Source organism: Rhinolophus sinicus, chromosome 18 (genome assembly GCF_057876585.1).
Source record: "Rhinolophus sinicus isolate RSI-liver-muscle chromosome 18, RSI-T2T, whole genome shotgun sequence".
NCBI classification, from domain to species: domain Eukaryota; kingdom Metazoa; phylum Chordata; class Mammalia; order Chiroptera; family Rhinolophidae; genus Rhinolophus; species Rhinolophus sinicus.
In genome coordinates, this window is record NC_142518.1 from 111,406,726 (window position 1) to 111,467,673 (window position 60,948).

Here is a 60,948-nt window from a genome sequence, read left to right on the forward strand (position 1 = left end):
TCTCTTTAATAAATGGTGTCGGGAAAATTGGACAGATACATGCAAAAACAATGAAACTAGACCTCTTCTTACATCATATCCAAGAAAAAAACTAAAAATGGATTAAAGACCTAAATGTAATACCCGAAAAAATAAAATCCTGGAAGAAAACATAGGCAGTAAACTCTCTGATATTGTTCTTAGTAATATTTTTTCTGATACATCTCCTCGGACAATGGAAACGAGAAAAAACATAAACAAATAGGACTGCATCAATCTAAAAAGTTTTTAAACAGTGAAGGAAACCATCAACAAAATGAAAAGGCAGCCTACTGAATTGGAGAAGGTGTTTTCCAATGATATATCTGACGAGATAACATCTAAAAGGTAAGAAGAACTCATATGATCCTACTCCAAAAAAAACAAACAGTCCAATTAAAAATGGGGAGAGGACATGAATAGAGATTTCTCCAAAAAGGACACACATATGGCCAATAGACAAAAAAAAAAAAAAAAAAAAAAAAAGCGGGGGGTGGGGGGTGGGAGATGAGGGTAAGGGGGATCGAATATATGGTGATGGAAGGAGAACTGATTCTGGGTGATGAACACACAATGGGATTTATAGACGATGTAATACAGAATTGTACACCTGAAATCTATGTAATTTTACTAACAATTGTCACCCCAATAAATTTAATTAAAAAAAAAAAAAAGATGCTCAACATCCAGAATCATCAAACAAATGCAAATTAAAACCACAATGAGATACCATCTCACACCTGTCAAAATGGCTACCATCAATACATCAACAAGCAAGTGTTCCTGAGGATGTGGAGAAAAGGGAACCCTTGTGCATTGTTGCTAGGATTGCAAATTGGTGCAGCCAGCATGGAAAAAAGTTTGAAGACTCCTGAAAAATTGAAAATGGAACTAAGGAGACCCAGCAATTCCACTTCTGGGTATTTATCTGAAGACACACAAAACACTAATTGAAAAGATATATGCACCACTATGTTCACTGCAGTGCTATACACAATAATCAAGATATAGAAGCAACAGAAATGCCCATCAATAGACAATTGCGTAAAGAAGAGGTGATATATGTATACAACGACATATTACTCGGCCATAAAAAATGAAATCCAACCATTTGGGTTAACATGGATGGACCTAGAGGGTATTATGCTGTGTGAAATACGTCAAATCAGAAGATAAATATCATATGATCTTCTTTATATGTGTGATATAAAGAACAAAGAAATGAACAAATAAAATAGATACTGACTCATAGATACAGAGAGCAAACTGATGGTTGCCAGATGGGAGGGGGCTTGGGGAAAGGGTGAAAAAGGTAAAGGAATTAAGAAGTAGAAGTTGGTAGTTACAAAACAGTCAGGGGGATGTCAAGTAAAGTGTAGGAAATATAGTCAATAATATTATAATAATTCTATATGGTACCATGTGGGTACTAGACTTATCAAGGAAATCACATCGCAATTGTGTGAATATCTGACCACTATGCTGTACACCTGAAACTAATATAACTGAGAAACAGAAACTCATAGACACAGATAATAGTTTAGTGGTTGCCAGAGGGTAAGGGGGGTGGGGGGTGGGAGATGAGGGTAAGGGGGATCGAATATATGGTGATGGAAGGAGAACTCACTCTGGGTGATGAACACACAATGGGATTTATAGATGATGTAATACAGAATTGTGCACCTGAAATCTATGTAATTTTACTAACAATTGTCACCCCAATAAATTTAATAAAATAAAATTAAAAAAAATAATATTGAATGCTAACTGTAAGAACAAATTAAAAATAAATAAAATAAAACACGCCACATAAAAGAATAAGCCTTGCAAGATTGACCTGAGCCATGTGCCACCATCCCCAACCTTGGTCCTTTTTAGAACTTACACCTCTAGGAGATTGCCAAAAATCCTGAACTCCAGCTGAACCGCCCCTTGCTGTTGTTCGCCATGTGAAGCCAGGGACTGGCGGGCAGTCTCTGCCTCCACGGATGACGTGAAAGGCACCCTGAGGAAGCTGGTGGACATTCGGTTAAGGCACATCCGATAGCGACTTTGCCTGCTTCGGCCTGAGCCACTCTCACCCGACTCAATCCCCTCACATCTGCTCCCCTCCTTCCTGCTCCCTCAGGCCATCTGCCCCCACCATCGCTCCTGGCCACCACTGGCCCATCCCCCCAGCCACTGCTGGTGTCTCCCGCCTTTAATCTGAACCCCCAGGCTGAGGCCCTCTTCCCCTCTTCCCCGGCCCACTGCCTGCCCTGGGTCCGACCCCCTGGCCACCCGGCCACTCCTCAAATAGGATACTATCGTAGCAGTAGGCGTCCCGGCCCTCTGGCTGCGGGCCCAGCCTCCCCGCTCTGCTCCGATGGGGCCTGTTCCCTGGTGACTATCACAGTGTTTCTGCTCCATATTGGAGACTGGAGTGCCTGCGCGACCCGTGAAGCTCCACAGTCCACGGCACCAGCCTCTCCGTAGTCACATCTACAGGGGCCCTCGTGGCCTGCAGGGCCATCTGGGCCACCAGAGTCACTGGAACTGCTCTGGTCTTCATCACTGCTGGCCGCACTGCCTGGACTTTCGTCTGCGGCCTGCATGGTACCTCAGCCTCTACCTCGAAAATGCGGGCCCACGCTCAACCCGCTGAGGTTCTGGGCCTCCCTCAGGAAGCTCCGCCCATATATGGTGACGTCACTCGGTGCGCCTGCGCACACATGTCTTGCCGCCACTCCACAGAGACAGCTCTTGTGAGGCTGCTGGGCACATGACTGTTTCCTGGGTCCCCTCATTGGGGCCTTGCTTTAGGCACCCAGGCAGGGAGGGGTTGACAGGACCCCTCCACCCCAACAGCAGCTATACCTATAGCCTCCCGCCCTTGTGCCCAGGGTTGTGACAGCCCCGGCCCTCCTTGCTCTTTGTACCCCTGACCACCTGTGTACTTAACTTATCTCCACTTCGCCATCTGCATCTCTAATATGTGTCCCGCTGGATGTTGCCGACCTATCACTAGAGTCTGCCTTGGCCTCCCTCAGGCTATGCACAACCTGAAAGAGAGAACCTGCTGGATGGAAGGCAGATCATGTCATCGCTGTGTTCAAACTACCCACCCTCCACCCAGAGTGGCTCCCATTCCCCTACCTTCTTCAAGTCTGGCACCTGCTTCCTCTCCCGGTTGTATGTCCATTATTGTTAACATACGGGTCTCTTCTCCCCTCCCCTCCCATGAATGCAGGGCAAAGGAGGGGAGCAGGGGAAGGTCGTGAGGGTTCTGGGCCAAGAGAATGGCCTTTGGTGACACTCAGCTGAGAGAGACCACAGTCTCATTAAAGAGCACTTGTGTCTTTGCCTCTTGTGTGCCAGGCATGCCTTGTTCTCAGGCTGGGGATACTGCAGGGCATAATAAGGAATGCAGAGGGTGTGAGAATTGGGATGTCATTTTAGTGCGGTGGCTAGAATAGACTCACGAAGCAGGTGACATCTGAGAAGGACCTGAGGGAGAACAAGGAGTAAACCAGATGGATACCTGTGAAAAGAGAATTCAAGGCAGGAAACAGCAGGTGCAAAGGCCCTGAGGCAGTAGTGGTCCTGATGGGTCTCAGAAAGGGGACGAGGCCAAAGTAGCTGCATCAGAGTGAGCAAGGAAGGGAAGGGAGGGGAGGAGGCTGCAGAGGAACCAGCTCTGATCGCATAGGGCTCTGTAGGCGACTGTGAAGGCTTTGGCTGTGTCTCTGAGTGAGATGGGAGCCCAGGGCAGGTTGGAAACAGAGGAGTCCCATGACGTGACTGAGGTATGAAAGCCACCAGCAGCTTCCGCAGTCCTTCCATGGGGACAAGGCAGTGGACTGACTCTGGAGTTTGCCCGGTGAAGGAGGAAGGCCCAGACTGAAGTTGGGGCCCTAAAGCCCAGTCAGTGTTGTAGACCAAGGGCTGCAGGCAGAGGGTCCTGGAGTTCTGCTGAGGGTCCCCCAGCACCCAGGAGAATACCGACCGACAGAGGCATGCCATCAGAGGGATCCTGTGTCACTAGTGTGCACAACTCATCCTACACCAAAAGCTGCTCTGGGCCCACTGAGCAAATCTTAAAAGCAAGACTCAGAAGGATCAAAGTGTTTCTAAGTTAACATCCCATTTAAAAATTTCAGGGAATTGTTTAGGAATAGAAAAAATACTCAGCCTCCAAGGGAAAATATACACTGTGTTTAATACAAAAAAAAAAAAATCAGGAATGCCACGAATCAGAAAATTCCAACCCATTATGAGGAGATAAATCATTCAAAAGAATCTATCCCAATTGAGAAGGAAGTAGTAAAACTTTCTGTGCAGACAACATGATCATCTGTGAAGAAAATCCAACAGCTTCTACAACAGAGTGACTAGAACTAAGTAGTGAGTTTAGCAAGATTGCACAATAAACAGTGGGTTATATGAAACTAACCATCCCTACCCAAATCTGAACCAACCAGCTGTCCCAGCACGTTTCCCCACTGACCTGAAACAAGTCCAGTCAGCCACAGACTTCCTATTTTAGTGGGCCTGTGTTTTTAGTCCTCTCTTGCAAACTAAGCTTTTCTTAGCGTAGGAAACAAACCCAACAGGGACAACATGTTGGGAAACCAGAAATCTGGTGGGAGGCATGTTTTCTGAAGAGCAAGTGTGATCCAGAGCATTGAAAAAGAAATAGAAAGTAAACATTGAGGTCACTATCTCTACCTTTTGGAATCTATCTTCAGGAAATAACCGTTCATGGAAAGACTTAAATACAAGAATTCCACTGAATCATTAGCCACAGTAATGGAAAAATGGGCATAATTTAAATGTTCAATCATTACATTATAATGCATCTTTCATTTATCCATTCACTAACATAGTTTCGAAGGACTTTCATAGAGGTAATGTTCATACGTTCAATGAAATAACTTCAGGAGAACTTAATGCTAAGCTTGCAAGGGCATTCTTATAACTAATGATCTTATACATTAATGTACAACCACAAGTATAAAGGTACAAAGATATTCCAAAATGTTGACAGTACTGACTGCTGAATGTCAGGACACAATTGATTTTAATTTTCTTGCATTTCCTAGTTGTCTTCAATTACTTTGTACGACTATCTGAATCCCAGAACGTCCCCACCCCTCAAAGGCAAGAAATTGTGCAGGCACAGTAGCTGAAGAGAAAGTCGGCCCTCAACTAGGACAGGACCCTGTGTCTGCTGGCCTGCTGGGTGCTGGTCTACTTCTTTGTCTGGAAGAGGGTCAACTCAACAGGAAGGATACAGCTGGAGACACAGAGGGCTGGGGGTGATGGCAGCAAGGGGGAGAAACCTTGTCTGGGTGATGGGGAGGTCTCTGCCAGGAAACACTGTTGCAATGGGGTGGAGGGGTGAATGGACCAGGGTCTATGCCCGAGGAGGGGGCGGGTACTTCAATCCAGGCCGCTTGATCCCCACCCCATGGCTGCACAGTTCTCTCAGCCTCCAAATCCAGGCCCAGCAGCCTTCCCTCCTGAGGGGGAGAGACCCAGGCAGCAGCTGCCCCTTCCCTGTGTCGGGGGTCCTCGATCCAGCCCTTCATGCCAGATCCTCCTTATTTTCACTCACCACCTGAGTTTGTTTGGACTGTCTGGGTGGACGTGTTCTATGACTATCTCTGTCCCCTGTCTGGCTCAGGAGGGAATCTAGACACAACCTTTCTTCTGAAGCTGACTGTCAGGTTCGGGAGACTAATGTCTGAAAAGATAAACAATAAGACAGTGTGCCCAGGGCTGTGAGACCTGGCCAGGTCCCTGGAAGGCTGGCACATTCCCAGCAGGATCCACAGACCGGCCAATCCTGAGCTGGCGGCCCCTGTTGGATAGGACGCAGTGGCCTTTGCCTGTCCCTGCAGAGGAAGGGGAGAGACACGACACTCCCTGGGCAGGGAAGGGGACATCAGCCTGGGAACAGGTCCTATGCCTACTGTGCTCCTGACTCCACTTCACCCTCTGTGGGAAGACACGGTCCATTGTAGCTGGGATTACAAGAGGGCCAGCCAGAGACAGACACAAAAGACAGCAGAAAACAAGCTAGCACGTGTCTGTTCGCACATGCGCACTAGGGATGTATGGCGTTCCGTGAGGTGGAGCTTCGTGGAGGAGTCGTCATTGGCGATAGAATCTACAGGGTCTCTGTATCAAGTTGGCAGGAATCAGTCACACTCCAAAGGGGTAATTTGCGCAGGCGCCTTGGAAATCCCAAGTTGCATCGCGCGTCAAACGGCGAAAATCCTGAGAGGGCCTCAGTCCCGCAGCGGTGGGCTGAGAGCTCAATCAGATTCAAGATGGACTTTGAGGGGAATGGGGCAATCGCAGCTGCCAAGCAAGCCGAAGACGAAGGTTCCGGTGGTGTGGCTGATGCAGGAGGTGGCCCCAGCGGCCCTGAAGACCTGGGTCTCCCCAGCGATCTGGAAGGCCAAGGTGGTCCTGGCAGCCCTTGTGGCTCTGGTGGCCCCGACAACCAGTGTGGCCCTTGCAGTCCTAATGGCCAGGGTGACCCTGGTCCCAACAGCCAAGGTGGCCCTGGTGTCCTGGGTGGCCCGGGAGTCGAGGAAACAGCGGGATCAGCAGCCGTAGATGCTCCCAGTGTCGCACAGGCAGCACATGCTTCAGGGCCAGGTGGAGATGCAGCAGCAGTGGCCGGAGAACCAGGAAACCCAGAGACCGTCTTGTATCCTTTCCAACGAGCCCCTCAGGCCTGATGGCCAAGTGATGGGTCAGGGACGTCCCACAAGGCCAGGGTCATTTGGGGACAGGGTGCACGTTAGCCTGGGGGAGACAAAAAGTGGGAGCAGGGACGGGAACCTGGGGCAGCCTAGTGGGAGGGATGTAGACATCTGAGGAGACTGGAGGTGGGGAAGCAGGCCTGAAGGACCTGGGAGGGGGTGGGACAGGATGACCTGAGTGAGGAGGGATGCAGGCCAGGTGGCCTCAACTGGCAGGACTGCGTATGTGTGTGAGAAGGTGGGGGTGGATGATCCCCCACCTGAGGGGAAGCCCCAGGTGAAGTTGAGCCTCTGAGACATAAGGAAGCCTGAGGCACTGGCACATTCAGCAGCGGATGGTACCTTAACCACGTGTCCCTCAGCACGCTCACTCTGCCTTTCCAGTCCTACCTGGAGGCAGAGTTGGCCCGCCTGGCTATGGACACAGATGCCCAACGCCACTGGCAGGGGGTTCGAAAGGAGGTCATAGTGACTGACAACATCCTGGCTGTGTGAGTTCTAGAATGAGCCGAGATGGGGGTGGCGGCAAGTGCCCAGGGCCTAAGTTGCAATCTCAGCCCCAGAGGGGCTCCGTAAGAGATACAAGGAGACACTCAAGCGTTAGGTCTCAGGAGGGGGTGTGGTGTGCTGGTTGCAAGACAGAGTTCACCTTTAACTTGATCTTTGTGCCTCGTTTAGCAGATGGATTGCTGAAGACCCTGATCTCCTCCAAGTTTCCATCAACTCCTTCTTGGAACAGCTCTCTGTGGTGGTCCGGAATATTCAGCGCATTCGGCCCCTGCTTCCACCAAGCATTAGCCGCAAAAAGGGGGCTGGGACCTAACCCTGTGACCACCACCAGGCAGTACACAGGGAATAGATTCCTGGAGTAGTGCCCCTGTCACTGGGGCCTCATGGTTTGCCTGTATTTGCGTTTGGCTCTCTGGGCCCACGTGTTCTGTGTCCCAGTTGCTTGAAAAATGGGATGTTAAATGTTTGTTACTGCAGAAATCAACACTGACCTTGTGTTCCGTGTCCGACTTTCTCTTCAGCTACTGTGCCTGCACAATTTCTTGCCTTTGAGGGGTGGGGACGTTCTGGGATTCAGATAGTCGTACAAAGTAATTGAAGACAACTAGGAAATGCAAGAAAATTAAAATCAATTGTGTCCTGACATTCAGCAGTCAGTACTGTCAACATTTTGGAATATCTTTGTACCTTTATACTTGTGGTTGTACATTAAATGTATAAGATCATTAGTTATAAGAATGTCCTCGCAAGCTTAGCATAACGTTCTCCTGAAGTTATTTCATTGAACGTATGAACATTACCTCTATGAATGTCCTTCAAAACTATGTTAGTGAATGGATAAATAAAAGATGCATTATAATGTAATGATTGAACATTTAAATTATGCCCATTTTTTCCATTACTGTGGCTAATGATTCAGTGGAATTCTTGTATTTAAGTCTTTCCATGAACGGTTATTTCCTGAAGATAGATTCCAAAAGGTAGAGATAGTGACCTCAATGTTTACTTTCTATTTCTTTTTCAATGCTCTGGATCACACTTGCTCTTCAGAAAACATGCCTCCCACCAGATTTCTGGTTTCCCAACATGTTGTCCCTGTTGGGTTTGTTTCCTATGCTAAGATAAGCTTAGTTTGCAAGAGAGGACTAAATCCCAGACCCACTAAAATAGGAAGTCTGTGGCTGACTGGACTTGTTTCAGGTCAGTGGGGAAACGTGCTGGGACAGCTCGTTCAGAATTTGGGAAGGGCAGTAAGCTCTGTCTAACACACTGTTTATCCTGCAATCTTGCAAAACTCACAACTTAGTTCTAGTCATTCTTTTGTAGAATCCATTGAATTTTCTTCACAGACGATCATGTTGTCTGCACAGAAAGTTTTACTGTTTCCTTCTCAATTGGGATAGATTCTTTTGAATGATTTATCTCCTCATAATGGGTTGGAATTTTCAGATTCCTGGCATTCCTGGTCATTTTTTGTATTAAACACAGTGTATATTTTCCCTTGGAGGCTGAATATTTTTTCTATTCTGAAATAATTACCTGAACTTTTAAAAAGGGATGTTGTTAATTTAGAAACCCTTTGATCCTTCTGAGTCTTGCTTTTAAGATTTGCATCGTGGGCCCAGAGCAGCTATTGGTATAATATGAGTTATCCACACTAGTGACACAGGATCCCTCTGATGGCATGCCCGTGTCGGTCAGTATTCTCCTGGGTGCTCAGGGGACCCTTGGCAGACCTCCAGGATCCTCTGTGTGCAGCCCTTGGTCTACAGTACACTGACTGGGCTTTAGGGCCCCGACTTCAGTCTGGGCCTTCCTCCCTCGCCGGGCAAACCCGAGTCAGTCGACTGCCTTGGCCCCGTGGAAGGACTGCGAAAGCTGCTGATGGCTTTAAAACCTCAGTCAGGTCACAGAACTCCTCTGTTTCAAATCAGCCCTGGGGCTCCTGTCTCACTCAGAGATACAGCCAAAGCCTTCACAGTGGCCTACGGAGCCCTATGCGATCAGGGCTGGTTCCTCTGCAGCCTCCTCCCCTCCCTTCCCTTCCTTGCTCACTCTGATGCAGCCACTTTGGCCTCGTCCCCTTTCTGAGACACATCAGGACCATTCCTGCCTCAGGGCCTTTGCACTGGCTGTTTCCAGCCTGGAATTATCTTTCCTCGGAGACCTACCTGACTGACTCCCTGACCTCCTTCAGGTCCTTCTCAGATGTTACCCCATCCTGGAGGCTTTTCTGGACACTGCGTTAAAATTGCACCCTATGTCTCCCACCCCCTGCATTGCTTATTACCACATGCAGTATCCCCAGCTCCGAGAACATGGCATGCCTGGCATACAGGAGTCCGAGATACATGAGCTCTTTAATCAGACTGTGGTCTCTGTCACCCAAGGGTCACCAAAGTGCATTCTCTTGGCCCAGAACCCTCACGACCTGCCCCTGCTCCCTTCATTCCCACTGCATTCATGGGTGGGGGAGGGGAGAAGAGGCTGGTATGCTAACCATGATGGACATACAACCAGGACAGGAAGGAGGTGCCAGAGTTCAAGGAGGATGGGTGCACTGGAGCCATTTTTGTTTGTGTGTGTGTGTGTGTGTGTGTGTGTGTATGGCGGCATGGTATGAAGACAGTTATGACATGATCTACCTTCTGTCTTAGCAGGGTCAGTCTTCCTGGTTGCACGTATCCTTAGGGAGTCCTTGGGAGGGAACATATTACAGATGCAGATAGCGAAGTGGAGATAAATTATGCACATAGGTGGTCGGTGTATAAATAGCAAGGAGGGCCGAGGCTGTCACAACCCTGGGCACAAGGGTGGGAGGCTATGGGGATTGCTGCTGTTGGTGTGGGGGCTTGGGTCTGTCACCCTCTCCCCACCTGCATGGCCCAAAGCAAGGCCCTCATGAAGGGGGCCCAGCTGTGTCGGGGGCACATTGGTTCGGTGATCTCATCTGTGCCACCCAATCCCAGGCTCAGCCTGAGCCCCAGGCGAGAGTCTGCCCCCATGGATGGGAGGAGGGCCCAGGACTGAGAAGCCCCCTCCTCACCGGTCCCGTCACCCTTAGCTGTTACTGGTCCTGAGGCTCATGATCTGTTCCAGCTTCTGGGCAACTTAGATGAAGTAGACAAAGTCTCTGAAAGACACAGACTACTGAAACGAAGACAGGAAGATAATCCAATATCTGAGCAGCTTTGTATCAAGTAAGGAAAAGGCGTTCATGACTGAAAACCTCCGCACAAACGAAACTCCAGGCCAGGTTCTACGTTTATTGCTTCTATCAAACATTTAAGGATGAAGCAATTGTGCTGGTCTCACACATTGTTTTCCAAAAACAGAGGAACGGAAACAATACACCACGAAACAAAAAAACAGACAAGTATAACAGCATGAAGACGATTACAGACCAATATCCCCTATGAGCACCGATGTGAGAAAACAACAAACCAAATTCCATGATATGCTAAAAGACCTAAAAGACTGATGCACCACAATCAACTGTGGCTTATCCTAGAAAATCAAGGTTAAAGGACTAACACAGCCTAATTTCGGGACTTACTCTAAATGTATAGAAATCAAGATGGTGTGGAACTGGTGCCAGGGTGGGCACGTAGATCCATGGGACAGGATTCGAAGTCCACAAGCAGCCCCACACATACAGGGTCACTGGATTGTCAACCGAGATGTCAACATAATTGAATGGGGGAAGGATAACCTTTTGAACAAACGGATGACCCTCTCACCCTTTCTACAGTACCAGGTCCCCTCCTGCCTCAGGGCCTTTGCACTGGCTCTTACCTGTCTGGAAGTCTCTTAGCCTGGGTTTCCAGCTGGCTCACTTCCTGACTCCCTTCAGGCACTCAAACATCACTGTCTCAGAGATCCTCTCCTGGACCCACTATTTAGACTTGCATCCTGCCTCTCGACACCCTGTGTTACTCATTGCCCCTGCAATGTCACTAGTTCCTGGAACAGTGCCTGCCTAGCACACTCACAATCACATGCCCCTGCATCGGAGCACGATCTCTTACCCAGGTCTTGTCTAATACCATTCCCTTGGCCTAGAGCACTCCCTGCCTGCGCCAGTCTCTCCTTCTCTGTCCTTGAACAGATGGGGACTAAGTGTTAGGGAGTTTCACACTGAATGTGACACAACTGGGACGGTAAGGAGTTGTCAGATATGCAGGAGTTGGGAAGCAATGAAGCCTTGGCGTCTGTCCTGGGAAACCATGGCCATGAGAAGGAGCGGTCTTGTGTTCCTTGCATAGCCGATGGAGCTGGGCTTTCCGGATGGCCCTGGCCGAGGGGCCCTGGCCAACGTATGCCAAGGCTGAGCGTCCAGGTGTGTATCTCAGTGAGAAGGCCCTGCTGGCGGACGTGAGTAGTGCACGGGTTGGGAGGGAGGGAGGCTGGTGCAAAGCTTGCTAAGAGTCAGGGAGTAGCCCCGACAGGGTGTTGGGGAGGGGACACCTGGTGAAGTGGGCTGGTCCTCCGTTGTGCCAGGTCTGGAGTCAAGCTGTGTGTGAGGCACCCAGACAGGATTAGTCAGACTCTGAGCAACCGACTCCTGTGACCAAGCTCATGGACCTCAACGTGCCAAGCCCAGGTGACACGAGATGACATGTGGTGGGGTGGACTTGGCATTGGGGACTCAGCAGTGGGTGTCAGGGTGGACACCCTCAGGTCGGGAGGGCTGGTTCCGGCAAACCTGTCCTTTTCTTTTATAGGTTCTTGTGTCTGTTTGAACCCATAGTGCAGGGCACACACTGTACACTAGACCCTGGAGCCCAGGGTCCACCAGCTCAGCTGACTTTCACCCTCCAGGGACCGTGTCCTCCTCCCCCTCTTCAGTGGGAACAGGCCTGGTAGCGGCTGTATCTCCCTCCAGTGCTGATGCTCCCGCTGCCTTTTCTCCTTCGGAGGAGCTTCATTCTGACGGCCTCGCATACCTCTTTGTGCTTCTAAAGCTTTCTACCCAAACACATAGAAGGCAGGGTGTCGGCAATGGGTTGTAGAATAATCCACGTATGTCTGTTAACAACTATTTGAACCAGTCCCCTATGTATAGGCCTTTATACTTTTTCTCATTTTTTAAAAAGATTTTATTGGGGATTGGTACAGGACTTCATTGGGGAACACTGTGTACTTCCAGGCCTTTATTCCAAGTCAAGTTGTTGTCCTTTCAGTTTTAGTTGCGGAGGGCGCAGCTCAGCTCCAGGTCCAGTTGCTGTTTTCTAGTTGCAGGGGGCACAGCCTAGCATCCCTTGCGGGAGTCGAACTGGCAACCTTGTGGTTGAGAGGACGCGCTCTAACCAACTGAGCCATCCGGGAGGCAGCTCAGCTCAAGGTGCCGTGTTCAATCTTAGTTGCAAGGGACGGGGCCCACCATCCCTTGCGGGACTCAATGAATTGAACTGGCAACCTTGTGGTTGAGAGCCCACTGGCCCATGTGGGAATCGAACCGGCAACCTTTGGAGTTAGGAGCATGGAGCTCCAACCGCCTGAGCCACCGGGCCGGCCCATTTCTCATTTTTTCAGGATTATAAACAGTGCTGGAATGAATATCCCGGCACATTTGTTTTTGTGTAATACATTTGTAGAAGGGGACTTGTTAGGTTGAAGGGTAAGCCTTTTGAAAATTATTTGACACATATCACCAAACTGCACCCCAAAAGTTTGCTCCGATTCGAACTCTAACCAATTGTGTATGAAAGTGACCATTTTGCTACATCTCACCTCAAAGAGAGTAGGTTCGATCTTTTACGTGTTTGTAAAACCAAATACAGAGAGTAACCAAAATCATACCTCAGTTTTGTTCCACTTTCCTTTTGACTTCAAAGTAATTGAACAGTAATGTGTGTAACACTTGCCCAGGGGCATCTCGTCTTCTGAGAAATGTCCATTCATGTCCTTTGCCTGTTTTCTATTTGGGACAGTCACATTTTTCTTATTGATTGGTAAGTGTTCTTTACATGTTTAGAATATCACATCTTTATCATAACTGGAAAATACTTTTCCTTGTCAATGCTTCATTTTCACAAGGTTCACGGTCCTTTTCTACACATACGTTTAAAAATGTAAATGTTTTCAACTCATCCATCTTTTCTTTTTACTATTGCTTCTGGATTTTGTGTCCTATGAAAAGCTCTACCTACAACAAAATTACAAAACTGTTCACTCACAAGATCCTTTAGTATGTTTAATCTACTGGGAATTTATTTTGGTGATAAAGGACATTGGGATCTAACTTTGTTTTTTCTACACAGTTTTAGTTAAGTGTCCCAACACCTAATTATAAATCCCCATCTGGGATTTTCTTAATGTTTATATATTTCTGTAAATTTATTTTTCAGTTCCAGCTGACAGACAATATTATATGAGTTTCAGGTATACAACATAGTGATTAGACATTTATGTAACTTATGAAATGATCACCTCGATAAATCTAGCACCCATCTGACACCATACATAGTTATTACAATATTATTGACTGTGTTCCTTATGCTGTGCTTTACATCCCCATGACTAATTTTATAACTGGCAATTTGTAATTCTTTCTTTTCCACTGTGTTTATTCTTGCATATTTGTTTTCCCTGCTGATTTAGGTTGGGTGATTCCATTATTTTAGGAAACAATGGGAATGATACAGTAGGCAAGGTAGGGAACGGGGTGAGGACAGAGAGACAGAGGAGAAAAGAGAGGAGAGAGAGAGAGAGAGAGAGAGAGAGAGAGAGAGAGAGAGAGAGAGAGAGAGAGAGAGAGAACACAGGAGAGAGAGAGAAACAGGGAGAAGTCCAAGCAGAGAAAACTGGTTTCTTTTGGTAATGAAGGCAATGAAGGCCAGTGATCTCTGGGAGATGCAAAAGGAGAGGTCAGCCATACATTTGCACCAATTCACTGCCTGGAAAGGGCGAGGGGGAGAGGAGTTTTCTAGTAGTGCCCAATGGACACCCCAAATTTCGGAGATGGGACTGAATTTCTCAGCACCTAGAACTGGCGGGATGGAAGACCGGAGAGAAGAGAGTGGCAGAAAAACAGGACCCTGCACACCCATGGACTGTCCTGGTGGAGTATTCTGCAGACCACTGACCAGCACAGGCATGTGAGGAAAGTACGTGAGGCTGGGGAAAGGACCACCTGGAAGGATGAAAGGGGACTATGCCGAGCGCTTCCTATGCAAAAGGGTGAGATGTCTTTGTCCTTGGAATCTCTTAGCATGTTGCCTGTGATGTACGTCACATTCTGGTGCAATGGTTACTCAATGATAAACCCCGTTTTTCTTCAAACTTTGTGGAGTCGTTTTCTGGGTTGGCAGAAGATTTTGTTCTATTTTTAAAAATTTGTTGGCTACCAAAATACCTGAGAAGGAAGTCCCATAAGATGATCAGTTGACTTTTCTACAGAAACTTTGTAGGCCAGAAGAGATTAGCAGGAAAAATTCAAAGTGATGAAAAACAAAGGCCTACAATGAAGATTGCTCTACCCAGCAAGGATATCATTTAAAATTGAAGGAGAGATAAAGAGCTTGCCAGAAAAGAGTAAGCTAATGGAATTCATTACCACCAAGCCATCACTGCAGGAAATGTTAAAACGGGCTTCTTTAAGCAGAAGAAAGGTGAAAACAAGCTAACATAGGAAGAACAGAAATACGAATAATAAAATGGCAATAAATGTGTACCTATCAATAATTACTTTAAACATAAAGGTTCAAATGCCCCAATCAAAAGACATAGGGTGGCTGAGCAGATAAGAAAACAAGACCAATGCATGTGCTGTTTACAAGAGACTCACCTCAGATCGAAAGACACACACAGACTGAAAGTAAAGGGATGGGATAAGATATTTTATGCAAATGGAAAAAAGAAAAAAAGTTGGGGTAGCAATACTTATATCAGACAAAATAGACTTTAAAATGAAGACTATAATAAAAGCAAGGAAGGGCACTACATAATAGTAAAGGGATCGATCCAACAAGAGGACATAACCCTAGTAAACATCTATGCAGCCAACATAGGATCTCCTCAATATATAAAACTGATTTTGACTGACATAAAGACAGATATCAAAAGTAACACTATCATAGTAGGGGACTTCAGCACCCCATTGACAGCAATGGACAGATCCTCCAGACAGAAAATCAACAAGGAAACAGTGGCCTTAAATGACACATTAGATCAGGGACAGCCAGACGGCTCAGTTGGTTAGAGTGCGAGCTCTCAACAACAATGTTGCCAGTTTAATTCTCGCATGGGATAGTGGGCTGAGCCCCCTGCAACTAAGATTGAGGATGGCGACTGGACTTGGGAATGAGCTGTGCCCTCCACAACTAGATTGAAGGACAACGACTTGGAGCTGATGGGCCCTGGAAGGGCACACTGTTCTCCAATATTCCCCAGTGAACAGTTTTCAAAAAATGACATGTTAGACCAGTTGGATTTAATTAATATTTTAGAGCATTTCACACCAAAGCAGCAGAATATACATTCTTCTCAAGTGCATATGGAACATTTCCCAAGATAGACCACATGCTAGGCCACAAAACAAGTCTCAATAAATTTAAGAAGACTGAAATCACATCAAGCATCTTTTCTGACCAGAGTGCTGTGAAACTAAAAATCAATTATAAGAAGAAATCTGGAAAACACACAAATACATGGAGGCTGAATAATATGTTACTAAATAATGAATGGGTCAACAATAAGATCAAGGAAGAAATCAAAAGATACCTTGAGACAAACAAAAATGAAAACACAATGACCCAAAACCTATGGGATGCAGTGAAAGCAGTCCTGAGAGGGAAATTCATAGAAATGCATGCCTACCTCAAGAAACAAGAAAAATCTCAATCAAAAGTCTATCTTTACACCTATGGGAACTGGAAAAAGAACAGCAAAATAAGCCCAAAGGAAGTGCAAGCAAGGAAATAATGAAAGATCAGAGCAGAAATAAATGAACTAGAGACCAAAACAAACAAACAAACAAACACACGAAACAGTACAAAAGATCAACAAAACTAAGAGCTGTTTTTTTGAAAAGATAAACAAAATTGATGAACATTTAGCCAGACTCACCAAGAGAAAGAGAGAGGGGACCCAAATGAATAAAATCAGAAATGAAAGAGTAGAAGTGACAGCAGACACCACAGAAATAAAAAAAAAATTGAGAAAATACTATGAGCAACTATATGCCAAAAAATTAGACAATCTGGAAGAAATTGATACATTTCTAGAAACATACAATCTTCCAAGACGAATCAAGAAGAAACAGAATATCTGAACAGATCAATTACTACCAATGAAATTGAATCAGTAATCAACAAGCTTACAACAAACGAAAGCCCTGGACCAGATGGCTTCACAGGTAAATTTTTGCAAGTATTAAAAAAAGAATTAACACCTATTCTCCTCAAAGTATTCCAAAAAAAGTCAGAAGGAGAGAAGGCTCCCAAGCACATTTTACGAGGCCGGTATTACTCTAATCTTAAACCCAGACAAGGATATTACAAAAAAAGAAAACTATAGGCCGATATTCCTAATGCACATAGATGCAAAAATCTTCAACAAAATATTAGCAAACCGAATTCAGCAATACATTAAGAAGATCATACACCACGATCAAGTGGGTTTCATTCCTGATATGCAATGTTGGTTTGATATCTGCAAATCAGTTAATGTGATACACCACATTAACAAAATGAAAAAATAAAAATCAAATGGTCATATCAATAGATTCAGAAAAAGCATTTAACAAAATCCAACATCCATTTATGATAAAAATTCTTAGCAAAGTGGGAATAGAGGGATCATATCTCAACATAATAAAGGCCATATACGATAAACCCACAGCTAACATTATACGCAGTGGGGAAAAGCTGAAAGCATTCCCCTTAAGATCAGGAATAAGACAAGGTTGCCCACTTTCACCACTTTTATTCAACATAGTACTGGAAGTTCTAGCCATAGCAATCAGGCAAGAAAAATAAATAAAAGGCATCCAAATTGGACAGGAGGAAGTAAAATTGTCATTATATACAGATGACATGATACTATATAGAGAGAACCCCAAAGATCACACACAAAAAAACTATTACAAGTGATAAATAAATTTAGTAAAGTAGCAGGATACAAAATTAATATTCAGAAATCAGTTGCATTTGTATACACCAATAACAAACTATCAGAAGGAGAAATTAAGGAAACAATCCCATTAAGAATAGCCTCAAAAACAAGGAGATACTTAGAAATAAATTTAACCAAGGAAGTAAAAGACCTGTACTCAGAAAATTATAAGACACTGAAGAGAGAAATTTAAAAAGACACAAATAAATGGAAACATATACCACGCTCATGGATAGGAAGAATTAATATAGTTGAAATGTCCATACTACCCAAGGCAATATATAAATTCAACACAATCCCTATCAAATTACCAATGACATTTTTCACAGAACCAGAACAAATAATCCTAAAATTTATATGAAATAATAAAAGAACCCGAATAGCCATGGCAATCTTGAGAAATAAGAACAAAGTGTGAGGTATCACACTACCTGACATCAAATCATACTAAAAGGCTATCGTAATCAAAACAACATAGTATTGGTATAAAAACAGACACATAGATCAACGGAACAGAATAGAGAGCCCAGAAAGAAATCCATGCCTCTATGGTCATTTAATCTATGACAATGGAAGCAAGAATTTACATTGGGGTAAAGACAATTTATTTAATAAATGGTGCTGGGAAAACTGGACAGATACATGCAAAAAAAATGAAATGGGACCACCTTCTTACGCCATATACAAGAATAAATTCAAAATGGATTTATGACTTAAATGTAAGACCCGCAACCATAAAACTCCTAGAAGAAAAGATTGGAAGTAAATTCACAGACATTACCCATACTAATATTTTTACCAATATATCTCCTTGGGCAAGGGAAGCAAAGGAAAAAATAAACATGTGGGACTACATCAAACTGAAAAGTTTTTTCACAACAAAGAAAACCATCAGTAAAACAAAAAGGCATCCTGCCGAGTGGGAGAAGATATTTGCCAACGATAAATCTGATAAGGGGTTAATATCCAAAATTTATTTAAAAAAAAAAAAAAAACTCATACAACTCAATTCGGAAAAATAAAACAACCCTATTAAAAAATGGGCAGAGGACATGAAGAGACATTTCTCTAAAGAGGACATACAGATGGCCAACAGACATATGAAAAAACGCTCAATGTCACTAATCATTAGAGAAATGCAAATAAAAACCACAATTGGATACCAACTCACTCCTGTCAGAATGGCAATCATCAATAAATCAACAAATAATAAGTGCTGGCGAGGATGTGGAGAAAAGAGAACCCTCATGCACTGTTGGTAGGATTGCTGATTGGTGCAGCCACTGTGGAAAACAGAAGAAAGTACCTCAAAAAATTGAAAATGGAACTACCTTATGACCCAGCAATTCCACTCCTGGGTATCTACCCAAAGAAATTCAAAACACTAGTCCAAAAAAATATATGCACCCCTGTGTTTATTGCAGCACTATTCACAATAGCTAAGATATGGAAACAACCAGTATGCCCATTGATAGACAACTGGATAAAGAAACTGGTACATTTATACAACGGAGTATTACTCAGCTATAAAAAAGAATGAAATCATACCATTTGCAACAACATGGATAGACCTTGAGAATATTATTCTAAGTGAAATAAGTCAGACTGAGAAAGACAAATACCATATGATCTCACATGTGGAATCTAAAGAACAGATTAAATGAGCAAATAAAACAGAAATAGACTCAGAAATATAGAAAAAATAAACTGTTGGTTGTTAGATGGGAGAGGGGAGGGGATGGGGGAAAAGATGAAGGGATTAGAAAGTGCAAATAGGTAGACACAATATAGTCATGGGGATATGAAATACAGTATGGGGAATATAATCATTTATAATCAATGTTGTAAAGATTATGTAAGGTGCCAGATTGGTACTGGATTTATGAAGGGGATCACTTCATAGACTGTGTAGATGCCTGACCAATGTGTTGTACAACTGAAGCTGAAGTAGAATAATGTTGTATGTAAACTATAAGGGGAAAAATATGTATATATGTATATATGTATATATATATATATACATATATATATATATATATATATATATATATATATATATATATATATATATATTCATGGGAGGTGGACTATAGCGTAAGGAAGATAGGGAAAAAAATCCAGCCTCTGCCACTTCCTAGCTGAGTGACCTTGAGAAAGTCACTTAGCTTGTCTGAGCCTCAATTCTTCACCTATAAACGGTATAAAAATAGTAGTATGTATTTCACTGGGTTGTTGTGAGAGTTATATATGCTGACGTAGGTAAAGTGCATAGCACAGTGCCTGCATACAGATGATTTTGTTTAGAATTATATTTTCCCAAGACTACACTACATTACCCCTCATCCCCACCGAACTCTTAACCAGTTTTCCCATCACTTTCCTTCTTTGAAACAAGGCCAGTGAAGCACAAAATTCTTATTCTAGTATTTCTGGATTCTTTGCTCTGCTCATGCAAACTGAGTTTTTTTTAATGGTGGCAGGAAACACATCCAGCAGTGACAGGGATGTGGGGAAACTTGCATTTTTGCGGGGAGGGGCAGGCACATTTTCCAGAAGGCAATTGTTTGTTGTAGATCTAGCCCTTGGAATCTATCTTAAGAAAACAACCATTCATGCAGTGACTTATATACTAGAATCCTATTGAAACATATTGTATAGTAAGGGAAAAAATGAAAGCAATTAAGTGTTGAGCCATTACATTACAATGCAGCTTCTGTGCATCCATTCAATAAGATATTTTTGAATAATTTTTAGACAGAGGTAAGGCCCACATGTTAGATGAGAAGATTTCAGGGGAAAAAAAAAGAATGCTAACCTTGAAACACCTTACTCATTTATGATTGTTATACGTGCAATGTAGATCTACAACTTTAAAACTATAAAAGTATTACAAAATGCTGACAGTAGTTAATGCTGAATGACAGGACCCAAGTAATGGTCATTTTCTTTTATTTCCCAAGTTGTCTTCAATTGCCTTGTACCACCTGAATATTTGAGCCCCAGAACCTCCCCTCCAACCCGAGGACAAAGGCGAGAAAATCTGGGTGCTGAAAAGAGACTCACATACAAAATATCAGCTCAGTTTTATTATCTGCAGTGGGCAATATTTAAGCACAGGTCAAAACAGGTGGGAAGAGAGTGCCTAAGGGCCAGTACAGGCAAACAGTTCAGCCTCCCAAATAAAAGTGGCAACTACTGCAAATATCATGGCCCCAGGGAAGGGTGCACTGCCTAGGACAGGGCATTCCTGTGGCCTCAGCCCCCTTTAGCAGGATGAGGCTCAGCAAAAAACGGGGTCACAAATGGCTGCAAGGTCTGCACCACTATGGAAAGCTGGCTGAGCAAAGAGGCAGTAGAAATTTGCAGAAGGTCAGAGTCTTCAGCAGTTAATTGGCTAAGGGTGAGGGGAAAAGAAAATCACTTTAGAGGTGATAGCTCCTGACCTTCCTCACTCTATCCCTTCCTCACAGGTGGCAATTAGAGGTACTCCTTTGTGTCTCCACTAGAGAGGTCCTCAGGCTGGGACAGACCCAATGCCCCACGCCCTCCTTAGACCAACCTTTGGTGTCTCCACATCTCCAATAGAGCCCCCCTCCGGCAGAGGTTGACCCCGCCTCCCACTGCCACTCCCACCAGTCCCTTCTAGAACTTACATAACCAGGTCACTGCCAGCCACTGTGAGCTCCCAATGAACGGTCCCGTGGTAGGGTTCAGCAAGTGGGATCAGGCACTGGCGGGCCACCTCCGCATCCATGTAGGACAGGAAGGGCACCGTGAAGGCACTCGTGGAGTTACAGTTAAGGGACATCCACACCGACTTTATGGTGCAGGCCCCCTAACCCGTCTGACGCCCACCTTCCCCCAGGCGACCCTTCAGGCCACCCAAGACGCCCAGGCTACCTTAGCTGCTCCCCCAGCCAGCCTGGGTCCTCGTAATCCCCTTCTGTCCCCCCCAGAAGGCCACACCTTCCGCCAGGCCTTGAAACCTAACCTGCCCATCCTCCTGCACAACTCCTCTTCCCCATCCCCTCATCCCCTACCTCCATGGGGTGGCGGGGAGGGGGGGGGCGGAATCCGGAATCCTTGAAAAGGATACAACTCCAGCAAGTGGCTTCCTGGGGCTCTGTCCGAGGCTGAGGTCTCTCCAGCTTGCTCTGAGTCAAGCGATGCCCCTTCGACCTGAGAAGCTCCCCCAGCTGTAGAGGCTTCTGCTCTGGTGCTGCCCCAGGCTCCAGGGCCCATGGGGCCCCCTTGGCTACCTAGGGATCCAGTACCGCCCACCATAGCACCTGTGACACCGTCTAGGGCCAGCATGGCCACGCACAGTGGACCCCAGGGACCTCACAAGCTCGACCACATGCTCTGGCCAGCACAAGGAGACTGAGTTCCCACCCCCAAGAAGCCCCATCCCCCAGGGCGCAGGAGGCCCACAGCGCCTGCGCACACAAGCACGCACGCTGACCTCAAGGCACCTGCATTGAATTGTTTCCCCGCCAAGCCCACCCTGAGGCCTACAGGCGGAGCAGGAGAGCTGGTCTCCCTCAGAAAACCCTGCCCCTCAGTGTGTTAGGCCTTGCACGCCCTCCCCACCCCCATCCTGGAAGAGGAAGGTTGGTGCAAGCCTTGGGGCGCTAGGAGGTGGACCAAGTCCAGACCAAGGGAAGCGCGAAGATGGGGCAAATGTGGCAGGGGAAACTGGGTTAAGACATGGCTAGGACTTGGAGAGGTGTATCCTGAGAGAAAGAAACGGCGCATGTCTCCGTGGGTCCTCTCTGTGTCTAAGTGGCCCCATCGGTAAATGGGGAGGAGCCGGTGGCTCGCTGGGGGAAACCGGGTCATTAAAGAGTCTCTGCCACAATGGAAATGTAACGGCTGTATGATATGTCAGAGGGGCAGCAGATTGGGGGTGGGGGGTTATCACTTTGTGAGGGGTATAAATGATAAATGTCTAACTATTACGTTGTTTTGTACACCTGAAACTAATAATAATAATAATAAAGAATGAAATCCTACCACTTGTGACAACATGGATGGACTTTGAGGGTATTATGCTAAGTGAAATAAATCAGAGAAAGACAAATAACATGATTTCACTTCCATGTGGAATCTAAAAAATAAAATAAACAAACAAACAAAACCAGAAACAAGCTCATAGATATGGAGAACAAACTGATGGTTGCCAGAGGGGAGGAGTATTGGGCGGGATGGGTGAACAAGGGGAAGGGATTAAGAAGTACAAATTGGTAGTTACAAAATAATCATGGGGATGTAAAGTACAGTAAAGGGAATATAGTGAATAATATTGTAATAACTATGTATGGAGCCAGGGGGGTACTAGACTTATTGGGGGATCACTTTGTAAGTTATATAAATATCTAACCACTATGCTGTACACCTGAAACTAATAAAATGTCGAATGTCAACTCTAATTGAAAAAACATAAAAACAAAAACAAAACAAAAAAGAGTCTCTGCCAGCCTCAAACGTTTAGGATTCTGAGATTAAAGAGTCTTTTTGGAAAACGTACTGATGAACTCCTGTTCCGCAAACAGCCAGCTCCCTCAGGCCAACCCAGAAACTCACTTCCCCTGAGGATAGGCTGTGAAAACGGCCAAATGCTCTCAGAGCTCCACTCCCCCAATTTAATTAGAACTTGCCACTCTCATGGCCTTGACTGCAGCTCCCAAGCCATACTGCTCCAGGCAATCAGGGTTACCATCTCACCCCAACAATCCCTCCAACTCTAACCCAAATAAAACCAAAGATGGAACAAATATATCCTGGGAAGCATGTGACTTCCAAGAAAGGAGTTCTCTTCCAAATTGGGAGATTAGCAGTGATGAGTGTCTTCCTGGCTGGGCACTCATACCATGGTGCAAGCCCCGCCCTCACGACCTCATCTAAGCCTTATTGCGTCCCAAAGGCCCCATCTCCAAATATCAAGCTGTTGGGGGTCAAGGCTTCAATGTATGAATTTGGCAGAGTGCTAGTCACTAACCCCATCTACAGTTCCATGAATGTTTTTAAGAGGGAGCCAATGATTTAAGTGAGCAAACACAGAAACATCTTTTCTGATTGATAATCCATGCTAGCTGTTGGCAGAGGCATGACATGAGGAGGAACCAAGGTCTCGCAGGTACTCCCAGCTGAGGGACAGGACAGAGAGAGGAAACTAAGATTTTGTAATAAAACATTTTTAAAGCACTTCAAATCCAAACACCCTCATTAAGCTCCTGGACTCAAAGGAGCTTTTGCAGTCAAGACCTGTGATGATGGTTTTTCTACTTTCTCCCAACTTCCCCTTGGCCTGTCCCGTTCCCCTCCTTGGATCCCTGCCTGGGGGACAGTGATTCCCCAGCTGTCCCCACCAGTGGGCCTGTGGCATTGACTGCTCATGGTCCTGTGCCAGGCCCCACCCCTCACATCTCAGGGTCAGAAGGTGACACAGGCCATGTCTAGGCTCCTCTCTGCTACTTCTGGGGCCACTCTTCTACCTGCTGTGCTGGTTACTGTCCTTCCCCAGGCCTGTTCTCTGCCCCAAAGCCTGCCGGGAAGTGGATGGCACACACGGGAGGCTCCCTTGCTCAGGCTGCCAGTTGAGCTCAGCCAATGGAAGGCACGGACAGGAGACCAGAGGGTGGGAGGAGTGAGAACTAAAGGTATCTGCCCTCCCACACACACCACCTCTGAGCCTCCCTCCTATACAGGGAGTGGCTGCATTCCTTCAGCTCTCACCAGGATGCAGAAGCACTGACCCCTATCCATGCCCCTTTAGGCCCAGGCTTGCTATAAAGGAGATGCCTTCCCTTGGTGTCTGACCATCCCTTGGTAGCTGTGGTGTGCTGGTAAATATTTGATAGCTGGTACTCTGGGGGTGACGAACGGGGTGTTGGAAATTATGTATATACATATGTGTATAAGTTTATTATAATTATAACTCTGTTAATATCCTGACTCACATAAAGATTGTGTAGCACACAATTTACAGATAATAATAAAATGCTCGTTGCTGTCAATTCCATAGATTTCATGGATTCTCACAGATTGTTTTAGTTGACTTTTGCCAAACTCATATCTGTAGCCAATTTGTGTTTGCAAGTGATGAACCAGTGGTGTGACACAAATGTCGCTTGATATTTTCATTCATGTTAATGAGTAAGGAAAAAAACAAAACAACGCAGACACACATCCATCAGTGACGTGCAATTTCTTCTCTGAGTCCAATAATAGTGTTGGGATTCGGGAAAAGCATGTCCTCAAATGTTGGTGCTATTCACAATAGAACAGTTACAGACATTACACAGTTTTAAGTGTATTTAATCTGCGTTATTAACATTTCCTCCTTCACTTCCTTAACATGTAGGCAATCAACAAAACAGTAAGCCAAGGCGTGATATCAGGCAGCGCACCTGGTTGTTGACTTTGCTTGGAAGGAGAAATGGCCACACGTGTGATTATATACCGATCCATGGGCTTTGGCCAATGCTTTGGCTGGGTGGTCAGCAACTTCTGATTGGAAACTTGCTGACAAAGACTATTTTGGAAGAGGCATGTGGAAAGACCTGTCTGAATGAAGGAAAAAAATTGAAGATATCGGTGTCCCATGTGAATGCTCACTACAGCAGAGGGGCATTTTCATAATCCAGTGGATAACATGAACTGTTTTGTGGTTTCTAGTACGTGTCTTTCCCCAGACACTCTTGTCATCACCCAATGTGCTCGTGAACAAAGTGTGCATGGTGGAAAGGTTGGAGGTGATGCACGGATGCAGCATCATGGATTTCCACTCACCAAGGCCAGCCTGGTTACGGCCACCACTGAGTGCCCAATCTGCTTGCAACAGAGACCAACATTGAACCCCTAAAATGTCGCCAATCTCCAGAGTGATCCGCTGACTCTCTGATGGCAGCTTGATTGCATTGGACCATTTCTGTTGTCAGAGGGCAGCAATCTGTTCTTACTGGAATTGACACTTATTTGAGATATGCATTTTCCTTTCCTGCGTGCAACACTTCTGCCAAAACTGCTGTCCGTGGACTTACAGAATACCTTATCCACCGTCATGGTATTCTACACAGCATTGCTTGTTATGAAAGAACTCACTTCACAGGAAAAAGAAGAGAGGCAGTGGGCCCGTGGTCATAGAATTCACTGGTCTTACCATGCCCCCCTCCATCCTGAAGCAGCTGGCTTGATAGAATGGTGGGATGGCCTGTTGAAGATTCGGTGACAGGGCCGCTAGGTGGCAATTCCTTCTAAGGCTGGAACAAGGTGCTCTAGAAGGTTGTATATGTGAATCAGTATCCAAGATATGGTCCTGATGTTCCACAGGCAGGATTCACGGGTCCAGGAATTAAGGGGTAGAAATGGGAGTGGAGCATTCATATTACCCCTAGTGACCTACTTGCAAAATTGCTCCTTTCTTTTCCTGTAACTTTATGCTCTGCTGCATAAAGTGACAGGAGAAGAAAGGAAAACACACACATACACACATGCGCACACATGCACTTCTTTCCTTGTTTATTCCGTTATCATGTAGCATAAGGTGTATTGATTTCATATCATAGTATTTATGGATTGTTAATTTTACAGCATAGTATTTACGTTATGGGATATCAAAGATCCTGCCTGTCCTTGTCTGGCACAAGGCCCCTCCTCAGCCCACACCCCTGTATAGATCCCTCCTTCCCGTGCATCTTCCGTCCACTGCCTCCAAACTGATGTCCTGATGGGCTCATTCTCTTTCCCTACCAGTCAAGGAAGACAGTGGAGAACATCAAAGTAGCTCTTCCACCGAGTTCAACGAAACCAAAGAAAGCAAAAAGCCTACAAGCATCACTCTGTTACCGCAGAGGGTATATAAAGACGAATCCCAATAAGGCAGCCCAAAACCAGAGAGCACAGACAACGTGGCTTCTGCCAGCAATGGCCTATGCGTAGTAGAGCCCAGAGAGCTGCAACCACCCTCTGTGTCTCCTGGGCAGGCTGCGCAGAAACAGCCAGTCCAGAGAGACTGGATCTCACCCCGAAAGGTACACTGATGGTGACAATAAAATCAACCAGTTTTGAAAGCGATATGTGTACATGGGTCCTTGAGGGTTGTCTGATGGTAGGGAGGGAGGAAGAAAGGGAGGAGGCAGGTGTGAGAAGAGAGGGAGGTGGAGTCCAGCGGAGCTGGGGATCAGACTGGCAGGTCGCAGTTCCACAGACATTGGGTCCAAGGCCTGGCTCATGACTGAGCACTGACGACAGATTTCCCTCCTTGACAATTTAACCCACAGGCAGGGACAAACAAAACTTTGGTGTTTCTGTGGAAGGGGGATTGGGAAGAGAAAGGAAGGGGTGGCATCGTGGATCAGATTACCAGAACCCAGATGGGGAGACATGTGACGTCATGGAGAGTGGGGTAATGTGTAATAACATGTCTGACTCCATTTTTCGTTGTTTGACTGCTGACAACTCTCAAGTCCTAGTCCTCCCCCATCTTGTGCCCCACTCTGGGCAAGCTGATGAAGAGCTCTGACAGAAAGTTGAACCACACGAGCCCCAGCCCACATTCGGGAACCCTCACCGCAGCCCCAGGCCCTAACCACCATGAAACCCCAAGCCAGTCTCCTTTCCCAGCTCTCTCAAACCAGCCTTGGTCCTGCTTGGGAGCCAGCCTAGCTCTCCGCAGAAAGCCTCATTATGTGAGTTATAAATGATTCCTTCCCTAGCGGTGCCCATATAGCAGCATCCAAACGAAATTTAGGCCTGGGGCGTGGAGGTGGGTCCATCTGCACGTTGACTACAACAAACTCACATAGTTCACAGAAGCTTAATTAATGGTGTGTGTGGGTGTGTGTGATTGTGTGTGTGTTTGTGTGTAATGGCCCTTTAACAACGATACCTGTAGCTCAAAAAATAAGTAGTATGTGTCAGACATAGTTGTAATCCCTGGGCTTACAGTGAAGAACAAGAAGTCAAAAGTTCCTGCCATGAGGAGCTTACCTTTTCCTGGGTGAGTACGTGGTTGAGCGCCTGTGGGTGTGTGTGTGTTTGGGGTGGTGGTGATGGGCAGCTGCTCTCGCTGGAGGTTGTGGAGAAATCTTTGAGGAGTTGACATTTGAGTTGAGACCTGCACGATGAGATGGAGTGGGCAGTGTGCAGATTTCGAGGAAGAGTATTTCTGGTGGAAGGAACAGCAGCTGCAATGTCATGAAGTAAGACCGGGGCAGTGTGATGATGAAGAGCAAAAAGACCAGTGTGACTAGAGCCCAGTGAGAGATGGGCAGAGTGGAGAGGAACGAGTGAAACTGGAGAGGCTGGCAAAGATGAGGTCTCCAGGGCTTCGCTATTAAATGCACGCCTTCTTATTAAGGAGAAAGGGCTAAACAGAGCTACCAGACAGATGAAGGAACGCTGGGCTGGACTCCAACCCAGCTCGGAAGCTTCCTGTCTACCTGTTGCCTTAAGAATGTCACTCAATATATGTGAGCCTGTGTTCTACATTGATAGAAAGCAGATGATGTGAGCATCACAGAACTTTTAGGAGAATTAAATTAGGCACAATGACTGGCCTACAGTCAACGAATGATAGCTATGGTGGTTTTTATGTGCCACTGTCTGGAATGCTTTCACCTTGAACACATGGGAATGCTCAGAGCCAAATCGCCGTGCGCATCATGACTCACGTTAGTCTTAGGTCTTTGAAAGTGATTTCATCTCCCACCCCCCACCCCCCACAAACTGACTCTGGGTGATGAACACACAATGGGATTTATAGACGATGTAATACAGAATTGTACACCTGAAATCTATGTAATTTTACTAACAATTGTCACCCCAATAAATTTAATAAAATAAAATTAAAAAAAAAAAAGAAAGTGATTTCATAGCACAGTGCTCCTGAAGTTAAAAACGACCTTTCCGGGAAGTGGGCCTCAAAGATATTACCAACCAGAGAGAGTTATTCTGACGTGAGCATCAGAGGACAGGCTAAGGTGGCTTAGATACAGCTTACTCAGAAACCCTTCCTTTTGCAGGGCAAACAAGGACGTCTGCTAGAAGCTCCTGCTTCTAGAAAACATGAAAAAGATGTTAGTTAATGAGTATGATGATTTAAGGGCAAACACGATCGACACCCTGAATCTCCAGGAAGTACTTGGGACAAACACTTTGCTCTTTATCAGTCAGGGAAAATAATCCGAAGCCCCAACTTGGGTCCCTGACATGCCCCAGATCCTTTCAGGGGCAGCATTGGTAATCTCCAACTGAAACCTTCCAGTCAGTGCTAAGTGCCCTCACTTATCATTTCTCATTTGATAGGAAGGGTAGTAAGATGCCCCAGTGGTTATTTTGTTTGACTGAGACTTAGCATTGCTCTTACTCTGTGCCAGTAATTCCTCAAGGGATTTCCACACATCAATACATTTTACCTACACTATAGCCTGAGACAAGTGTACTATTAGAAACACTTTTCTAGATGAGAAATCCTAGTCTCTACTGTTTTTACACTGTTTTAGAGTCTAGGGAAATGACGGAAACTTCTCCAGCTCACTCTTTGAAGACCTTCATTCATCCTGCTGGACCTTAGCCGGCTGTTTTCTCAAGGCTCATGTCTTTATTCAATTCTGTGACTGTTTCGTTTGTCCTCCCTTTTCTCTCCTTTGACCTTTAAAGGATGGATGCCGACACTTCTGGGTCTATCTTTTTTTTTTTTTTTTAATTAAATTTATTGGGGTGACAATTGTTAGTAAAATTACATAGATGGGTCTATCTTCAATGTTTCCACTTTTCTCGCATCCTTTCTGTTGGTTCACCCTTTTGTATGGCATGCTGGGAAAATCCCATAATTTGATCCCTCGGCTCGTTAAATTATGTGTCAGATGCATCCAGTTTGCTCTCTATCCTATTTTTTATTTTATTTCTGTTCACATTTTTGTTGACATATAATTCATACGTAGTATTGTGTAAGTTTAGGATTTACAGTGTGATGAGTTGATACACTCGCACGCTGGAAAATGATTATCAGCACAGTGTTAGCTAACACCTCTATCATGTCACATAATTATCCTTTTTTGTAGTGAGAATATTTAATACCCTCTTAGCAACTTTCAAGTACGTAATACTGTATTATTAACATAATCACCATAAGTCCCTAGAACTTATTCATCTTATAACTGAAAGTTTGCACCCTTTGACAGAAATCTCTTTCTCTCTCTCACCCCTCACCCCAATTCCTGGAAATAACATTCCACTCTCTGAATGAGTTTGGCTTGTTTCTATTCCCCATATGATGTCAAACAGTATTTGTCTCTCTCTGACTTATATCACTTAGTATAATGACCTCAGGGCCCATCCATGTTGTCACAAATGGCAGGATTTCCTTCTTATGCATGCATAATATTCCATTGTGTGCCTTCTTTATCCATATACCCATAGACAAACACTTAGGTTGTTTCAATACCTTGGCTTTTGTAAATAATTCTACAATTGTTACCAAACAGAAAGAGTCCATACACATAGCACTAGCAGAGCCAAACACTAAATGATGGTAATTGCAGTGGAGAAATTGGGGTTGCTTTATTTTCAGAGTTAAAAGCACGGAGAAGGGGAAAGCTACAGCTCAAAAGCTCAAATTCCCCTATGCAGGGTTTAGCGCATGTTTTTAAGGGGTTAGGGAGAATAGGTATGTAGAAGCAATGGTGGAGCAAGTTTTAATTGGAGGGCCTTGGAGCTTAGCCATTTATGGTAAGGGGTTTCAGCACCAATCTTCCTGGACAGTGGACTCCTCACCTCTGAAAGTGTTCCAGTGTTCAAGTTCTGGTTATGTCCTGGTCCTTTGGTTTCATTGGGGGCAGCTGGAGACTTTGGTTTTGGGTGCAGCTGGGGGTCAAAATTCTGTCCTCTGCACATGCCTCGGCCCGCATGACTTGTGGTTTGGTCTGTTGTCTCTGAAAAGCAACTCAGTATCTTTTTAAACAGAATAGGACCATTTTGACTAGGTTCTGCAGTAATAAATGTCCTCTTTTTGTTGTTCACTCCTCAAGTCTTATGGGAAATAGGGCAACCGGGTCCGACTTCAATTAAGATGGATCATTAGCTTCAAGATGGAGTCAGATTTGTCTGCCCATTGTGCCTCTCTCATCCGGCTCTTACACCCTCATGTACCCGCCCCTTCCATGATGGTTCCTGAGCCTTAAAGGGGGCATTCTGTTCAATTTATAATCAGAGACCATATAAACCATAGTAGACAGCAGCAGCTGATAACAGCTGTACCCTGGGCAAGACTGCTGTGAACCGTGTGAGCAAGGTACCAGGCCGTTATCCCAAGGGGCATTTGCCGGCTTCCAAAGTCAATCTTAATTCTTTAAAACTTTCTGGTCATATCCAAGTCTATGCATATCTCTCTCAAACATGACGATCGAGTCAAAAACCTTAGTAATAAAACCAGTTTCTAATTATACCCAGAAGACATCTTCCAAGCCAACAACCCACTTTCTCTCACTTGAAAATGAGACTTCCGTAGGTCAGCCATGCCCGGTCAGCCCCAAGCACTGCAGGTCTGTCCCTGGAACAATCAATCCAGGCAACTGCTTGGATGGAACCTGGAGAGACCACCCTGTCAGGCGTTGTCGAACCACAGGCAGAAAGCACACTCGAGGCAAAGTCCCATCTAAGTCACCATTTTTGTTACTGAACATAAAGAGTTGGTCCAACCAGCACTAGCAGAACCAAACACTAAACAGTGGTAATTGCAGTGGAGAAATCAGGGTCACTTTTTCGGCAGAGTGCTAAGCAAGGAGAATGGGAAAGCTATGGCTCAAGAGCCCAAACTCTGCTATTTATCCCATTTAAATATTTCTCTTTTTTTTTGCTTCAACTGTAATATTTTCAAGTTTAAATTTTGAAATTATTTTTTCTTATACCATCCGACTTGTTTCATGGATGTGGTATGCTCTCATCCCACTTACTCATACTTTTATTTTCTATGGGAGACTATCCTGTTACCCTTAATAAGCCATAAGTTGCACATTTACCTTCTGGAAATCGGTTTACATCAGATTTTTAAAGATTTTTCAGATTTTTATGAAGATATTTTTCCTGTTTGGGTAAAAGTAGAAAGAATCTACTTTTCAGCTCTGACAAAGCATTTCAAGATAATGAAAATCAAGCAGGATTATTGAGAGAAAGATAACCTAAATAAAAACCAGTTCTCTGTATATAGCATCAATGAAACAAATCTCTGGACATAGGTAGGTGTCATTAGATGTGACCAGGGCTAGTTTCCTGCATGTGTGAACTTTGCATGGGGCCCTGCTGTGGCGCTTGGTGCAATGCTCCGCTGTTGCTGTCTGAAATTCTCAATCATTTTACATTTGAGCTTGTGCTGTTTAAGTCAGGTCAGATGGGACAATGGACCATGTGTGTGAGCAAGGGAGATATGCTGGTGTCTGCACAGAGATGTGCGGGCCCAGGCCCACAGGCACGGAGACAGTGGGCAGCATAATTGCCATTCCTGGGGCAGTGAGGGGTGACATGGCTCCTGGGCCCAGGTTGGCGGTGGCAGCGGTGGCTGGGACATGAAGGATATGAAAACTCTAACCCCTTGTCCATCCATTTCTAACTGCCTGTGAGCAGTTCCCCCAAGTTGGCCCAGAGTCAGCAGAACAGTTTCATGTCTCCCTTTGTGTGCCACATGTCACTATGCTGTGACTTCTGCCTCTATGCCTCTAATGAAACTAAGGAGAGAGAAGAGACATGTGAGAGCAAAAGAGGAAATGAAGACAACGCGGAGCTTCTGGCTGAGATGTCCGTGCATGTGTGGTACCAGTGGGAGACAATGAATCTGGAAAGAGGACTGGGCCTGGGAAGGGGAACAACCAGTCAACTGTGTTGTGTAATAGCTGCTGAAATGACCTTGGAGGAGAAGCCGACCAACACATGGCAAAGAAGGGGAGCGGGAAGAACCAGGATGGTGATCCAAGTGAGGAGAGGGGAGAGAGGCTGAAACTCTGGAAGAGAACAACTGTTTTCTGCTGAAAGGGGGGGAGGATGCTGATGAGACCCCAGAAAGAGGCATGAGGAAGAACAGTGCAGCGCATGTAAGAGTGGAGCCACACGCCCCCCAGGCCCAGCCTCCCCCAGAGAGAAGGCAGACCACAGGATCTAAGGAGTATTTTAATTGAAAACTGCAGCAGACAGGGGATAAAAGCTGTGCTAAACCTCGGGACAGAGGGAAGCCCTGATAGGGCAGCACAGTGGGAAGTGGGCAAGGAGAACCAGGGGCACCAATGTGACTGTAGGTCCAGGATTGAAGAGGTACAACTGCTGCTGGGGGAGGGTGGTGGTGGTGGAGCTCTCTTCAAGCTGCAAAAGAGAGCAGAATCAGAGGGGATTCCCCAGCAGGGGCCAGGCCCCAGCCCTTCCAGACCAAGACTGTGTGAAGGGGGTTGGAATATGTACCACTCACTTCAAAGGATCTGGAACTTGTCGATGAGGCACTGCATGGCCACTGAAACAGACAAAGCATAACCAGACACTCCAGACACAGGGATACAGAACCCCCACCCCTCAGCCCCATGGGGCAGGCCTAACCCCTATGCAAACCTGGCAGTATCCAGCCCTGGGACTGACCCACCCACCAGTCACTCGAGTTAAAGGTAGACATGTTTTCTAAATGAAGAGACATGGATGAGCAGTTCTACAACTCTGGTGTGTATCAGAATCATTCAAAACCTGTGATAATATGTACATTCCCTGCCAAGCAGCAGTTAAAGAGAAAAGAAATGTGGTGTCTACCAATGAACTAAAATAAGATGTCTCGAACTTGTTGGCAAAGTGGCAAAGTGTGGTTCAAACACTGTATTTCTACATGGAGACAGATGGCAGATAGATGAGAGAGAGGAAGAAAGAGAGTGGGGTAGAAGGAGAGAGAGAGAGAGAGAGCGAGAGAGCGAGAGAGCGAGAGAGCGAGAACGAGAGCGAGAGCGAGAGCGAGAGAGAGAGAGAGAGAGAGAGAGAGAGAGAGACAGAGAGACAGAGATGCAAAGAAGGCTCCAGGGCCAGGCCTGCCAGAGTCTCCCTCCCACAGGAATGTTGAACCCTGGGAAGCCGCCTACACCCCAAGCCCCACCCCACCCCACATTTCTGCACTAAGATGCCCTGGTCTTCCCCTGTCCCAGCCAGACGTTGACCATACCAAGTTGATCTTTAAGGTTGTCGATTTCTCTCTGCAGCACAGGACACTAACTCAGCAGACAGGGCAGAAAGAAGTTATTAGTATATTCTTGTGTCCTTTCTCTCATCCCCCTTCCCTCCCTGGCATCTACCCCACATCCCAAAGCATAGTGGCTAGGCTGAAATGGGACCTTCAGTGGGAAGGAGGTAGCCTTTCTCCACGGGCGTGGGAGGGGCAATGTAAGCCCGCTAACCTAGATGCAGACCCTGCTATCTAGACTAGAGAGCATTACTTGAGGGCAGCACTGTGTTCCAGGTGGTGGCTGCTTCCTTTCCTGTCGTCCTGGATGGAGAAGTGGTCCCCGGTCACCTGAAAGAGAACATAAAATCCAGTTCCCAAGCCCAGGAGAGAGGCAAGAAGGGCCTTGCAGGATATCCAGTGGACAAGTTGCCCCTGCTCTGTCCAGCAGTTCTGCCCTTCCCTCCAGGCCAGCTTTCACAGGAGCCATGGCTTCAGGCCATCTCCTGCGGGAGAACTGTCTGGGTAGGTGGAGAGGTCTGGGAGCAAACCTGAGGTCCCGAAAGTTCGAGGGCCAGAGTCTTCCCTCTGCATCCCCCTCTCCATAAGCCCAACCTTCTAGACTCACCTGAGGGTGGGGGCACTCTGGGCTTGACTCCTCCCCGGGCCATGGCCAAAAGCTGTGGGTTTCCTGGAACTTGAGAGGATTGGATCTTGGAGTCCTTACTGTTGTATTCTCCACGATACATGGACAGGCGAGATGGCCCTGGCCTGTTTGCTAGAAACTAAAACACACATTTCTGACTGACTAAGGGTGTGGTGTGTGTGTGTGTGTGTGTGTGTGTGTGTGTGTGTGTGTGTGTGTGTCTGTAGGGGCTGGGATGAAGCAGGGCATACATGAGAAGTAAAAAGCTAACCTCTTAGCCCCCTCCTCCCCATTCCTTTTCCAACCCCCTTTCTGGGAAAGAGGCCAAAAACAGCACTTGGCCCATATTAAGCATTTGATCCTATTAAAATGACTCCAACTTGACATCCTAATGACAACCTCAAAGAACAGAAGGAGCAGGTGAAATAGTGTTTGTGTTGGGGGTATGGATGGGGAAGGGAAGGAGGGAGATGGCATACTCACTTGGCCCTTCAGGGCTGGCTCTTTATTTGGTTTGGTATCTTCTTGGACCGCCAGTCCACCATCCCTTTTCCTACTCACCACAGGTTTCTTCCTGGTGTTGTGCTTGGGCTGTTGGGGCCCCAAAGGGACCAGAGAATATTTCACAGCGTTCCCAAGCCCTGGAGGGCCAGATATTGGAGGGAATGTGGCTGGTGCCAGGGGACCTCTGGAGAGATAGGCCTGGAATTTTCTCTCGGGAACAACTTTCGAGACACTGCCACCTAGAAATTTCTTTTCCTGAGGTGCCTTCTTCCCAGGTGTGGCCTGAGGCAGGTGGCTGAGCCTTTCCTCTCTCTTCCCACTTGACATTTTCTTAGCTGATGACTCCTTGGGAGAAGAAATGTCTAACTCCCCAACAAACTGCCTTTGTGTGGTTGCAGTTAATGCACAAGGAACGGTGGACAGGAAAGCACCTGGCTCATCAAGGACGGCCTGTCTGGACATGTCTTCAGAATCGTCCAAGCCACTGGATTTGACTTGGTTTCTTCCTTTGAAGACAATGGCTACCTTAATGGGCGGTGTCTCAGGGAACTCATCTGAGGACAGGTCAGAGGGCTCTGGGTCTGAGGGCGGCAGGGCCCGGGAAGTCGTTCCCTGGAAAGCCACAGTGATATTCACATCCATTTCAGTCACTCCCTTTTAGTTTCCCCAGTCCCGACCTTCCCGAGGCCCCTCACCCAGGCCTCTTTACCCCTACCCTCTTGGGTAGAGGGGCCCCCCACTCATCTACCCATGTGACCCTGCCCTCTCCATCTTAGAGTCCCTTCATCCAGGCCACCCTCCACCCAGACTGCCATCATCCCTGCCACCCCCTGGGGACCTGCTTAGCCATACCAATGTCACCTCCACCAGCCCAGGGCCCCCCACTTAGGGTGTTCTCCCCTCCTGCCCCTTCAAGACCCCAAGACCCCCCACCCACCGAGACCGTTCTCCTCCCCACCACCGCCTTCCCTATGGCTTGGGCCAAGGCCCTCTCCGGAACAGACACCTACCTCATCATTGTCCCGGGAGCTCATGTCTCAAGTGAGTCTCGGCAGCCAGATGGGTAAGACCCACCCTTCACGGCCTGCGGACCTCGAAGCCACCGGGTGGGGGTGGAGTTCCGTAAACCTAACTGCAGTGCGTACACGTGCCACAGCCCACCAATCAATCAGCGGGGCACTACTGGCTAGCCCTTTGAGGACTCCCACCAATGAGGGCCAAGGTCGCACGGTTGCCAGGAGATCAGCTGTCCAAGAGGTGGTGGGGGAGAGGGGAGCTGAATTCCAGGTTCCAAGGCTGTGGCCCCGCGTGTTCTGGTTCCTCCGCCTCTGAGCCTCAGTTTCTCTTCTCTAAAACTTGGAAGTAACAGCTCCTCCTTCCTGGACTTGTGAGGGCTAAATGCAACGATGAATGTGAAACATTCTAGGGCTGAAAATAGTTGCAAGCCTGTATTTCCAAAGGAGACTAACATCGCACTAGGCAAAGGGGCAGAGGGTGCAAACAGGCAATAAACAGGGTTGGAATGCTTCTCGGTGAAGGGTCACACAGGTGTCAAAAATAATATAAACGGAGCCACTTAAAAATGGCGCTGCCACCCCAGCGGAACTGCCTTGCACGTCTTACGTCTCAAACCTTTGGAATGTTAAAACAGGGCAAAATAACTTTTGGACCAGGCCTAAAGCAACATTTTGCCCCAAAGAACGGTTTGCTTACATAACAAGCAGCAGATATTATGACCACTGGACTGATGGCTACTGGACCGAAAATTTTTTAAAAAAATGTTTAGTATAAACATCCTTACATTATGTTATCTGCCCAAGAGAAATGCCTTCCCTCTACGGATGTCATTGTTCCCCTTCCCTCTCACATAAATACCCTCAACCTTTGTCTCCTAATGGGAGGACTGTTTGGGCTTCTGCCTCAATCAGTGCTTTCCTCAATAGCTATTCTTTTGATCTCAAATAAATGCTTGTTGCCTCTCACTTTGAAAGGCCTTTTCTGTTCAGGTCAATACGGGAAATAGTTTCAGCTTTGCAGGTCATGTGATCCTTTGCAACTCCTGGACTCTGCAGTTGTGGTGGAGAAAGCTGCCCTAACCAGTATGCTGGCTACATTCGGGCCACAGGCCATAGTTTATTGATCCCTGAATTTATTCAAAAGGGAGTTCCGCTAATGCTCACCATCAGTAATCAGGAGATGCAAACTAAAACCACAAACCATTTTTCACTCATCAGATTTGCAAAACTTTCCAAAGCTATGAGGAATCCCAGTGGTTTTGCGCACCACTGGTGGGCATGTAAATTGGGACAGCCACTTGGCAGAGTAATCCGGCAGAATCCATGACACTATACAACAAATTATACAGCACTCACTCAGGTTTCTGGCACTTTTGTAAATGTTGTAGATAAATATTAGTAACTAAACCCTGAAACAATCCTATGATTGACGTGTGGACTTTCATCTCCATCTACAGGTGAGGAAACAGGCACAGAGAGGGCCTACAGCTTGCCCGGGGTCATTTAGCTTGTGGGTCATACCAGCAGCAGGATTGAATCAAGGCACTGTGGCTCCAAAGCCCAGGCTTGAACTGAAGGTATTACAACTTAAAATGCCTGCTCTCTCTATGACCCAGCAGATTCACTGCCGGGTAAATCTCCTAGAGAAACGTTGGTAAACGATATGTATAAGGACCCATGCCCAAGGGTGTTGGTGATGAAATAAACTGGGAACAATCTAATATCCCATCAGTATGGACATGGATAAATAAATGCCAAGGGGCATATTCATTCAGGAGATTAAAATGCAGCAGTGAAAAAGAATGAATGAGGCTGTATTAGCTAGATTTCAAAAGCATCGTGATGACTGTAAAGCAAGGTGCAAAATTAGACAGAGAGTAAGCTACAATTTGTAAATAAAAAATCCCCCCCCACACACACACAAGCCCTGTATGTTGTCCGTGGATACATATGTGTAAGCAAACATATTTTTTTTAAAGGTCTGGAAGGACACACACCAGACATCTAACTAACACTGGCTGGGAGACAACAGGGGATGGAGTGGGGGTAACGATGCCAATTGTTTGCCATATTTTCCCTGAACTTACTGGTCCCAAATTTCCCGGAGCTAAGTGCCCTGACATCAGGAGTGGCACCTTCCTGAGTTTCTCTAAGGCCTCTGACTGTTAGAATGTCCCATCTGCAACAGGCCTCCACTCATTACATGCTTCCCTTCCACTCTTTTCCCTTCAAACTTCTCTGTCTTCCATTGCCTCTCCCCAGCACATCCTGTTCTGGATGAATGGAAGCCTGGAGTGTAGGAACACCACTTACCCACAGGAACTTGTGTCTGACTTCCCTGAGCCTGCTCCTAGAAGCCTGTGCTGCTGGAGTTGGATACCCAGCACAGCAGATTGAATGCACCATAAATTTGCACTTTCCCATCTCAGACAGGCCCTCATCGGCCCTGGCCATCTCTGGTTAACTCCCCATCTCCCAGCCTCCCAATGATTTTGATGCCAGAGGTATCGAAAGGGATAATGAAAGATATAGCACAGTCTCATATACCCAGCACTCATCTTAAAAATATTACTGATCGAGTTGAAGCCTCTCACTGGTCCCCTTCCTTCTCTCCATCCCTCTCTCACGGAGAGAATCCAAGGGCTGTTTGACACCTCCTCTGCTCTTTCCATGCCTGGGACTCTGCTGCCCTCCTCTTGTCTCCCTCAGCAGAAGACCTTGCTCTTAAAAGCAAGGGTTGCAGATTCGCCATCGTCCTGGTACCCAACCATCTTCCTGGTACCCAACACTCACCCCTGCTATCCTGTGCTTTTCTACCCCAGGCCCGTCCTTTCACCTTGCCTTTGGTCCCATCTCCTGCTGCCTCCAATACTGACTGCCCTTCCCACTCCTGTTCAACTGGGTCCTTCCTATGTTTTCTCTCCTTTAAGACAAAAGTGGTTTTGTAATTTTTACTTTAGAAGTGACGTGCGCTACATGGAAAAAAATGCAAATAGTGCACAGAAGTATACAATAAAAAGTAAGTCTCCCTCTTAAACTTGACTTCCAATCCTCCTCCCCAGATCATTAACCAGATTTCTACATGTCCTTCTAAAGCTATTACATGCAGATACAAACACGTAAAAGTAGATCTTTTTTCTGTCTCGCAGCAGCAAAAGTGTAGCAGACTGTATTCACTGTACTGCATGTACCTTGCTTTTTACACAATATATCTTAGAGATTGTCTCATAACATAACATGTGGATCTAATGAATTATTCATCATATCTATTCCGTCGAGGACACGCCTGCCATTTCAGGATGGAAGGGGCCCAGTGTAGTAGACTAGCACTGAGTGCCCAGTTGGTGTCTTCAAAACATAGTGTTTCATCGGGGGTTAGCATCGGTCCCTGTCTCTGGCACGTTGGACATCCAGAGGCAGCAGTACGTGGATCAGCCTTGGTAAGTGGGAGTCTTTACTCTTGGGCCCCCATCTGGTCTTCAAGGGCCACTGGTGCATGGGCCCATCAGGATAGTTTGGGGTCGCCCATGACAAAGGATGGCTAACATCACCTGGCCAAATCAGTTTGTCTCCTTGCTTGTTCAGTGCCTCTTCCATGGTGGAAGCTTTCCGCTCAGTGCTTGCTCACAATTCAAGACCTTCATGTTTCATGCCCACTACCAGCGATCAATCCACAAGCCTCCACTCCAGACCTCTTTCGTGTCCTGAATCTCCCTGTCCCTTCCCATCAGGCCTCTGACCAAATGATCAAGACACTGGACGCTGCCCACATATATTATGTTAATATAGATAACATATATAAATTAAATAGATATAATTTATATGTGTTAATATAATACATAATATTAGGTTGGTGCAAAAGTTCTTGAGGTTTTTGCAATTATTTTTAACCACTTAAACCGCAATTACTTTGCACCAACCTAATAATATAATAATACGTATTACATATATACATATAGCTGAGTTTTACTTATACATGTATCTGTAAAATATATTACAGAGGTGCTATAACATATTACTGCAAATTCAGTGGCTTCAAACAATAGAAATTCATCCCCTCCCAGTGCTGGAGACCAGAAGTCTGAAATCAAGGTGCCTGCAGGAGCATGCAAGGTGCGTGCTCCCTCCAAAGCTCTAGAGGAGGACCCTTCCTGCCTCTTCCAATTTCTGAAAGCCCCAGGTGTCCCTGAGCTTGTGGCTGTACCACTGCCATCCTTGCCTCCACTTTCACACGGCCTTCTCCTCTGTGTGTGTGGCTTCTCCTCTTCTGTATTTTGTAAGGACACTTATCATTGGATTTAGACCCCACACGGGTAATCGGGGAGGACCTTATCTTGACATCTTTGCCTTAATAACATCAGCAAAGACCCTATTTCCAAATAAGTTTCCATTCATAGGTTTTGGGAGACATTACCTTTTCGGAGACCATCATTCAAGTCAGATAGATTAGATGAATGATAGATAAGTGATAGATAGACACATAGATGATAGATAGATAGATAACAGATGATAGATACATAGATAGATAATAGATAGGTAGATAGCTAATTGATAGATAGATAATAGGTAGATAAATAGATGACAGGTAGATAGATTGATAATAGGTAGATAGATAGATAATTGATACATAGATGATAGATAGATAATAGATAAATAATAGATAGATGGATAGATTATAGATAGGTAGTAGATAATAGAAAGATAGATACATAGATACATAGATAGATGATAAATACGTAGGTACATAGATATTCCCACCCACAGCCACTTCTCGTTTTCCACTAAGTGGGTGATGAGGTTCACAACTTGCTGTTCTGCCTATTCAGAAGATCTTCCCTCCCCATTGTCTTTGAGGGTCACTCTGGGTGTGGCTAGAATGCAGCTGCTTTCCACTCGGTGCTTGTACCCAAATACTGAGCCAAACTATCCACAAACCAAGCTTGGATGTTTCCCTCCTCCTCCAGATGGTCATATTATCTTTGATTCACTATCTTGACCAAGTTGGGCAGGGTGCCGTTTCAGGGCTTCTACTTGGCCTTCCCCCCTGTGATAGCTCTTACCCCATAGGCCAAGGACCCAGTGTGACCAACTGCCGAGTGTGTCGATTTCCATTATACACTTGGGGACTGGGGAAATTACCACAGGGTGTATACACTGAGCCCCCTATGAGTCAGACTCCACATATTACTTGACCCCATCAGCACCCCCTCTAATTGGGGACCATGGTGACACTTTGTGTCTCTGGGCAGAAATGTCAACTCAGTCCCTGTGCCCAATAGTCCTCTAAATGTCTAGGTAGAGCCCCTTCTCCCCAGTGTACAATCACCTGAGTCAATGGCCATAGGTCCCTTTGGTGGAGGACTGGGAATAGGATCGTCATACTGTATGTTTGTCACAGCGTTGCAAGGTCCTTCCTCCTGGGGACCTGGACATACCGCTTCAGTCATTGGGTTTTGGGTCTAAACATTGGCTCAGGGCTGGGAACTGAGCCAGGGATAGGGACTTTATATAGCGGTGGCTGCTCCTCTATTTTTGACTTCTTTGGATGATATATATCAAGAAGCATGTTCACTGGCTGCCCATCTGTTTTGTCCCTGGGGATGCCATGCTCTATGAATCATCTCCACAACTCCCTGTGGATCGAGCCCGTTCAGTTAGTCCTCCCTCCTTGTCAGTCATTATGGTAACAGCAGCATCCTGACTTTTGGTCGGTATGTGCTGCCACCCGGCCTTGATTATGCCAGGGGCCCGAAATTTTGATATATCATAGCACAGGGCCCAGCCCTGGTGACCACCTTTCTTATGGTGCCCTCTCACTTGCTCAGTCCCGACATCCCTCCTGAAGCAGGTGTCCTCTTTCCTCCCTGTGAGAATTACCTATTCCAGCCAGGTGATTGGCTATTTAACACTACCTATTGGATGGTCAGCCAGGAGACAGAGGGGGATGGTTCACTCAACACCCACAAATATTGGGCAGGCATTAGAAAGAATAAGCCAGAGTTATGACAATCGATTTGGAGAGATGTATCCTGGTTACTAAATGAGGAAAAATGATGCCCCAAATGTCTATAATGTGAACTCAATTTTGTGAAACACAAATGACCAAAGATACCTACATATTTCCATCAGTGTAGATATAGACGATGTCTGTATTTTGTTATATTGAAGGGTGTGAACTAGGTTGCTAACATAGGTTCCCTGAGGGTGAGGTTGGAGGGGAGATAATGGAGGTGGAATGGAAGTGCGTAGGATGGTGGGGAAAGGAGGAGCCAAGACAAAAAAGAAACTAAAAACTCTGCATTGTACTGCCAGGATGTTTAATACTACCACACTTCCGTGGGGGTTTTTTATGCAAAAGGAAAGTAAATTAATATTTCCACTCCCCCAGAAGAATGTAAATCATAGTGCATTTAACCCCTCTCTACCAGGAACACTCAGATTAAGCACAAAATATTGGTAAGAACATAGAAGACTTAAACAATTATTTGAAAGACTTTTAAAGACCCTGCACCCACTGCACGGAGAATATAGGTTTGGTGTTTTTTTTTCCCGAAGTACGCAGAGGACAATTATAAAAATGGACCCCATACTAGGTCACAAAAGAAGTTTCAACAAATGTTAAAGAAGCAACATCATACAGACTATGTTCTCTGACCATTATACAATTCAATTTGAAACAACTTTAAAATGATAGTTCAAAGTTAAACACACGTATGTTTAGAGCCTTAAAAAGCACTTCTGAATAACTCATTGGTAAAAGAGTCAATAATTGTAGTCACTGTGAAATATTTGAAACTGATTGGCAATCTATATACTACTACAAAACTTACAGGAGGCAATGGTCTCAGAGAGAAAATTGTAGCCTTAAATGCATGTGTTTAAAATCAAGAAAGACGAGAACAAGGGAAATACCAAATCACAGATAGAACACCAGAATACCTAACAACGGCTGCCGGCAAGATCTACCAGTGGATGCTAAAATTAGTGAGTGCAACTTTAAGGAGAAATGGAAGAGTTGCATAGCCCCAAATGTCTCCCCTGAAATGTTTGTTAATTATTCTAGTCATTTGAACATATGTCCACAAATGCTTTCAGACTACCCTCTCTGGGACATGGAGCTCAGTTTTCCTCCCTTTGAAGGTGGGCTGGACTTAGTTACTCCCTGGTAAGCATGTGTTGAAAGGAACAATAGTAACTTTACAGTGGTTTATCTATATGCACTGATGTGTAGACAAAACCCGTGGGAGAATAAATAGCAACGTACTGTCAGTGTCTTCTGATGATGGAAATGTGCTGGATGCTCCAGGCTCCTTCCAGTGTGCCTTCCCAGACTCCTTTGCAGGGGCTTTGCAGATGTGACTTAGGTTCCTTTAATCAGATGCACTCAAACAAGACTTTAATTTGAGACTGAGTTAACTGGGAGAGAGTCAAGGTGTGGGCCATGTGGCTGGTTAAGATCCTAACAGACCAGCTGGTTGTGGTGCTGGCAGCTGCCTTGTTGCAGCACAACCAGCATCTCACCTTGATAGCCTGAGTCTGGTTGGTAATTTGTTTCTGGAAGAGCAGCCTGGAGTCCATTTCGTCAGTTCTCCCAACAATCAGATTAGCTTACGTAGTGCCTCTGTAATGAACTTCTTTGTCTCTAAACTCACCAAAATGGATTTTTCCCCCAATGCTGCTAAATCCACAAAAATGATGGTTATTTTTTTCCCTATTTCTCTTTGGTTATTTCTCTACCATGATTGAAATGTGTTGTATTACTTATGGTTTCTTCTGGGCAAAAGTAATGCGCTAATTTGGTCCTAGGCCTTAGGAAGTATCATGGTCATCCTAACTACTCTGCTGTAATTTATAATCAATAAACCTCCAGATGTGCAGCTCCATTTGGGTATTTGCTATCACCTTAAATGCCACTTGAGCAATGTCAAACTCATCAATATGCCCTACCTCCCTCTAAGTCGATGCCATTTTCGACTTTGCTGTCTATCAGTGTCTGGCACATATTAGGTGTTCACCAAAGGTGAAATCCCTACTCCAACTTACCTTCCATATCCCTTCAGTCAAAAAAGCTCTGTTAACATGTCCATTTAGTTGAAGAAGCATTTACAGACACCTGTTGTAGAGCAGGCACTGAGGAGGACATTCCTTTACAAAATCTCTCCCACCCATCCCTTCTCCATTCCCATGTTTTTGGAGTTCAAGAACTCATTACCTCACATAAAGACTCACTACCAGCAACCTCCCAGACACAGTCCCTGCCTTCAAAGGGTTCACTATCTGATGGGAGTGACAGAAAAGGAAACAATTTTAATAAGATGTGACATCAAGTATATTTGGGGAAGGGGGTTCAAGGTCTCCTACAAGACCACCCAGGAAGGGTATCTAACCAATTCTAATCAGGGAAGAAGTGACATCTCAGATTCCTGAGATTCCTGTCTCGTGGAGAAGAAGTAAGAACTAGCCAGTCTGTTCCTTCTACAGACAGTCGGAGAGGAGGAGGAGAGAGACAGGAAACAAAGGCGAATTCATTAGTCTCTGCTCACCATCCATGGGGTGCGAAAACCCAACCACCCCAATCTCAGATGAGGAGAAGTAGGCAGAAGGAGGCACCAACCTGGAAAGGACTAGCTCGATTCACAACAAGCTCATCTCAGTCACCACAGGCAGATGCCTGTGGTTAGAGCAGCACTGCTCAAAGTGGGGTCCGTGGACCAGCAGCATCAGCATCCTCTGGGGCTTGGTAGAGATGCAGACTCTCAGGTCCCACCCCAGGCCTCCTGAGTCAAGATCTCTGTGGGTCGAGCCTGCAGTGTGTGGGGGCATGTTCTGATGCCTCTAAAGTTTGGGAATCACTGGCTTTTAATAGTGCTTACTCATTTTCCTTTCCTGGTGGCATTCAACTTTTGTCCTAAAGCAAGAATGAGAGAAGCAACAGACGTAGACGGCTTCTCAGATTATTATGAAACATTGCAGGGTTCCAACGTCAGAATAAGACAGAAAAGTATTCACCCCAGTCCTAGAGAAACCAGCCTGCCCCCCTACCCCTCTTCTTTACACCCCAAGTCTTCCGACAGCCAGGTCTTGTCAAGGAAATGAGCCCTCTTTGCTGTTCCCCACGGCTGTTCAGCCACATCTTCATCATGTGACTCCAGTTCCTCACATTTCTCACTTTCACTTCCCACATGAAGGCTTTCATGCCTTCATGACATTGGATTTTAAAAATAGTGAGAGGTCCCAGAAGTGGTTTCCATCTTTGCCCCTGGGACCCAGCAGTGAGTTGCTCATAGTGGAGGCTGGGAAGTGAATTCACTTTCCTATGAGGCACTCCGGGATGGCTTGTAATATCCATTTGCTGTGTTCCAGTCTCAGAGAGGACAAAAGAGAGGGCTGAGGCCAGTTCTAGTTACAGCCTCAAAGGCCGTATCCAAGCTTCTGTCTACCTCTTCAGTGCACTTCAAACAGTTTTACTCACTTTCTTCCAAAAGACTTTTGTGAAACTATGTCTCTCTCTCTCTCTCTCTCTCTCTCTCTCTCTCTCTCTCTCTCTCTCTCTCTCTCTCTCTCTCTCACACACACACACACACACACACACATTTTTAAACTAGTAATTGAAATTTTCGATAGGTCTAAATAGTTGCAAAGACATAATGTCTGACAATGTTTTAAAACTACCCCTGCCTGTCTATTCCTTGGGGAAACTTCATTTACGAGTGCAAGAGTTTACACATTAATAGAGGACCAAACAGAGACTTGAAGCAGATGAGAATCGAGCACTAGTCTGCTTAGAATGGAAACTGAGGGCAGGACTTGACTGAAGGATGGACTTGAGCTGGAGCCACACAGACCACATTTCCTCTTTGATCATCCCAAATCCCATGCAAAACGATGAATGAAGTCTCACACATAGCACACATGTAGCAACAAAAGCATGAAAAAGATTAAACGACTTATAAGATAGATTATGCCATTACAAACTGGAAACAAAGTCTAACCTGCTTCTCTCTAAATGTGTTATAGACACACTAATAATGTCAGTGAAGTGACTAAATACTAAACGTGGTCTTATCTGCCACATATATTATGGTGGAAGGCGAGTCACCTCTTCTTAATCCTTTTTCTAGAGATTTCTTAAATTCCACTTTCAACTTTTTGCACTAATTCACACAGGACACATTATCATTTACTATGTAACATTAAAGTTTCCAGTTAATAAACTGGTCACCAGTGAGATGAGAAGCCCAGGAGAAAACACCAACCTGCCGAGGAGGATAACAGAGGGGAAAGACGGAAGGAGGGTGGGTCCTGGATGATGTGGTTTCGCCACTATACTGATTGTGGAAACATCTACCTCCACACTTTCTGCTGTGAGACATAATTCAATGTCTTTGTTTAACTTCCATGAAAGAAAGAAGGAAGAAAGAAAAGGAGGGAGAGAGGGAAGGAGGGAGGGAGGGAGGGAGGAGAAGAGAAGGGACACAAGAGAAGAGAAACTGGTTACAAACTTTTGCAATGGATTCACCAAAAAATATTTCTTTTCCTGGAACAAAAATGGCTAAAAACTTGAGTTTTCTAAAGAGATTTGTGTGAATATGGCCTATGAAGATACACAAAGCTGAAGTATCTGGAATCATTTCCCGGCCTATAGTCTTTGGCAAGATCACAAAGTGCTCAAAAAGTCTTTGACCCTTTCAACCAGACTGTGGAGTTTGTCTTTAGAGTCTTCATGAACATCCAGTGTTAAGACAGGCACTTCTTGTAGATAATGAAAGTTACTTTTCAGTGCTCTATGAAGGAGCCAGCTTTCACGCTTGTAGTGAAGCTTCTCTAAATATTCAAGAGGAATGCCTTATTCTTCATTTCTTCTGCGTGCATATATTCTACTCAAACATTTCTATGGAGTATCTCAAAGGTAAATGATTCCATCCAGTTCAAGCCTTTGGCCAAACTGGTTATTCAAGCAGTCGTGCCAGTCTTGATAAATTGTCCACTCTACTTCATTCATGCAGTCAGTTTCATACAAATAAGATGCAGAAATAGACCTGCCACTACACACAGGTTGTTAAAAAAAAATGATACTGGTTTCTCGGCATCTTTGAGCTTGCCATTGAGAGAGGCGAGCTGAGCTCATATTCTACTGAAGCCGGCACATGACTGGAAGGTAAAAGACCACTGTTCAGGTTTCTCATACATCATCTGGAGAACATTTCCAACACTATTCTGAGACGTTGTCAGTACCTGAAATTCATCTGGAATACTTTGAACATTGCACCATCTGGCAACAGGTTCAGGAACCACACTTCCCAATCCTCGCAGACTTGTTTAAGGATATTCATGAGTGTTGACTTCCCTGCAGCGATGTTCCCCCTCTGATGGGAATTTCCTTGATGCAGGTCCCCTCAGAGTTGGCCATGGGAGACAGGCAGCTCCTCTTGGGTTGGGTGGCCATTCCTCATCTTGCAGTGTCCCTGAGCGCATTGGGCAGGGAGGGCTGGGATGTGGCCACAGGTTCCTGGGCTGCTGCTGTCACCGAACATGGCCTGACTACAGGCTGGACTCTGGCCCATTACAGGCTCTCTGGCCAGCTGGTCTCAGGATTTGATTTTGGTACATGGAGGCTTGGGTCAGCTGTCGGGGGTGGGAGGGTCTGTAGCGGGGCCGCCCCTATCTCATTGTGGTTTTGATTTACATTTCCCTAATTACTAGTGATGTTGAGCATCTTTTCATGTATCTGTTGGCCATTTGTATGTCTTTTTGCGAAAAGTGTCTGTTCAGATCATCTGCTCATTTTTTAATTGGATCATTTGTTTTTTTGTTGTTGAGTTGTATGAGCTTTTTATATATTTTGGATATTAGCCCCTTGTCAGAATTGGTATTTGCAAATATCTGCTCCCATTCCATTGGCGGCCTCTTTGTTTCGTTGATAGTTTCTTTTGCTGTGCAGAAGCTGTTTACTTTGATGTAATCCCATTAGTTGATTTTTTGCTTTTACTCCCTTTGACTTTGGGGTCAAGTTCACAAAAGCCTCTCTGAGACCAAGGTCCAAAAGTTCATTACCTGTGTTTTCTTGTATGCCTTTTATTATTTCAGGTCTTAATCCACTTTGAGTTAATTTTTGTATATGGTGTTAAATAGCAGTCTACTGTAATTCTTTTGCATGTGGCATTTGAATTTTTCCAGCACCAATATATGCAATTTTAGACAATCGGCTTTCCACTTTGAACACACCAGCACACACACACAGAGGTGGATTCTTATCTCATTCCTCACATCAAAATAAATCCCAGGTGGACCAAAGAATAAACACAGAAAAATGCAACACTAAAACTACTGGGAAAACACACAAGTGGATATCTTCTGGGAGTGTTGAAAATATGTCTGAGCTCAGGAATCCCAGAGGAGAATAATGATAAAGTGGCTACATAAAATCCAAAACGTATGTGTAACAACAGACAAATGGGAAAATACTCATCTCAGTCTGAAGGGGCTAATTTTGTTGAAGATTTTTTTAAGACAAAGCAAACAACCCAATAATATAAAACTTGGCTGTGAATGTGAAGAAGGAGGTTAACTGAAAAGAGATACAAAGGCAAATAAACACAGAAAAAGATGCTCAGCCTTGCTAATTTTTTCAAAAGACAAACTAGAACTGGCAAAAATGTGAAGAATTCGCATCAATTTGAGTGAGGGTGGGAGGCTAGAATCATTGTTATGTTCTGTTGAAGATGGTGTATATTGGAGCAGGTCTCTGCAGGGCAAGTTGGCAGCATTGTTCCAATTTAAAATTTGCACACCCAGCTCAACACTGTGGAGATGTGTGTGTGGGGGGGTCCAGATGGCCAGGGGAGAAAGTACTGACAGAAACAAAATAACAGGCAGGTCTCCCCGAGCAGCTATTTCTGTGTCTCAGTTGAAGGGCTTCCTGCTGGTCTCGCCCTGTGCACTGCAAAGAGAACAAGTCAAGTCTGTGGAACAGCCTGACAAGCTGCAGGGAACCTGCAGGTGTTTTAGCATTTCTCTCAAACCTGTGCTCAGCATCTGTCATGTTTGGAAATCCTTTCCTGGAGATAGACACTCAGGTCTGGATGACAAAGTCCTTCAATCTCGAGGCCATATTAGCACCTTTTGCTCCCTCAACTCAGTCAAAGCCTGAATGTTGCCACTGATTGCAGACTCCCAGGGTAGCCACTAGGTGGACACAGAGAAATGCTCCGTAAATGCTCTTTCCAGAATTGAGAGCTCATGCTCTACGGAGGAAGCGTGGAAAGAGTAAGTGGAAGAAAGATATTACATGCTGGCTGGTCAACCCTGTGTGTGTCATTTCCTCACGTTTGGGCTGTTTTTCCATGCCATGACTCTCCCTTCTCATTTCTTCTTATGGTGGCCTTGGGATGCGACCTGGCACGAGGGTGTGGTGGTAATGAGGCAGCTTTCACCATTAGATGACACCACAGTGGACGGTGAAGTGAGGAGTCAGGTCAAAGCAAGGTTTTCATTGGCTGCCGCATCTTGACATCGATGTCTTTCACATGCGTGAGCTGACACTTCACGTGTGCGTGTGCTGGCCGACACCCATATTCCCAACATCTCCTCCTACTGCTGTCATTGGGTGGCTCTTCTGACCTCTTAGTAGAGATTCGAGACAGAGAATCCTGAGATTGTTTTATAGCAGGAGGGTTTTGAAGTTACCCCACACCAGAACTGTCACCTGTGAATTTGGGAGCTGTTGGTAGCCATGTTTGCCACCATTCAGATAGGAGATGGCAGAGGAAACTTGTCTTCAGAGAAAAGCAAGAGTGAAGCACATCCACAGGGATAAAAGGTGGAGAGAGGGAGCTGAATCACCCAAAAGAGGGGCCACCCCACAGCTGTGGCCATGCACTCTACTTCCTTACCACACTGTGCAATGTGTACTCCCTCAACCAAATGAATGAGACCAGCCCGCATTTTGGGGGCATCTCTGTACTCACACTGGTCCATGTGCGTCTAGCATACAGGCTACCCTTCCCCACTAGGAATTAGATGGCCAGTTCAGGATTTCCTGCCCAGATGTCTCTTTTCCAAGACCCAGTTCTTTGCTCTCATGGCAGGCTCGCCAGTTGTTAGGACACATAGACCCAGGAAAGGTTGTGGGACTGAAAATCTACCCCCATATGCAGAGGACAGGGAAAGGCCAAAGAAAGAGGCTGGCCACTCCGCTCTGGTAATTTAGTTTATGAAAGGAAATTTACATGAGATGCAATTTTGGATGCCTGCAAGACAAAATGGATCCCTGCGCCACTTGACAGGTGGCAAAAAATTAAGTAGGATAAAGAGGGAGGGTGTAGTCACAGATATACGTACCTGAACAAGACAGGTACGGCAGTTACTTTGCATGCTTGACCAGGTCAGGACAATGGCCTGTTCCCGGAACCAGTACGTTGTGGGAGACAGGGGACAGACATTGGTTTATGTCAGAATGAACACTGATTACCATCAGACAAGTCTCCAAAGGGAGTCTGCAGGAACCAATCTTGTTATGGAATAGTCTCTCCTCCACTGTGAGGGAGGTGAGGCTGGAGCCCAAGACAATCGCATCACAGAGGTTCTTTAACTATCTTAGTGTGGCAACCAGTAGGTAGGTTGGGCACATTTCCCCTCAGGAAGTCACTCCATGGCAGTGCCCAGCCCTTTCTCTGGCATTGTCAAATGCAGCCAGCATCAGGTAGGAATAAAGACTCCGATAGACTTCTTCTTAGAAGGCTGGACTTCCACAGGTGCCGGGGGTGGGACAGGTGTGTCTCCTTTCTCCAGCTGTCACACAGCCCAACCTCACCTCCAGCCCTGGCCTTTCTCAATTAGTGGGTGCAATTCCCCAAGGAGCTCTGCTTTCCTATGCAGAGAGCTACAGGCTGACTGCCTTTAAAATAGTCTTGTTTGTACCCTCTGCATGAGAGCTACTGAAAATGAAGTTTACAAAATGATGGTGGTCCATGCAGGGGCTTGAATAATGTCCCCCCCAAATTCATATCCACCTGGAACCTACAGCAGTCCTAAGAAATGAATACTGTTTTCAATTTGACAATGCTCTGCAAACTGTTCCAGGCCTGTGATAAGTACAGAAATCGAGGGTATATTGAGACAGAGTTTATGTCTGCTGGACCTAATAATAATAATAATAATAATAATAATAATAATAATAAAATGTAAGTGTGAGGACAGAGCAAGGAAAGCAGTTTCCAGGCTCTCGGCCTCATGTGGAAAGGTGCTCGCTCAGGTAGTAAATGGCTATCAACTGTGATTGGATGGCCATCAGCTGTGGCTAGTTGGCCGTCAGCTGTAACCAGTGAGCCATTGGCCACTAATATAACTGATGTGGCTACGCTAGCAGCAAATGGGAGCTAGCAAGAAGATGGTGGCTGAGCTAGCAAGCGTGGATTGCAGTTAGCAAGTGGGGTTGGTTGGTTGGCAGAAAGCGGATGGCAAGTTGCAGATCGTGTGGCTTCTGCTTCCTGTGTCTCCAACCCAGCCGCCAGCGAGAATATAGTGGTATGACTCCCCTACCTATGGCTCCGTGGGTGTTCCTTTTTGGCCTCACCATGTCCTGCGTTCTTATGTGTGGAGCGGGAGCAGAGACCCTGTCCGGCGTGACAGTAAGCTTGTATTTGGTATGTATTTTCTTCAGTTAACTTCTTGACTAATTTTATTGTATTTTGCAAAATCATCGATCCATTAAAGATTGGAATTTTTTTTCAAAAAGAGAAAAAGAAAGATCCTTCACCAAAGAGGGTCGAAAAGCACTGCTCTAAACAAACAGCTGGCAGCAGCTCCTCAGAGTTTCTGGAAAGAAGCTGTTGCTATTTTCTGCTGAACTGCTCCCCCTTAAAATATATATTTCATTTGTCGTTTCAGGAGAATTCTGGAGAGAGTACCTAGATCCATGGCCTCAAATCACGATTTTTCCCAGACTTTCTAATTGTTTCTGTTTTGTTGTATCAAAGTTAAAACATCTTTATTCTTAATTATTCTGATACAGAAGTAATACAACTTCCAGACTCTGGGAAGGTGGCAGCAGTGGCAATTACATCATTTCTGACTCTTCCCAACCCTCCCCCACCTCCCAAGTAAAGAGAGACAGAGAAACTAAGATAGAACCCCCTCCCCAAATAAAAAGAAAAAAAAAAACCCAGGGAAATATCCACAAAATAACTAGGTGACAAGGTGTCCCCATAAACTTCGAAATCTGGACTGGCTGAGACCAAACCACCTCCAGCCCCAAGATCTCTGAAGTGAGGAGTGGGCAAGTTGCCTCTAGGGACCGCTCTAGCTCAAAGACTCCAGGTGCCCAAGTCAATAAAAACCAAAACAATCCTCCATGTAGCATGCAAGTGGCCAACAAACTGGAATCACAGTGATCATCTAGACTTATCCTCAGGATGGCTTTTCAGGTTTCACTGAACCCGCTTTGAGTCTCAGTGGCCCTGGGAGAAATGGTATGTCCCTAAGTGAGCTCCTGTCCTTTAGGTGACAACTCCCCTTCCATGGGACCCTTAACTCCTGTGGATTCTAGATTTGTTAGCTCTCCGGAATCTTTAGGAACCTTCTCTCTTCTGCTGAAAGGGAAGGATGCACAGGAAGAAATCGAAGGCTAAACCCAAGGCTTCCTACTTGTAACCTGGGTACTGCCAAGGCAAGAAATCAGCAAACATGTCCCCAAAGTCCGGGAAGCTGCCTTGCTCCCACACTCTAGACATAGACCAGCCAAAGTCCCTGTCCTGCCAGGCACTCCAACCCCCATTGTCCTGAGAGTCCTCATTCTCACCCTGACTCTCTCCTGTTTGCTCCTACCCTGTGACCTGGCCCACCCTGTACCCTTTGTTCTTCGCACTCTACACCCTCCCTGGATGATCATGACCTCAGCCATCCCCAATACATCAAAGATTCCCTGCTTACTCAACCATTTATTCAAGCATATACGAGGTCTGGCACTTAAGTTCGTGAACTTGTTGCAACGATGTTGCTAATCTTTTTTTATATCAGAGGGATTGTTCATTATGAATTTGTACCAACTGGACAAACAGGTAACCAAGTTTACTATTTGGAAGTGCTGAAAAGGCCGCATGTAAAAATTAGACGACCTGAACTTTTCGCCAACAATTCATGGCTCTTGCATCACAACAATGTACCTGCTCACATAGCACTATCTGTGAGGGAGTTTTTAGCCAGTAAACAAATAACTGTATCGTAACACCCTCCCCACTCACCTGACCTGGCCCCCAGTGACTTTTTTCTTTACCCGAAGATAAAGAAAATATTGAAAGGAAGACATTTTGATGGCATTCAGTACATCAAGGGTAATACGATGACAGCTCTGATGGCCATTCCAGAAAAAGAGTTCCAAAATTGCTTTAAAGGGTGGACTAGGTGCTGGCATTAGTGCAAATCTTCCCCAGGGGAGTACTTCCAAGGTGACCACAGTGATACTCAGCAATGATGTATGTAGTACTTTTTCTAGGATGAGTTCTCGAACTTAATTGTCTGACCTCGTATGTTATGCAGCTACTCAATTCCTGATGCTGTACTAACTGTAGAGAATGCAGAAATAAACAACAGGCATTTATTCAACAAACATTCATTGAAGCTTCTGACATGTGCCAACCACTCTTTGAGAGGTCAAATAAGACACTGTTATTGCCATCATGGAGCTCACAGGCTGTTGGGGTAGACTGAGAAATAATCAAAGAATTACAAGACTCAGTGGTGAGTAATATGGTTTGGGAGGCCCAGAGTGCTGTTGATACCTAAGGGAGGAACTAACTCAGGCCAGGCATCAGGGCAGATATCTGGAAGGAGGTGACACATAAGCTGGGGCCTCCCTGCAATTGAGAGGCTGAAACAGGAGAGGCAGCCACTAGTGCTGGTTACACTTCTTTCTCTCTGGGCATTGTGTTCACAGCCTTTTGACTGTGGGAATCCTGGGAGTTTAGGAGGATGGCAGATAAAGGTGGGACAATATAGCCAATGCATAGTCAAAAGTGTGTTGAATATCAACACGCCAGATGTGATATCCTACAGGAACTCCCTATAAGGTCAATGACCCTGCAGGTCCAGTCTCCTTTAAACCTATTTAGTAACATCAAGCTGAGCCCTCCACCCCCACCCTTAGACAACTCTTCAAAATGTAGACAGAAAGACTCTCATTAGCGTCTACGAAAAACAACTCCATGTGTAGACATTCCTCATGTTGGTTCATTTTTGTAATAACTCAAAAGTGACATCACAGTGAGCAGTTCTCCATTCTCAGTGCACATGAGGCAGAATTCAAGAAGCTCATAGAATGAAGACCAGGGCCAAGCCTGGCAAAGGAGGTCCTGGAAAGCTGGCTACACTCCTGTCTGAGGAAAGAGCTCCAGGGTCTCCCATGAGTTGGAGAATTGCTAGAAAATCGCCTTTTCCAGCCCAGGCATTCTACAGAGGAGAATGTAGGATGGCCACACTGCGCAAAAAGTACACCTTGAACTCTGAGTTTATTATCTTGGGCTCTGGGGATCTGACCAAACTGCAAATTGTGTTTTTTGGACTCTTTTTAATCATGCATCTTGTCACCCTAGCACAACACACAGCCATTGTGCTCATCACCCTTGTTGACTTCTGCCTCCAGACGCCCTTCACAATCTGTCCACCATTGAAATTTGCTATATATCGGTCATTGTCCCCAACATGCTGGCCAGTTTCCTGTCCAGCAGCCAGCGGATGCTGATCCTGGGCTGTGCCTTGCAAATGCACCTCTTCATTGTCCTGGGAGGGCCAGAGTGTTTCCTCCTAGCCGTGATGGCCTATGACCACTTTGTAGCCATCTGCAACCCCCTGCGTTACACATTCATTGTCACCAGGGCCCCCGTCTGCAGATTCTGGCTCTGGCATGCGTCAGTGGCTTTGTGCTCTCACTCACTCTTACCAAGCTAATCTTCCTCCTGCCCTTTTGTTGGTCCCGTGAGATCAATCATTTCTTCTGTGACATCCCTGCTGTGCTATTCCTGGCCTGCTCGGACACGCAAGCCAATGAGATTGCCATCTTTCTGGTCTGCATGCTCATCCTGTTGATCTCCTTCTTGCTGATACTGTTCTCCTATGGATTCATTGTCCCTGTCATCCTCAGAATGCACTCGGCTGAGGGCAGGAGCGAAGCCTTCTCCACCTGTGCCGGGCACCTGCTGGTGTCTTTTCTGCACTACGGCTGTGCAATATTTATTTACACTTGCCCCAAGTCAAGCAGGACCAAATCGTGTCCTTAATCTACACCAATGTGACCCCCATGCTCTACCCCATGCTGTATAGTCTCAGGAACAAGGAAAGTCAAGGGTGCCCTCAGGAGACTCCTGCAGAGCCACAGCCAGAAGGGGGGAGAGTCCAATGCCAGGTGAAGGGCAAAGTGGGGTCCATCAGGACTAATCTGGCCCCTCACAAGAACCCAGTTGCTCATCTCACTGCATCCTTGTGGCTCCACTCTTCCCTCTGAGGGCTGCTCCATGGTTTTGAGGGCACTTGAACCTTACCACCCCCTTCTCTGTGGCCAGAGAGATGCAACGATTCCTAAGGCTGTCCAAAATGCAGTAGTTCTGGGGTGTTTTGCTGTCCCCTCATGGACAATTACATCCACCATCTGGAACACTGTCAGAGACATGAACACTGACAGGAAGAAGGGCATAAGATGACCCAAACAAAACATGAAAGCAGCCACTTCTCTGGCCTAAGAGTTAATGGGGATGAAAATACAAGGAGCTCCCAAGTCTAAAGTAGGTAAAGTAAAGGGGTGGAAAGGCAGAGGCAGCCCAGAAACCGAATCCTGCATCACCAGAAAGGGACCTAGAGATCACTTGTGACCCAACAATGCAAACCAAAGCAGCAGCAACACCAACAGCAACCGGGCACCTGTGACCTGCTCCACCCCCATCCTACTCACCATTTTCCCTGAGGCATCTCACGGTCTGCCCCCCTTCTGGACTCTGGGCCAGGTGACTCCTCCTTCTCCTTCCTTTGGTTAAAGGTCTACTTGCTCCTGGCAGCCTGTGCAGACTGCCCCTCTTCCAACCTGACCTGCGGGGCTTGAGGAGATACCTCTCCACTGTGGCCCAAGTGTTTACTCATCATCCAGTACTGAAATAATGTGTCCGTCTCCTTGACTGGCCTGGAGGCTCCTTGAAGGCTCCTTGAAGAATGATGATTAATTTCTGTCACCCCAGCCCCTGACACGTAATGGGTACTCAGTAAGCAGTAATTGAACTCTTAGCCCCCAAGAGCTTTGGCATATCTTCAACCCTACTTGCTAATGGAGTGAAAGCCTTCAATATCCTGCTGAGCTGAAGCCTCTGTGATTCAGGAGCTCAGGTCAGGTGTAATGATCTCAAGAAAGTGTTTGCTGACCTCACTTCTGCCCCACAGGCTGGGCTAAGTGCCAAGGATCCCTGCATTTTCCTCCATCATAGTGGTAGGATAGGCAGGTAGGTGGAAATGAGCAGGAGAAGGAGAAATTTAGCCCCGGTTAGAAAGCCCCTTGCTGCAGCTCCTATTTGGGTCAAGACCCCTGGCAGCTGCCCAGCAGGACTCGAGGTTTACACATACCTCTAAATCAAAGAGATATGTTGTTAGAAGTCAGAGAAGGGCAGGAGGACACATCCTGTTTGTCACCAATATCTTATAGCCCAACAGGACTCCAGGTTCTCACAGACCCCAAAGGGATGTGCTCACATATCCCCCAAAACCAAGGGGATGTTTTACCGATGCCCTAAATCAAAGGATTGCATTGTTCAGAGAAGAAGACATCCTGCTTATCGACACATCCTGTTTGTCACCAATCCCTCACTAGCCTAACAAGACTCCAGGTTTTCACATACCCCAAAGGGATGGGTAAGTCCCCTCACCCACGAAACCAAGGGGATGTGTTTACACATGTCCCTAAATCACAGAAATGCATTGCTAAACGCCAGAGGACTAGGCACCTCAGGGGAAGAAGGAGAGATAAGAGAAGGGAGATGGGGGAGGCAATTCTACCCGTAAAAATCCAAGCCTTGACGCAATGTAAGGCGAGGCCGCTTCTCTCTCTCGGGTCAGCCCACTCCATGTCTCAGAGTGTATTCTCGTTTACTAATAAACTTATACTGTCCATGCTGCACACATTTCTGTCTCTCGATTGAAGTCTTTCCTTCAGGAAGACAAGAGCCAGTGTTTCAACGTCATTTTCCCGGTAACAATGGCATTTAGCGGGAAATGATTCTTCAACGAATGAACAAATGAATGAGTACCTTGCATATACCAGGCGCTGGGCATAGCACTGGGGACACACAAAAGCATAAGACACACTCCTTGGCCTCAAGGAGCTCACGAATTAACCTGGGGGATTAGGCACAAAAATGACTTTTTTTTTTTTAACACAATGCTTAGGAGCTATTCGTAGGAAAAAGTGACTTGTCCCAACACCAAACCTAGGAACATCCACATTCTGTTAAAAGTGCCAGGAGGGGCGCCTGGGTCCTTGATGTCCCTTCATTGGACAACTAAACCAATACGATGACCATGTCCCTCTGGGCTTCATGTTCGGTCAACAATATATTTCCTTATAGTTTCACCCCCGAAAGCATTCCTAACTGACACCCAAAAACCACCATGAGCATCAGTTATTTCCAACCTTGTCTGCTTTCCTCGATTTGCAGCTCCTCCCCCTCCCTCGTCATGCCTAGGGGATGACCCCATCTTCCACAGCAGAGTCCCTCAGAGACACCAGAATAGCACATCTTGTGCAACAGGAACCATGTGAATCATTGTCCTTAGCGCCCAACCCTATTTGCTCTTTGGTCAGCACCAAGGCCACAAAGTCACTGAAAAAGATGGTGACAACAGAGAAGTATCTGCCCAGAGAAGTATCTGGCAACTGGCAAAAAGATCCTTGTTGATTTAACCATCACTTTCCTTGAAATTACACTCCTGGCTCTGTCACCTCTTAGCCTTAGTCTCTACATATTTTGCCTAATGTGTTTTTAGCTACATTTCCTATGTTCTGAACAAGTCTTCTTTGGTTCAGAAATGCAAAGGCCTTAACCGCTCCACAGCCAGAAATGTTTAGGCTCGGGCCGGTGTTGTGGAGAGGAGAGGCTGTGAGGTGCTAAGGGCCTCCTGAGAATCTAGCTGCATGTGCATGGACTTTCTGTGTCCATGCACACAGGTGAACATATGTTTGAATACTTGGGAGGAGTACAAGGGCAAAATATTTTCTTGTGCAATATTGATGAAATGCTGATGAAGTAAACTGTCAGGTGCCCTCTAGAGGAATAACTCTCCATGTAGGATGAGCATTATGTGTGGGATTTAGAAAGCAGCTCAAAGTGATGAAGACACACAGGGCTGCGCCACACTGGCCCCGCAGTCGTTACCCTGGGCTCCAGGCTCGGGGAACCTGGGACTTCATCACAGTCCTTTAATTGCATCAAGAAAAGGTGCCAATTGGAAGCACTTTCAAAGGGAAGATCTCCTTCCACTGCATAGAACAGGATAATTAAAACTTCAGCAATGTAGTTCGCTTGGGAACTCATTAGAAGTTGTTTCCTAAACAACAACTGCTGAAAAACTTTTGTAATTATTTTCTGCTAACACATGTAATCTCTGCTCATTGTCAAAAAGGAGAAAAATATGGATAAGTATCATCTCATTACTAAAGATAAACACGATGAAAAGGTTGGTGTGTTTCAGGATGAAACGAGCTCATTCATGTTTAGTATTTAGAACAGTGCCTAGAACGTGGTACTTACTCAATGGGTGTCATTGGTTATTATTATTCCATTGTTATTAGGCTTAGAAAAGTCTTTCCGTACCCCAAAATCAAATAAAGTTCATCTAAATTTTCTTCTAGTTTTTTCGTTTTGATTTTATTGTGTGTATGATACACAAATGCCTTCCCATTATGAATAATTCATATACTATTCAAATATGTAGCATAACGTAGATGGATTCCTTCACACACTTCCCACCCATGTGTCACTGAGATAGTGAACAACAGCTGAATACACCAGTGTTCATTTTCCCACTCCCATTTCATTCATTCAGCAGTTATTTCCACCTCAGAGTCGTCCCTCCAAAACACAGGAGAGAGAGGCATTTACCCAGTGACACTTGGCTGCATTGGCAGAGAGCTGTAACCAGGGGTGCAAACTCCCCTGCATTCCCAGGCCCACGCTGTGCAGCGGCTGGATGGAGGCAGGAAAAGGAGGATGGGCAAGGAGCTGGAGGGGACTGCTGGCATCGGGTCCAGGTGTGTCTACCCCAGCAGCTCCAAGTCAGAGCGCATGAAGGGGTGCGGGGGCCCAGAGGCTCAGTGGGAATAGGCACCCTGCAGATGATGGTAAGCATGAAGATTCTAGAGATATGTAGAAAGCACAGGAAGGAGCTCATTAGCAGGTCAAAGCTCTTCATCTGCTCAGACTGGTTTTTCCCTTAACGGCCCCATGTCAGTAGGACCCAGTTATGCCAGAGCCTGGAGGCCCTCCTTGTCAGCACCTCTTCATCCTGCACATCTAGTCCTTCCTGGAATCTGTGGCTTTGACCTGCTAACAACTCTTCCCTGTGTTTTCTCTTGAATCCCTTCACCCACCTGCCCTGCTCCGTGCTCCTCTTTCGCATACTGTTGTCCTCTCTCCCCAAGTATGTCAGCTCCGTGGGGAAAAGGCTTTCTGCTGCTGCCTCCCCTGCTCTATATTCCCCAGGTCCTGGAACAGGTGGGGGCACACACCCTCAGAACAAATGCTTGCCCCAGAAAGCAGCTCGAGGTGGGGAGGCCTCCCCGAAAACCTCCAGTCCCATCTCCCCCCCCACCCAGACAAGCAGAGGTGGAGCAGGAGCCAGCTTTGGAAAATGACATGTTTTTATTGCTATGTTTGCAGTGGCTTTTAGCACAGTAAGAATGTCCCCGCTGCCCCTGCCCCCTCACCCAGCCTCATCTGTCCAGCTGATGTCAGGGTGTGGGGGATGACTTTCTAGGGTCCACCCGGCTGTCTCGGGATTGGAGTGACACTGAGGTGGGCAAGTGAAGCCGCTACATGGAAGACTTGAGATGTGGCAAGTGCATCAGCCTTAAGCTGGCAGGTGGGAGGCAAGCCGCGATCCCTTTCCTGGCTGGTGTCCACCTCAGACCCCTGCCATTGTGCTAGTGCATGGGGCAGGGTATGGGCAAGCTTGAGTATGCCAGGTGAGCAGCCCCAGATCCCTGGGACACAACACCGCATCTACTCACCCCCGACTTGGGCGCAGCAAGGCAGCATGGATAAAGAGACCCCACCCCCAGGCAATGCTGCCCACCAGCCCTGCCATCACCCCCAGCCCTCCGTGTCTCCAGTTGTACCGTTCCTGTTGACTTGACCCTCTTGCCGACAAAGAAGTAGACCAGCACTCAGCAGGCCAGCAGACACAGGGTCCCGTCCCAGTTGAGGGCCCTGGCACCTCCAGCCCCTGTGACAACTACAAGACTGCTCTGGGGGAGGGAAAGCCCATGAGGGATGTGCTAGCAGAGGGCAAAGCGACTAGGAGCTGTCCCGGGGGTGGTGCTCACACTCCTGCAGCCCTTGTGACCAGCGGGTCACTCCAGACACCTGGGGCGGCCCAGGTCCAAGCATGCTGAGTGGAGGCATGGCAGTGTGTGTACCTGGAGCTGAGAAAGCCCTAGACAGAGGTGGTAGGGCTGGCGGCCACCCCAGCACTGGCAGCAGCATCCCTTCTGTCCCAGGTTGGCTGGCACCAAAGAGTAATAGTGCCGGGAGTGAGAAATGGTGCTGAAGGAGCAAGGCCCATCCATCCCGGCTCCCACAGGGACTGGGTAGGGGGGCTCCGAGCACAGGCACTGCCTCCTGCTGGAACCCCTCACCCCAGCCCCAGGGCTGGGTCATGCCCAGTCCACGCAGATTCAGGCCATCTCTGGAGTACAGAAAGAGGGGCAGGCCTGGCCTTGGCTAGACGCTCCTGACTCATTTCCAGAACGCTATGACGGGGAACAGCACTAAGCAAGCATGTCACATGTGAGGCTGGCCAGGGTGGCATTGGTACAGGAGTTGTGGTTCAGCAGCAAGCTTGGGGCGGGGCAGGCTTGGGGGGGAACAGTCATGTGCCCAGCAGCCTCAGGAGACCGATCTTTCTAGAGTGGCAGCAAGACATGTGTGCGCAGGCGCACCGAGTGACGTCACCATA

At 46.2% G+C, this 60,948-nt stretch overlaps 1 protein-coding gene and 2 pseudogenes across 1 annotated transcript; 1 reads left to right on the plus strand and 2 right to left on the minus strand.

Moving 5' to 3' along the window:
• Positions 1-32,854: 32,854 nt before the first annotated feature.
• Positions 32,855-34,328, minus strand: LOC148754698 (uncharacterized protein CXorf49-like). The gene is made up of 4 exons (XM_088794770.1): positions 34,208-34,328; positions 33,854-33,930; positions 33,583-33,628; positions 32,855-32,895 (listed from the first exon to the last, which is right to left on the minus strand). Exons 1-4 carry the CDS (start codon positions 34,326-34,328, stop codon positions 32,855-32,857), a joined length of 285 nt encoding a protein of 94 aa, XP_088650896.1.
• A 12,074-nt stretch (positions 34,329-46,402) lies between these two features.
• LOC109439601 (deoxycytidine kinase pseudogene) lies at positions 46,403-47,191 on the minus strand (annotated as a pseudogene).
• Positions 47,192-54,208: 7,017 nt separating this feature from the next.
• Positions 54,209-55,145, plus strand: LOC141569593 (olfactory receptor 10Q1-like; annotated as a pseudogene).
• Positions 55,146-60,948: the final 5,803 nt, after the last annotated feature.

What these genes read in the sequence shown, in the direction of transcription:
- LOC148754698 (XM_088794770.1), bottom strand. Translation starts at nt 34,328, where the DNA reads ATGTATCGTGGAGAATACAACAGTAAGGACTCCAAGATCCAATCCTCT. An exon ending in GAACACAGTGCTGCCCTCAA is followed by an intron (nt 33,629 to 33,853) that starts GTAATGCTCTCT and finishes CTGCTGAGTTAG; the next exon opens with TGTCCTGTGCTGCAGAGAGA. An exon ending in CAACCTTAAAGATCAACTTG is followed by an intron (nt 32,896 to 33,582) that starts GTATGGTCAACG and finishes TGTCTGTTTCAG; the next exon opens with TGGCCATGCAGTGCCTCATC.